The sequence below is a fragment of the Engraulis encrasicolus genome, chromosome 23 (genome assembly GCF_034702125.1).
Source record: "Engraulis encrasicolus isolate BLACKSEA-1 chromosome 23, IST_EnEncr_1.0, whole genome shotgun sequence".
Lineage (NCBI taxonomy): Eukaryota > Metazoa > Chordata > Actinopteri > Clupeiformes > Engraulidae > Engraulis > Engraulis encrasicolus.
The window spans coordinates 1,767,001-1,839,089 of record NC_085879.1 but is presented as its reverse complement, the minus strand read 5'-3'; the positions used below and the strand labels follow the sequence as shown (position 1 = coordinate 1,839,089).

The window sequence follows — 72,089 nt, the reverse complement described above, 5'->3', positions numbered from 1 at the left end:
ATTGCCTGAAGAGGTTGTATAAAGCATTATTCAAAAGCCAAGTCAAGCTAACATTCAGGCCAAGGTGGCAATCAACAAAAGCTCGGCAAATACAACTCTGAGGTTGATCTTGAAACCCCCAAAAAGTGGTATTTCCATGGTAATGACCGTGTAGAAACTTTATACGTAGCCTAGTGCAGTGGATTTGTTCCACGGTTTTATTTTGCAAAATGTTTAGAGGAAGTTTACAGAAGTTTCCATCACGATGGAATTTAGGTATCTCCAAGAAGAAAAGAAGAAGATGAAGATGATGATGAAGGAATGCAATCCCAGTGCAGTATTTGTGTTTGTGTTGAGATAATCAGGATTAGTGTACAGATACAGTTTCATATCAACACAAAATATCATTTGCCATTTACTTTACTGTATATGTTTCATGGACAGAAATAAAATGTAAACCCATGAAACTGACAGTTTTTCTTTGCCGTTGGATGAGATGTGTGTGTGTGTGTGTGTGTGTGTGTGTGTGTGTGTGTGTGTGTGTGTGTGTGTGTGTGTGTGTGTGTGTGTGTGTGTGTGTGTGTGTGTGTGTGTGTGTGTGTGTGTGTGTGTGTGTGTCATTATGCTCTCAAATTGATGCTTTCCTTTCATACTTTGATTTTTATCAAAGTTTTTCTTGTTTAATTTAAGATTCAAGAATTAAGATTTGTTAATTAGGCTACATCTTATTATATGTTTGAAGCCTATAAAGAGTTAAAATTATTGTTTTTGTCTCCTCAAAAAGATGAAAAATGAGAGGTGGGGGCGGGGGAGAAGTGCAAAGAAAGTACCTTGTTGTCTTCAGCATGAGTTCAGCAGTCTAATTGCTTGGTGAAAGAAACTTCGGAGTCTGGTAGTGCAAGCTTTCAAGCTTCTATACCATTTACCAGATGGTAATATCTCAAACAGTTTAATGTTGGGATGATAGGACCATTCAAGATTTTTGGTAACACTTTACTTAAAGCCCATCTAAAGCGCATTATAAACGCATTTATAACAAATTATAATGCACAACGTATTATGACTACACTCATAATGCTTCATGATGCTTTATATTAGCAGTTATGAATAACCATGAATCTTGTTTATAATGCTTTATAAATCCAAGGGTGTAATGAGTGCTCATGACTGGCTATAAACTACAGGCTGCCAGATGGGGCTTATAGTACACTATGAGTACTTATACCCCTCTATGCACATACCTGGATGATAAACTGTCATAAGGGCTCATAAGATGCTATAATGATCCTTGTGAGATCATAAGTCGTCATTGTGTGCTCTAAGTAGTAAGTGAAGTTCATATGGATGCATCTATAATGCACTGTGTAATGCATATCTATAATACATCATAATCAGCCTGTAGTTTACATCCAGTCATGAGCACTCATAACACCCTTGGATTTATAAATAATAAATAATAAGATAGATTCATGGTTATTCATTACTGTTGACATAAAACATCATGAAATATCACGGGTGTAGCCGTAATGCGTTGTAAGTAATTAATGTGCATTATAATTTGTTATAAATGCGCCCATAATGCGCTATAGATATGGGCTTCATAGAAAGTGTTACCAGATTTTTTGTCTCTGTAAAAAGACCTCAGGATCTTGGGTTGCATACCAAACTTTCTCAATCGTCTGAGGGGGTACAGACGTTGCTGGCCTTTTTTTTTACAATGCGCTGAGTGTGACTAATCAAAAAAGATTTGAGAAATATTCTTTTCCCACCTCATTGTTACCTTTGCATTGTTTTCTTTTCTGTTTGTTATTTCTTTATAAGCGCCAATTTTCACTACGATCCTTTCCATGTATTAATTTCAAACCTTTCATTCTGCCATTGTTGAAATGAGTTGTATAAATAGGGATGACATCACCTGACGTGAAGATGAGATGCATCGATGCACATTCAATGCCCACTAACGAGAGAAGACACAAAACAATGCCCAGACGTTACGAAAGCAACATGTGCATTCAACTTAGACTGTGTTTATGTCGAGAGGGGGAAACGCTGAACAAAAACAGACCCTTTTCAATGGCCTGCACAAGGCAAAAATGAAGACAAGCCTCCCGTTGACCTTGTTGGTTTAAGGTGGGCTTGCATTCAACCATCCCACACAATTTACACACAGCCATCATTTTAGAGATCCTGTTTGTACCGTAATCACCATTCTCTGCGCAACATTATTATTACCACACTGTAAACAAGGTCAGTGACCCTAACGGTATTGGGCGGCCCCTTGTTTGGTTGTGTGTGTGTGGCGGCATCCTTTATCCGGCAAATGAAAAACATTATGGCCAAGAGCGTTTTGGGAGGCTGCATCTTAAACAGATTAAGTTGAACATCAGTGAAACGAAACTGGGCCCCTTCCAATTGTCTTGCTGGAGGACAATGGTGTTTGGGCATCACAGCCGGCCATACTACAGTTCTCTCTTCTTCTGCACTTACTCTTCTCTTCGGCTGCATATAAATGCTTTGCTTTGGCAGCAACTTAAACAGTTGAGTTCAATTAACACATTTAATTCATATTAAACAAAACCTATGTACTTTGTGTGTTTTAAAGTGATTGACACATTTTCTCAGACTAATTTGACTGAAAACATGTCAGGCCACACCATTTCCTTACTTTGTCCTACACGCATCTGATGTTTTTCTCTTAAGCGACTCTGTTATTAAAGCAGAGAAATAGTTACAATTCCTGGAAAAATGAGAAGTTAAGTGACACAAAGTGGTAAGGATCGGGTCCGAACCAGCAACTCTCGGAACCAAGGACCAGTAAGGCCAGTGCTGCAACAGTATCAGAATCAGAGGAGTGACAGTGTTGAATCATGGAGCAATTCAAAGCACACGGCTTAAAGGAAAAGTATATTTTTATTGGACTAAAGCCACCGACTACACCATACTCTTTGACATTTTAACACTTAGAGAGTTTAACATGCATAGTGTTGCCCCCACCCTTGAAGTATTGAATTACCACTGCAGAATTGACTTCTCATTGGCTCGTCCCACGACTCATGACTGTTGAAACGCATGCACACCCACACCACCATCACATGCTGCCCCTGGTATCAGTCAAGGCGGTGTGCCATCCACTGTCTGACCTCTTCTCACCCTGCCATCCTCGGCGCATTTCCCCGATCATTATCCTAACCGACGCTGGCACCCGTGCTCACCCGTGCGTCTTCCACTCCCAGTCCTGCCCCCTTGTCCTCGGTCACGCCTGACCCATGAGGACCCAAGCTGCCCTCTAACCCCCTGTGTTGTGGTGTGTTGTGAGTGTGCCTCTCTTGCTTCTCTTTATCTTGAGGGGGTTGTGTCAGGGAGGCCAGAGAGAGGGGGGGGGTGGGAGGTGGGGTGTGGGACGAGGAAGTACCCGCCTATCCTGATCCCCCCCTAATATGTTTTTTTTTGCTTTGCTTTCATATTGTTTCTAACAGGAAAAATAACCTTCTGCACCTCTTCCTTCATCTCTCCTCCGTCACCCTCCCTCCTCACTAAATACCCCTCCAAACCCTTGCAGGCCTCGCCGTGTGGCTTCCAACCAATCGACAGGATGTGAGCGTCCATTCTTCAGGTCAGTGCACGTTCACACTGCACTTTCCCAGGAGATGCAGCCGAGTATGCCCATGCTGTTTACTGGTCTGCAGCGTTGGCTGGCCTTTGTTTTGGTTTCTGCGGTTGACAATATCAAACTGTAAACATTTTCAGCAAACCAGAGATGTAGAAGCTCAGTCTCTGGGTTTAGACCTACAGTAAGTGGTGTCTGTCAAAACTGAAAATAACAGTTCAGAGAACTCTGAAATCATCGCATCTTGGCCAGGCTAGAAGATCAGAAGAACAGCGTAGTCATGATAGCCAGTCTACACTTACGCTACCAGAGACACTGAGGGGCCAAGGAGGTAGGATGGATGGGTAGATAGGCACTTTGGAAGATATTGTAGGCCTACTTATATTTATACTTATACATACACTGCAGGTACACAGATGGACAGACAGGACAGGACAGCTCACTGACCGACTGCCTGCAAGACAAGAGAAACAAAGGCGGACGGAGAAAACACATTGCAGGAGAGCCAAACCAGCCACTCCAGAGCTCTGTGAGTCAGCCATCACTCAATAATAGGCTACATCAAGGCCACAAGCATTGGCTTGGTGAGCGATACACCAGGCCAGTGCTAGCCCTGTTAGTGACACACCTACTCCTGCAGTAATGAGCCAGAACACCAGGATCTGCTGTTAAACAACCAGAGCATCAAGCCAGAGGAAAACCAGAGACCTATCAGGGAGTCTCCTGGGCCTAAAAACAAACCTCCTGGCACTAGAGAAAAACCTTACACACACAATTAGCCCCCCCCCCCCCCCTCCCCAACACACACATACACAGCTCATGCAGACATGCATGCATTGAGGTGTGCACATGCACATACAGTTGAGGACGATATTATTAGCCCCCCTCCTGAAATTAGACATTTCTCTTGATTTCTCAGTAAGAATGACCATTATTATTGTTTCTGTTATTCTGGAAACAAATACACTGATGGAGATAATGTTCAATGAGTTGAATTTGGATTTTTCTACTGTTACGATGAGTTTAAACAAAAAAGGGCAAAAATGACAAGGACAAAATTATTAGCCCCCTGATCATTAATAGTCAATATGGCGGCATTTATGAACCAAAACTGACAACAGGCTCTGATAAGTTGCTACCTAGGTTGGCACATGCCCCACTAGGGATTTTGGCCCATTTCTTCACTGCAAAGTGTTCTAGCTGGTCCAAATTGCATGGATGCTGAGCATAGACATTAACCACAGACTCTCAGTGGGATTGAGGACTGGACTATGAGCGGGTGATTCCGATATCATGGTTTTAGTGTCCTTGAAGAACCTCTGAACTAATCTAAATGTATGCTTTGGGTTACAATGTTGTTGGAAGACCCAGCAATCCAGATTCAGACCCAGACTCCCTGTGTCTGAGGCTGAATAACAGACTAAACTTGATGCCCAGCCACTGTGTGTAACTGTAGAAACTGCTTGGCCTCATTAGACCAAAGAAGCATTGGGCACCTGCCTAGATGATTGTTATTGACCTGGCCTCACCTGGAGTTTTTCCCCCACAAAGAAAGACAGTTGTTAAGGCTTGTCATCATATTGGGCTTTGGGGCCATCATCACAGAAGAACCCCTTTACTAAAGGCAGTGCATATCAGAGTGTTATTGAGCTTTGCCTGTGAACATTTGAAAGTCAAAAATGAGTTTTGAACATCTCTGCTTTCATCTGATGATATTCAATTGCACCTGCTTTGATGCATGAATTCTGCTTCTGTCAGGTGAAGAAAGGGATAGGCCTTGAATCGCTATAAGATGGTTTCCACAATTAAACATGGTGGTGGATGCATCATTCTGTGGCAGCAGCCTCAGCCACAGGAAACCTTGTTTGGGTGTACGGCACCATAAAAACTGAAAATTATGATAGAATGTGGAAAGTGACCTTGCAAAAATATGCTCATAGAGGGAGCTAAGATCTTCACTGGATCTTTCAATAAGATAATAACCCAAAACTTGCATCCAAAATAGTTCAAATGTTCCTCAATGATACTAAAACCATGGTCATGGAGTGGTTCAGACCTCAATCCTTTAGATGGTATTTGAAGAGTGCTGAAAATGAATGTCCATCCCCAACATCCATGCCATTTGGACCAGCTTAACTATTTGCGATGAAAAAAATGGGCCAAAATCCCTGGTAGGACATGTGCCAACATAGTTAACAACTAATCAAAGTGCCTGGTGTCAATTTTTGTTCATAAATGGCACTGTATTGACTATTAATGATAAGGGGGCTAATAATGTTGTCCTTGCCATTTTTACACTTTTTTGTTTAAACTCATTGTGAAAATGGAAAAGTCCAAATTTAACTTATTGGATACTATCTCCATGGTGTATTTGTTTCCAGAATAACACACATTTATTAATAATGATCATTCTCAATGATCAATGAAGAGATATGTCTAATTTCAGGAGGGGGGCTAGTAATATCGTCCTCAACTGTACTTGCACAGAAGAGGGTGGTTGTATGAGTTATATGTGAAAAAGCCCTGCTGACTAGGTTTTTTTCTTTAGTGATTCTTTTGTGATTTATAGAAGAATGTCCCCACTGGGACACCATACCTGTTCTATTCCAAACATTAAGTGTGTGAGCACAATGATGCCAGATGACCTTTTTACTCTGCCTGTATGATGATGTACAGAGCGGCTGGATGCAAACACATGATGTGATTCAAAGCGACTGTGACAGGCACCATTTGGACCATCCAAATCCTGGTGGATGCTAAACTCCTTGTATGTACACTCTTGTGGTTAGAGTTAGACCATGTATTCTTTTTGTTTTTTCTGAGGGAAGAAAGAATATATTTTTCTTATCATCGACATTCAAATATGTCTTATTTTTTGTAACTGTTGTCATTTTTTTGCCAAACATATTTAAGAATGCTTGAATACATGCATTTTGGGAATGACAGCCTCCACTCTGGTACTTTTGTGATTGGAGATTTTTGTAATGCAAACCACATGAGCTTCACATAAATTGAAGATGGCACACGGAGGGGAAAATGGCAGTGTAGATGATACTTAGGTATGTATGTAGCTTGTGGTGTGATTGCTAGCCAATCGCATTTGTGAAACAACAATAGCACTGGACGTAATAGCACAAAACAAAATCCAAAATAAAACCTCAAGTTCATTTTTCATGACACAACCCCAACCCAATATTATCCTTCTATAAATCCGCTCAGAGTCTAAACCAACATTAAGGTGCAATCACTGACATGAGGATTTCATCCCTGCGGAGACGAGACTGATAAATCCATACCCAGACACCAGTATTGTCCGAGCTGATTTAAAGGGAGGTGAGAGACATGCCAGAGCAACAATAGCAAACACATGTTCCACACTGACCACTACATCAGTTATATAGGGAAGATCAGCCCTCTGCATGTCTACATCCCTTCAATACAAATGAATGAATCATCTTTGGCAAGAAAGCTCTCTCTCTCTGTCTCTCTGTCTCTCTGTCTCTCTCTCTCTCTCTCTCTCTCTCTCTCTCTCTCTCTCTCTCTCTCTCTCTCCTTTGAATACTTTATAATGGCAAACTTGTTTTCCTTTTGTAGGTCCACCTTAGTGTAGGTCCATCCATCTTACTTTTCAATATATATATTTAGTCATTATACGCATGAATTCTTTGCACTGATTTATTTTCCTGCTGTGCAATGAATCAGGTCTGTGTATGACTGTGTATGATTATTTGGCCCTTACACATTGGTGTGAAAGCCCACAGAACAAAATGTGTTATCTTCACACTTGTCAAGTCATTGGAATGCTACAGCCTATATGCTGTGTTCCCTGGGACTGCTATGCTTTTATCAAAAACATAAATATTGAACTGACATTTACCTCATTTAATCTGGAACTAACCGCAGGGAGGGGAAACAGTAAAATGTCCTTTAAAATGATGCTCTCACCTATTCACCACAGACCAGACACAATGTAATGGACATTGGTCACAGATTCATGCTTAGACGGAATCAGCCAATAAATGACTGTGTTTGGATGTCTGCCATCCCGTGTGTATGGTATGTATGTAGTGTAGGCCTACATACTATATATATACGGTAACACTTTATTTTAGGGACGCATCTATTAGCACTAATACATACAATATTAATGCCTGTGTAAATAACTTGTAAGGCATGTACTAAGCAAAATAAGACAGTTGTTAAGCATGTATTCACAAATAAAGTGTTACCATATATACTGTGTGTGGTGTGGTGTGGTGTGTGTGTGTGGTGTGGTGTGGTGTGTGTGTGTGTGTGTGTGTGTGTGTGTGTGTGTGTGTGTGTGTGTGTGTGTGTGTGTGTGTGTGTGTGTGTGACTTTTTCTAAAATAGTGTATGAGTTGATCAGAGCTCCAAGGCCCTTCAGCAGCCTTCAGTTTCTTGATGTCTCTGCCTGGCGTCCCCCTGTGTCTAGAGGACTGGCACTTGGTTGTGGCTGCTGTGGCGACTACAGTGCTCCTCAACAAAGGGAGAGGCCATGTAAGGCAAGTCGTTGGCGGTTTATGGCCCTGCTGTGCCATAAAAGCAGTAATGGGACCCAGCAGGTTAGCAATTAGTGGAAGCCCACTCCATGCCCCAGCCACCAGTTAAAATCCCAAGACATGCCTCCAGTATGCACCAAGAGTTGACTGCCGTTCACAATTGCAATCCAAGGGAGTTTGGCTTTCGTGGGCTGTGGCCTCTAACTACACTGTTAACTGCAGAAAATTCTCTTGCACTTACCTAAAGCCTCTCATGGTGACTAATTAAACAGTTGTCAGGAAGTGCATGTATATTAGAAAGTACACTAGCGTACATTAGACTAACCTCTGGGTTTCTAGGCCTACAAAGGGGTTAAGGTTAGAGGGCTTGGGGAAAGGTGAACGCTGGCGGCACCAGCTCACACACTGGGCCGAGGTGGCTAGCATTGGAGCTAGAATGCTCAGAAAGACTGACCCTGTGACCTGGGATAATATTGGATTTCTGTAGCTTTGTACTTTGGGACTTGGTTATTCTATGGGTTTGTGTGGGGTTTCGCCCACAACTATGAACCTGGAGGAGAGGCAGTATGGAGATGAGGGTTCAGGACTGGGCTGGCCCGTCAGAGGAAGATGTCTGCTTGAAGTGGCCCAGGGTCTGGAAGGTACTGTAGGTTTGGCAGCCCTTGTACACCTGCAGCCATCCTTCGCATCTTACACTCCTATACTGTCACGTTAATGCATAAATTCAGTGTTATGGATGTTAGTGTGAGATCTAGCTTTTCCTTATACAGTCGGTCGCCATAGAATTTCAATGCAGTCTAACTGAAGTAAGGAGTGGAACTCAGTGCAATATGGCCTATAGTATAAACTTTTTCTGCTGGGACCACCTTTTGGACCCATAATTTTTTGTTGTTGATTATTGCTACATTTAAATGTGAAATTAACAGGTTAAGTAAAGGCATTTATTAACTGTACTGAATACTGTTACTAACAAATGTATGGAGTGGTTATATTATAGGTAGGCTATAATTACAAGGTTTTATGCAAACAGTCCGTTCTCTACATGATCCCTCTGCAATACCTCCGTGACCCCCCCTTGGGGCCCCAACCCCCAGTTTGGGAACTAATGGCCTATTGAATAGTAGCCAGGACACCTAAAGCACAACACACACTAATGACTCTCACAGCTGTCATACCTTAGCTGTGTATACTAAATGCAAAGAGAGGTATGGAGAGTGGAACCAAATACGCTTGGCTACATTTCTCTCCAGTCAGGGGACACTTGCTTTAGGCCCTAAAGAGCTACAATATCAGCCACACTCCACCAACCACAATATTACAGTAATAGTGTCCTCAAGGGGAATAAAACGGCGGTGTAGCAATGTGGAATTTTATAAGTGAATGCACACATGCCCACATCCAGTACACAGATGCACACACACACACACACGCACGCGCACGCACGCACACACACACACACACACACCTGCCAACCCCAATGGCGCCCCTCTATCCAGTAATCCACCCTGCAGTGTCTGTGGAGCAATTAGTGAACCTGTAAAGTTGTCCGATTTTATTAGACACATGTAAGCAGCCACTCATGAAGCTTAGTGTTGTGGCATCTTTACTGCTGAAACGTAAACCCGCCAAACCCAAACACATCTCTCAGAGCTTAGAGAGAGAGAGAGAGAAAGAGAGAGAGAGACAGACAGACACAGACACAGACAGGCAGACAGATAGACAGATGGAGACAGAGAGACTGTGTGTGACACATTCACAAACTAGTAACTGCTAGACACTAACTTTGTTGATTTGTACAGTAACTGTAACTGGCTGGACAGAGCATTGGCAAGAGTAGACTACGTATTGAGAAGGGATAACAAAAGGATGAGCATGAAAAAAGAGATTAAACGTCAAGGCGTATCATAGTAGGAGGACTTGAGAGGTGGTGGAATCTAGAAATGACCCTGGGCAGAATCACACAAACTATGCGATGCAGAATCATATAAACTGTATGCGACTACGTGTTTACAGGATTGGGCAGGGCAGCTTATGGTGGCTGTCCGTCTGGCCAATTGTTGTTTCACAGAGTTTTTTTTGCTTTCGCTTCATGTCGTGTCTAACACAGCCTATAAGTGCTGATTCACACACAGCGTCAGTAGCTGGGAGGTGGTAAAAATCCAGCCAAGCTCTATTTCCAATTCACCACCAGCTACTGCGCTGTTAATGTGGAAGGAGGACCAATAATTCTTTTTCATGCTTCTATAACTTTTCTGAGCAGATGCCCGGCAAAAACGAGTGCACTGAACCTTGGTGTGAATTTGTCGTAACTCTTACGAATCCAGCACAACAAACACTTAAAGGACAAGTGCACTATTTTGAACATTTAAGCACCTTTTCCGAGTTGTCTGAGCCCCCCTCACCGTTTTTTTGTTTGTTTGTTTGCTGGTTGACTCCTGTGCTGAACATGGCTACTGTGTACTGTGGCCTACTGTACTTGAAGCAATCTCTTTAAAACTGAGAGAAAATGTTTGTCCTATATAGAACAGCTACTGATGTGCTTAATAAAATGTTCATGTCATTCCTTTTGACAAAATATTGCTTGGGAGTGATTGACATAGGAGTTATTACACTGTTGAAATCAATTAAATAGTTGAACTTGACACAGTGAAGAAATCTCAGAATTCTTCTGAGAAATCTCACATTTTTACTCCCTACCTATCTGTCAGTCTATTCTCTTCTCTCGTCCAATACACACACAGAGAAACATGCGCACGCACGCACGCACGCACGCACGCACGCACGCACGCACGCACGCACGCACGTCGCTTACATGCATGTACACACGCTCACACGCTCACACACACATACACACACACACACACACACACACACACACACACACACACACACACACACACACACACACACACACACACACACACACGGACAAAAAAGAGGTGTGTGGGGAGGATACACACACCACATGCCTTCTTGTCAGTCAAACTGTAATGAATACAGTGTGAAGATATTGTACCAGCCCAAGAAAACCAGTGGGGCTGAGCGGTGCGATTTCAAAACAACAGCTCTCCTCCTCAGTCCTCACGGCAGGTTGCCTGGGCGATTAGCAGCCTGACCAGCCTGATCTCCAAAAATTCCGTGCTCCTGGACACGGATGTTAAGGACACGAAATCCGTGTCCAGGAGCACAGATTTTGCCAAATTTCCGTGCTCCTGGACACAGAATTGTTATCCGTGCTCCTGGACACGGAATTGTTTTCCATGATGGACACACAGAAGCGCTTTCTATAGGCTATTACCACAGCACTGTGTAACTCTATCATTAGAAAATACATACCAAATGCTAATCCTAAACAAAATAATGCTATAGCAATTTAAGTTGTGCCCTGACCAAAACATTAACCTGTCATTAAAGACATATTTTTGAGAAATACCTTTTCCAGTTGGTTGCTAGGCTATCAAATTCATATAATGAATGAAAGAAAACTAGCTGTGCCCAGACCAAAACAATCCCTAACCATAACCTCTCAGTAAATTCTTTTTTGAGAAAAAATATTTGAAATAAGAAAAATCCTGAGAAATAGCCTATAGAGAGAGCACTTCTCTGTGTCTATCACGGAAAATAATTCTGTGTCCAGGAGCACAGAAAACAATTCTGGCAAAATCTGTGCTCCTGGACACGGATTTTGTGCCCCTACCATCCGTGTCCAGGAGCACGGAATTTTTGGAGGTCATGGTGGCCTGACGGCCTGCCAGATGGCGACGAGGTGTTTTTAATGTTGATGTTTTTGACTGACGGACTGACCTTGACATGCTCTTGCCCCAGACACAGGAAGGACAGGACACATGAGTGGATTTTTACACCAAAAGGGCAGACCGTGTTGGAAACTAGAGGGGGGTGGGACTGCTCCTTTTTTGGATCCGCCGAGACTTAACTCCGTGACCAAAGAGGTGTCCGACTATTTAACAGCAACGTCAGGGAAGAAACGGCTCGCAAAGGGGCCCCAGGGGGGCTCACTTCAACTTTTAAGGGGGAAATATTTTGTTACAGTCCAGCATAGGTACGCAGACCAATGCTTCATTTCCATGGGGACAGGACTGGGAGAGTCAGCCATTCCACTCTTTCCAAGACATATGAACAGATACATTCATTGTTAATCCAATATAGGGGACCGTATTACAGCACATAAATTAGGCCGCATAGCTTTACAACCCTCCCGACAGAAATACTGCGTCTGGCTGCATGTCTCAGAGTATGAATAGAAATTTAAATCTGATGTGAGATTTCATCACGCGCTGGCCTGTTTTCTCGTAGCTATTAAAATAATAGGCCTATATGATAATACCCATTAAAATAATTTGCAGGAAATGTGCAAGAGTACTTTGAAAGAAACGTTGTAGACCTACTAGTTTGATGTATGCACACATGATACACGAGTGTCAGTATCATGTATAATCATTATAAGGTCGTTAAACTCTAGGCTACTCCTCTGTTCAGACAAGTGCATTTTACTTTGGCAGGTGCATGGCCGATCAGCAGAAAGAGACAGTGACGTGCATTAACACCTGCTCTCTCTCTCTTTCCCACAGACTCTTCAAAACAACTCTCCCAGAGTTCCCAGACCTTGACCTACTACCACATATCCCTTCTCCACCTGTTTTCCCAGTCTTCGCTTTATCGCAAGACCTCAGCCATGACCGTACCTTGCAGCAGTACACGTTGATGATAACACTCTAATGTCTCACTGCAACACTGCGCTGTTTTGCAGTTTGCCCACCACATTGCAGCCCATGTTTTAATAGCTGAAAATGTGTGTGTATGAAAATCTGTAAATAGCTTAGGTAAATGTGGTGTCTAACTTTGTAAATGTGGTGTCTAACTTTGTAAATGGGGTGTCTAACTTTGCTATACATCCTTTGCTATCACATTTGGTATTCTGCCACACAAAGGCAAAGTGCAGTAGATACTTATTGTGTTTAGACTGACAATGGTCTTCACAACACTTTCTTTATCTTGTCACAGAGTCTTATGGTCAAAATATGCCCTGTTTTAGAGACGTTGCCGTGTCAAATTTGCAGTAACCACAATATCCAACCTAATACCAACACTTTGAAGGCCTTTTTCTCATTTTCAATGTTGGTGTAGTTATTGCACTTTGTCTTTATTGTAGGGCAGTATTGTATTCGCCACACATACATTTCTTACTTAACATCAGTCTAAAATGCGTAGGGTCTTCCTTCATGGATGGCTCCATATGGGGTCTTGATAATAAAACTGGCCCAGACCTAGCCCTGCCGTTGGATGTTTACAGTCATCACATCACTATTATAGAAGGCATATTGCTTCTGACAACTCTGGGGTGCGTCTCTCAACGGCCAAGTAGCTAATCAGTTAGCTATGTTGCATAGTAGATACTATAAAAGTTGCTAACTCTTGTGTCTCGAACGTTAGCACACAAAGTAACTACTGCTTGGAGTAATGTGCACTCTGAAGTAGTGGTGACTTTGAAAGTGAGGCGCCTCCTATCCGTATCTCGACAGTGAAGTTGAAGTACAGCTGGAGTAAATCCATTGAGTCCAGACATCACCTCAGCCACCCCAAGTAACACACAGTGCTAGTCTACTTCAGAGTGTGACTCCACCCATTAGCTAAACTTGTAGTACATATTTGACCACAAATGTGTCAATATCTTTTAATCCTGTGGTGCAAAAGCGCTGAAAATCAATCGACATGCACACAAAGTCATGATACAGCTGCGAGAGTGTTCAGAACACAAATTTCAAGTCATGTCATTTGTTCGTGAAAAAAAATCATATTCTTGGAATCTGATGAATCCTACACTAATAATATACTTTTAGCTGTATATCGATTGAATTTCGTCTCATTTCGATGTGTAATTTGTGAAATATTTAGATTAGAAAGTATTGGTTACTCCCGGAAATTCACTGGTTTACGTCTCAAGTATTTAAACATTTTTAGTGCGAATTTCATTTCATAGGGGTATTTACGCTTGCCTATCAATGGGAAGACGTGAACCACGCGGGTTCAAATCCAGTGTGCGGAATGTTGACAACAACTCGTGAAATCGTGTTTTGGACCCTACAGTGTAACACATTTTCCCTTGGTTGGTAATGCACAAAATAAATCTATTTCTGCCAGACATTTCCAAAATTCTGGCACTGCAACCATGTGGATTCGAACCTGCGTGGCTTCTGTTTTCCCATGGGGATGCAAGCGTGAATACCACTAGGCTATGTAATGAAATTCGCACCAAAATGTATTAGCGATATCACACTTCAGCAGGTGAATTTCCGGGAGTGACCACTACTTTATTATCCAAATATTTTACAAATTACACCTCGGAAAGAAACGAAATCCAATCGGCATGCAGATAATACTGCATTATTGGTGCGGACGGTGTCAGATTGTAATGCCACGGCCGTGTTTTTTCACAAAGAAATTACAAGGTGTGTTGTGGAGGAAACAGCTGAGTCACGGTGTCGTGACATCCAATCAAATGTGCTGGTGGTGGTTGTACACTATTGCTTTCTACTTCACACACTGAATTTAGGAGGAAACAGCTGAATCATGAGTCAGCTAGACACATGTGGTTGTCATCAGGGGGTGTTCACTCACGGAACTTGCTACTAGCCACAACTGGCTAACTCTAACCACGGGACAGTGCAAAATGAATGGGTGTCAATGGAGTTTTTTACCATTATAATTTTTGTGATTTTTAATAATTTTTTGTCCTGAAATATTAATATTAAGTTCGAAGCTAGAAATAATAAGACCCCATTTGAGTAGCGTTTCGATTATTTTGCGCCACTAGATTATTATATACTGGGTCACAAAGCTCAATTTTTATGGGGCCAAACCCATAAACATTAGCACGATGCTAGCGAGTACAGGTTGAAATCTTCTAACCTGCTGTAAAACTACACACCTGAACGATTTGTCAATACAGCCTATTGTTAAACAACAGTCATAGTGCTTACCAGGAATGTTTTGTTGATAATATTTGTGACTGGAAATGGCAGTAGCAATGTATTTAGCATGAGTTCCCCTTTCCATTCCATACATTTTCCCACATGAAGGACTGGCCTACGCTCGTTACTGCAGTATGCATGCAAAGCTAACTGGCTACAATGGGAACCAATGAGACTGAGCCTTCTCCCTGTGTTCTAATTTCTCTGTTGTCATCCAATCAAAAGGGCTATTCATGCTTGTCTCTTGTTGCTTCTTTGGTCACGCACTGCAATGACAAGAAAGTAAGCGGTGTGGACTCAGGAAAGTAGCCACACTGCTTTGGGCTTACTGTGGGAATGGTAAGGTTTCGGGAAATGCACGTATTTCGCCTTGAAGTAAGTAGATACGTTTAAAGTACATCTGTAGAAAGATGCTAACGTTCTAGAATTGCACCCCTGGAGTGTCCCAGCAGAAGGACCGTAGTGGGTTAAATATAATCAAAGGGGCTTTAACATGCACCACACAAATGTAAAAAACATCTCTCCAAATTCCAGCCTGCTTGAATAGGATCCTCAAGGGAAAATACTACTACTACTACTACTACTCTATATTTATACACATGCTTATACTGTAAATAGTAGACAAATCTAATAAGTGTTTCACAGAATGCTGACAGGAATGTCAGTGTGTGTCTACTGCCTTCAGAGAAAGGTCTCTAAGATTTCAGCATTTCTAGATCTCTAGATATATAGTCACAGGACACAAACGTTCCGTTTCTGTTGCAATAGGTTGTGGCTATTAGTTGATACAAATGATTGTATTTGGAGATGAGTGCTAACTATGCTATAAAACTATAGGCAAATCTCTTTCAGCCTTCAAGAAGCAAGTAAAGACTCTCCTCTTTTGTGACTAACTACTACACTAATGTTTGAGCTGTCCTAGTCCCAGGCCAGACTCTTGACATTATGTGTACATTATGTGCACTTAACTAAAAAACTAACTAACCCCACTTTGCATCGGCACTTGTTCTGTATATTTCCTTTCCAATACCATATCTGCTAGTGATGTTGGCTGATAATGTCCTTGATTGTAAGTCGCCTTGGTTAAAAAAAAATGTCTGCCAAATGCAATGTAATGTAATTAACATCAGATGTCTGACAGTTTGACAACAACCAAATTTGGTATCTCATTTTTATAATACACCGTTTAACTTCTAATATGCATCACATGTTTTAGGCCATCCCTTTGTGTATTTGTTTTCATTCATGGAAAATTGACACATTCATTAGAGGAATGCATTTTCAAAATACCTGCATGTTAACCATCTATCTCATGATTATCAGTTGTCTCTGATGGGGGAGACAGTATCAGGAGAAAGCACGGCACAGGTCCTTGAGAGCGGGCCAAGGCTTAGAGAGAGAGAGAGAGAGAGAGAGAGAGAGAGAGAGAGAGAGAGAGAGAGAGAGAGAGAGAGAGAGAGAGAGAGAGAGAAGACCGAAATGTCTGTGAAGGATGCCGTGCTACTTGGCTCTTGATGAAATTTGCAGAGTGGGGGGTGGGGGGGACTAATCCTGCATGAAGTGGGGCTGTAGGAGTGGAGTGGGTTGAGGAATAGATGAGAGGAGAGGAGGGGTCTGGAGGAGTGGAGTGGGTTGAGGAATAGATGAGAGGAGAGGAGGGGTCTGGAGGAGTGGAGTGGGGTGAGGGAACAGAAGAGAGAGGAGGGGGTGTCTGGGGCAGAAGCATGGGAACCTCAGCCTGCACCTGCAATCCATTAAGCACCTTTCACTTTCCTTAGCGTTTCTCTGTCTCACATGCTCTCCCTCACACACACAGACAGCCATGCACGTACGCCTACTGTATGTAACACCCACTCAAACAATTTGTGAAACACTGATTAGATTTGTGTACCATTTACAATATTCTTCTCTCCTTCTAAAACACACACACACACACACACACACACGCACACACACACACACACACACACACGCACGCACGCACACTGCAGACAAGCATAAACAGGCTCTTTCTCTCTCTCTCTCTCTCTCTCTCTCTCTCTCTCTCTCTCTCTCTCTCTTTCTCTCTCTGTCTGTCTCTGTTCCCCTTACTCTTTCATGCATGTGCACAGGCACTCGCATGAACATGAACACACAAACGCACGTGTGCACACACATGCACACACACACACGCACATGCTCAAGCATTTACTTTCACACATTTTAGCGTGCATGTGTTTTCACACGTAGGCCTGCACACAATTTCCAATAATATTTCCAAGCAGTGCCCAAATGCAGTGTAACATGTCCGTGGCATGAACAGGATGTGAGTAGACAGTACATACGTGTGAGAGAGTGTATTATCTGTATTACACCATGACTGTGTATATTGGCCATGGATAATGTGTGTTGTGACAAATAATATTGACTTGTGTACGTGAATATAACTTATATTGCCCATGTTGTCTATGCAGCCACTCCAGGGACACCAATTGACGAAACAAATTCCACGTCTGTGAAAACATACTTGGCCCAAAAACATCTGATGCTGGTTCTTTAAAAACATGGAAAAACAAGACAGTGTGTGTGTGTGTGTGTCTCTGTGTGTGTGTGTGTGTGTGTGTGTGTGTGTGTGTGTGTGTGTGTGTGTGTGTGTGTGTGTGTGTGTGTGTGTGTGTGTGTGTGTGCACACGCGCCCGCAAGCGTGTGCATGCGTGTGTGTGTATATGTCTGTGAGCTCACACATGCATTCATGCTTTTCTGTGTGCACACACTCATACATGCACAAACAATTTGACCACCCACATTGCAGTTTTCATGACAATACCTTCCTGTGAGGTATGCAAATGATGTGTATGGATCTCAAAGATCTCTCTGCATCTCTACAGCATTGTAAAATTAGAGACATCAGATGTTAAGACATACTTAATGGTTAGTCTCTGTGATCAATGAGCAACATAAAAAGTCTCTACTCCAAGTCTTAACGGTCTCCCTGATGCAGACATACAACTGTGCCTGAGCTCTGTGTACAGTTCTATTTGAAAGTAATGACTTCAAATTTGAAAGTATCTGGAAAATGTTACACAGTTATAGCATAAATCATCAAATGTCAAATATAGTATGCTGTGTCTCCCTTTTTTTAAATAAAGAATCAAGTAACTATGATGTTGGTATCTTTGGACATGACTCAAACCCCTACCATTAACACCCAATCCTTACAGTAAGTGCTGACAAGGTTGCTCTTTTCTCAAGCTTGCCTGCCTCCATCCAGGACGAAGTGGGGTGGGTGCGGTGGGGGACTTGAGGTTTGGATGCTGTCCTTCTCCATGCTCCTGGTGAAACATGGGCTCCTCCGAGCGCTATCTGACAGGAAGGCTTTGGGCTGGCCCGTCACTGCACTTCACGCCGCACCCTGTGGACCAAGAGTAGAGGAGGATGACTGACAGCCTGAACAATTTGTCCTCACAGCAGCACATCATAGTAACTATATTATATGTGTATTATGAGTCTCTCCAAATACATATGTATGTGAGTCTCTCCATTTGGGTGTGCGCTTGGATGTGTGCCTGGGTGTGTATAGTTTCAAAGGATGAGTCTTTAGGTAGTGATGCCAAACCATTGACATTCACACACATAATGCACTACATCCGTGTACTTACATGTGTGCGTGTGTGTGTGTGTTTGTGTGCATGTGTGTGTGTTTGTGTGCATGTGTGTGTGTTTGTGTGTGCGTGTGCATGAGTGTGTGCGTGCGTGTGTGCGTGAGTGCATGTGTTTTTGTACCTGTGTGCGTGCAAGTGTGCACTGGAACACAATCGTCCTCATGTCCGGTTTATGTCTTTCCTAATACCTGAGGCAAGCTGTCCTCCATTATCTCCTCTTGTGAAACTCTGACTTGAATCTGTGGGAAGCTGCAGGACTGTCCACATCCAGATACATTACTGGCCAGGAAAAAGTAACATTATATACTGTAGGCCATTTTGATTGAATTTCGTTATTATGACATTTCCTGAGCTGAACCATCCACAGTCCCAATACCACACAATAATTTCTGCAAAAATGCTGACAGATCTGGCTTTGTCCTTGATGCGTCCTTGGAAATGGACAAAATAATATTTGTGATTTTGCTTAAAGCCACTTATTACAAACCCCAACTCCATAGAAGTTGGGACACAAGGTAAATTGTGAATAATAACAAAATACTGCCATTTTCAAAACGTCTGATTCTTACATTAGATGTAGAACAACACAAAGCAAACACATCAGCCATCAAAACTGACCAAAAGTACTGTTTTGGGAGATATTCATAAATATGTAAAAACAGCATGTCTCAAAAGAGTTGGGACGGTGACAATAAAAGGCAGCAAATGTTGAGGAAGACTAAAAACAAAACAAAAGACAACACTTAACAGTTAAATACATTAACCGATGAGATGATTTTATATAAACAACAGTGTTAATTTCTATCTTGGGCATGATTACACCAGCTTCAATGGTGTATTCCTTGTCATATTTTGCTATGTTTTCCTTTCTGTAGTGCTTACAGTGTAACGGGTCGTGACCAAAAGACATTTTATCACCTGCTGGTCCTTATGATAGAGGTAGCCTCTTACTGCAGCAGGGGTCGCCGGCGACCCTATTCACTTGCTGAAAATGCTTAACTACATCATAACAACATTGCCATGACATTACAGAGAGCCATAGTGCTGCGCTAAGGGGTTAAACTGTTAAAACATAGTAGAGAATGCAATTTGTCCTTACTATGGGGCAGTAATTGAAGATCTCCCTTTAAAATATAACGCATGCGTGGCTTTTTATGCTGTTTAAAACCCATTTATATCATTCAGCACTGTATTTAACTCTACAGATGAGTGAGAACAACTTAACCAATGCACTACTGCACCCCCATGCCATCATGGAGGCTGACTTTTGAAGTTAGCCCTAACACAAGTTGGATGGTCCATTTTCACTGTAGCACAGATTGTGCAAGACTCTATTATTTTCAAAAAGAATTCACTTCTGCAACTTCTGTAAGCAAAGGACAGTTTCCCATGTCTTCCGGGTCTATTGCAAGTAAGCTCGGGTGCATAGGAGAGTGTTAAACACCTCTATCATTTGCACACATGAAGCATTCTTAATATGGTCAATTTTCAATAACTGTAATTCTTGGAGTGCTAGAGTGAGACTACAGCCAATATATATTTCATGATCTCGTGAACCTATACAATGATTTTAATGACAAAAATATGTGTTATATACACTCGATCATGGTAAATCAAAGGGAATTCAAAAATGAATGTAATAACTATGGTAATTATTCTCTCTGCATCTTTAATTCTGAGTGACTCAGCCTCTCTGTGATGGTCTTATACCTGGACACCCATATTGTCCATCAGTACAATTCATTTTGAAATGTTCTTCTTTGTTGTTTTATCTTATTTGGATGTTTATTACATTTCACTGATCCCCGTCCCAACTTATTTGAGACACGTTGCAGTTATCAAATTAGAAATGAGTACATATGTCCCCCAAAACAGTATTCTTTCTTGGTTTTAAAACTTGATATGTTGTCTTTTCACTATTCTCCATCTAATGAATGGATTGAATGTTTTTGATGTTTTGAAATTATAGCATTTTGTAACATGGCATCACATCCAATACCACACACGCTTAGAAAAGTAACACATTTGGAGACGTCACACGACCTACGTACGAAGTTGCAGCTGACTGGGGTGACCTATATTTACTTTATTGTGTGTAAATAAAAATGGCAGATGAAAGAATCCACTGACTAGCATTAACTTATCAATTTAGACAAATATGTTTTACTGTATTACATAATTTATTTATCAGCCACGTTTCCCCGGCACCCCTGTTTAGAAACACTGAAGTACAGAATTATAGACATTCATGCACAAGGCATGATGCAAAATACATTACCATCCCATCCTAGCTGCATATTTCAGTTGTATAAGACCAGTTTGAATCTGATGTTAGCTAATACTGTGGAGGGAATTGTGCTGGCTGTTTGGACAGTGTGTGTGTGTGTGTGTGTGTGTGTGTGTGTGTGTGTGTGTGTGTGTGTGTGTGTGTGTGTGTGTGTGTGTGTGTGTGTGTGTGTGTGTGTGTGTGTGTGTGTGTGTGTGTGAATACTGCAATATTTAGTGCAGTGACTACTACAGGCCTCCCATGCACTAAATATTGCAGTATTCATTTAATAGCGACTTTACCACCCCATACTGTTAGCACTACTCTCTAAGTGTTAAATCAGCACTGTAAAATGGACTGTGTACCTGCCCCAACTGAGGTCAGATTTAAAATCTCATTCACTCCCCGTAGCCCCAAATCAGCGCCATGCAGTTGCACAAGGGGGGACGGGAGCCGGGCTCTGCGGGAGGAACACTGACTGGCCCCTACTTCTCCAACGGCCCTTGCCAAAAAGACAGAGCGCAACAAAGCAGGAAGCGAAACAAGCGTGGAGATGGCCGGTTTCCAGGCACCAGCGAGGCCTCAGTGCTCAAGGCACCTCAGCCGTGAAGCAGCAGATTACATAGTGCCAGACCTGCCAAGTCTCACCAGGCAATGTCACAGAAAACTCATGCAGGAAAACAAATCACACCACACCATACCATCCCATTTCTTAACCCTCTGTAAGCTGTACTGTAAACTTGTCATTACCAAAATGGCAATGGCCAAGTCTCAATATGTTACTTGGCAGTCATAACAGTGTTGCTACGATAAAGTTCAGTTTTTCAGCAGTGAGTTGGACTGCTGTTGATCCCCTCCTAATATACCATGTGTTACTACATTACCGTTAGTTAACTCAACTTGTATTCAAAGTATGATACAGGGAATGACTTCTGAATACAATTCCCGTTCTTAGGGCTGGCAAAATCAGATATGACCCAACCATGAACTACCTAACAGCTGTGGCACAATCCATCTCTTACCGTACTGTCCTGCAGCAAGGTGAAAGGCTGCAACCACACATCCGTGTGGAGAGTGACTCACATATTTGTTTAAGCCATAAATATGGAAGTGTATGGAAAGCCTTTCTCAGACGTTCCCACCCTGAAATGGACAAAATAGGAAACATCATTGCTATTCTGACATGTCTTGTGAATGGACGTGCAACACTGTGCATTGTAAACTGCTGTGTTTTGTTTGTGGGAAGCAGAGCTGGCTTTTGTTTACAGTGAGGGCAAGAAGGAGGAATGACCGTTAGGGTAGTGTTTTTTTTTCTCCTTTCCCTTGCTGTGCTATCTTTATCTCCGAGACAAGTGCCAAAAAGGATCCCGTTCGATCACGTCCGCCGTGTCGCAAACGTAACGCACGTAGACTCTCGCGGGGGAACTCTCCGCCTTGATTGGTTGACCTTTGTACCTTTTTCGTCTGTAAACAAGGCCCCAGCCGGCGACAGACGGCACCAATCTAATCACCGCCATGATGGCTGTCCCTGGGACCGCATCAAAGGGCTACGCGCCCTCAATCGAATAATGGCAAAGCCTTTGATTCCGCTGGGAGCATTTGATTGTTTAAATGAGAAAAGTACACCAGCACTTGGCCACGCTGAGGCGCCTCTTTCTGAAGTTTCAGCTGGAAGGACAAATCTGCACGTGTGCATATGCAGTATTTGTAGCCTACATATTCATAGAGGATATTGTATGTTTTGCTAATCCTTTTGTCTGTCATTCTTCTGTTCGCAATATTTGAAAAGCTTATCTATGGATACAGTATGATATGTATAATCTCTTGTCTTCTGTATTACTTATCCATTATCCACCCAGGAATGTGGTAACAGAAAAGCAGGATGGGATATAGTGGAGAAAAGCAAAGCACCTGAAGCACCTGTGGTATTCTAATGATCCAATTCAATGTTAGATCATTAGTCCAATGATACTGGACTATTTTCTAATTACCTTGAATACACAACGTTTCTCGTGACAAAACACTGTGAGTTTTATCCTTGGGGCAACTTCTATGGGCATCCCTCAGTGAACTAACCCATCAACTGCCACCGGGTGTAACCTTATGAATGTTAACATGTGACAATGGGTCAACACAAGGTTGCAAGTGACCTTGAGGCATATCTGCATCATGTCAGTTCATGTAATACAAAGCATGAGGATGAACATCACTGAAACCCATGTTTGCCTCACTGCAAACAGTTGTGGGATTTTGGATGATTTTGTATTTTGAATGGAAAAAAGATGACACATTCCTTGAAGTGCTTGTCCAAGCCAGGGAGTAATTTGTCTATTTTTAGAATGCCAGTCGGCTATTTAGGGACCTATTTCTATACAGCCATACTTCATTTGGAGGACAGACAGTCTTTGTTGGGCTTAGCAGTGCTAATTTTAAAGCCATTAAAGAGTCATGAGTTGCCATAGGTAGCCTCTGCTTCCTGCGCCCTTGGAGAGCTGGTGTACTGAATCACTGAGAACTAGCAGTACTCACATGGAGGTTGAAATAAAAACAAAAACAACCAGATATATTTCATTTGTTTTGTTATAACCCTTAAGTGGAAAAAACCTGCACAGCCCAACACTGCAGTTTTTGCTGGATTGCAGGGTTTTTGTGATTCACAACACTTCACTGCAGGGTGCAGTGTTGTTTGCCTAGTTAACACCAGACCTAATCACTGTAATACCGTATTGCTGCAGTTTGGGTACTGCAGTACAACGAATGCTGTTTTTTTGCAAGAGAAACCTGGTCAGAAGAATTGTGTTCAGTGTAATTTTTACAATTAAGGCTCTACTGGAAACTTGTCTGAGTGAGGGAAATCATCAAAATAAAACAATGCATGCAAGACCTAGTTTATCCAATTACAGTCACTTGGGGCGTAGAAAGATGAAATTCCAGGGCCATCATCAAGTGTCAGGCAACACATCGATGACTGCATTTCCTGTCTCACATAGCCAACGGCAGCTCGTCTGCAGCTTAGAATTATAGGCTAAAATAAATGTTCAGTTTGTACAGGAATTTACCTTTTCGTTGTCCCTACTGCATGTTTAGGTGTAGCGGGTGGTTCGTGCGTAATTTGGTTCAGGTCATATATTAGGGTTAGGTATTTCACTTAAATGAGTTATTTCACAAATTATATGAATAACTCAGATGAAACTGTTTATGTTGGCTTGTTTTGCACTATATGTAGCCCTCGTACTACGTCAGGACACCCTACCTGTTTGCCTCAGCCAAGAGGAATCAATGCTCAATTCAAAAATGTTCCATTTCATTTGCATTTTAGGACATTATGCGCAAGAGTGCATGTGCGAATCAGGAGACTTACAGGTGATGGCGGCACAGAAGTGGCATCTTACTTTCACACTGTTTTCTAAAAAGACGGGGCGCGCGTTTCGCCTCCGGGGAGGCTTTCCGCTCATTGGCTAGCCAAGCAGTTTCCCTTTTACTCGCTCTGTATAAACTCACAGAGTCTCGGCGCTAAACGTCAGATCGCATCACGGGAGGATGTACGGGGCCAATTACGGAGTTGTGTCACTGATTCGCATGTCACACCGTTATCTATCCAACGGACACTGACCATCCATAGTTGGAGAGTTTTCATACGGCGGGAACCTGTGTGGAATATCGGTTCATTCACCTGGAGATTTAATGTTTTGGAGAAGATATAATTCGACCCCGCCTAAACAGTAAGTCATAATAGTGTTTTTTATTCATTTATTTCCTACATCTGTCCTTGTGGTGTGTTAATGAATTGGCCAACAACAGTGCGTTGGCCTGTTGCGGAATGTGTCTATGTCTTTGGTGGAATAGCCTGTGTTTCAGTCATGTCCTAGTGCCGGCCAAGCTGAAATAAATTCTACTGAACTTGAAACCTTGTTTTCATTTGCGTACAATAGGCTACACAAGTCACCGCGTACGGGCAGATGTCTATTTGGGAACACCAGGGTTACTGGTGGGAGACATGCAGGTGTTCCCGGGCACAGACTCTTTCACAGTATTTTGCTCTTCGGTTTAAGAATATTCTACGGCATGTATGGTTGCATTTTGAGCAAATACGTTGCCTGTAGAAATTGACATATTTTGAGTAATTGTTTATGGCATAGGATGGACTTTACCATGCAGAGGAGAATCGACCATACCTTAGCTTACTGATCCACTGTGCATCACATAAGAAGATCCTGTATGCATATGTAACTGATCAGGATAGAAAGAAGCAAGCAGATCGACATTAAGAAGTCATTACTAAGTTATTAAAGTAAGTAGGTCTATCTACTTAAACCAAACTCAAGTTTTTAGAATTATTCACTCATCACTCACTCATGCTGGAACTTCTTCTGGTTTGCAGAAGTTTGTCTCTTTTCAGAGACACCTCACACTGCGACACCTCCCTTTGCATAGTTGCTGAAAACATAGTCCATATAATCTCTTAACAACCAACGTCTTTGATTTAGCACAATAGGCAAAAAGAAGGCCATATTTGTTCATATTTGTCCCTCATCATATTTTAATAGAGACATGAGTGACAAATTTGGTGTGGACTTTTTTTTTTTCTCCCAGGAGGACAATGAAGCTCATTTGTGTCCAGCAGCTCAGTGGCTGAATGTTGTGCTAGCTTGTGGTAGTGGTAAAGACATCTTTTCAAATTGCTTTGCTATGTGGAACTATTCATCCCCTTCTCTGGAAGCTGCTGAGGAGGGTCAAGGTTCAGGGCAGTGTGCACAATAAGGGAGCGGAGGAAACGGAGCCAAGTCCTCAGGCACTGAGGAGGAGATCACTTGGAGATGACCCTGGAGATGAGAGGGTGTCAACACTGACCAGTCAAGCACCAGTCAAGCACCAGTCACTACTTTCTCAGATCTCTCTCTCTCTCTCTCTCTCTCTCTCTCTCTCTTTCTCTCTCTCTCTCTCTCTCTCTCTCTCTCTCTCTTTCTCTCTCTCGTAGACAAAAGGCCTTCTTCTTTAACGTGTTGCAAATAAAAGCAAAAGTATGAATAGATACTGCTGTTACCCTTTCATTGGATTCTGTATACACATTTTTCAGGCAAGGCGTCTAATGATTCAGTGTGTGAGTCAGTGTTGAGCTCTTGCAGAGAAAGAAAAGAGCAGAATCCACACATGCGTTTTCTCATTTCACAGTCCCAAAGTGTCCCTAAATCCTTTAAAGACGCCTTAAAAGTTTCCTCCACCGAAAGGTGAAAAGATTTTGACATTATTATTGGGGTTGGAAATGTATGGCGTGTCATGCTACAAAATGTATCCCAGCAGCAGCCTCCCCGCAACACTGGGGTGAATTTCTCAAAACCAAAGTTGCTTACTACATTAGCTACTTCGTTGCTTTCAATGCATTTTCCCATTGGCAACTACCGAAGTTGCTAACAGGCTAACAACTTCCCTTTTGAGAAACTCACTGATCTCAACTTGTGGGAAAGTGTAACCATCACAATAAACACAACTCGCCACGAACCAAAGGACGCGAGAAGAATGCATTCCCTGTTCTTCTCCTTCGTGAACATCATTTCGGCCACATACTTCACACCACCATTGCCATGCATCTTGAAGCTTCTCAAGTGGCCCTACAAAAGCGTTTAGGGCCGGGCGGGCGGCCATCAATCTTCTTGGTCATGTGCTGGAGGTCAGCATGCCAGAGGAGAGGTGCGTGGCGCGGCGTGCATATGACTGCAGATGATGCTCTCTGATGATGGTGAGACTGAGGAGTGAAGAACAAACTCCCTCTCTGTTCCCTCTTTCACTCTCTTTCTCTCGGCTAATAAAAGGGCACACATGAGCCCGCAGGCTATTCTTTATGGCCCCAGAAAAAAGAGAGTTGAGAGAGAGAGAGAGAGAGAGAGAGAGAGAAATAAGGGAGAAACAAGGACCCCTGTTTAGGGAGGAGAAAGAGAAATGAAAACAAAAAAGGCTCTCTGCTCTGCTCAGAGCACTGATAAGGACTTTTTTATGTCCAGCCCTGCTAGTGGTATAGCACGTTATGCAGAGGCTCATCTTTTACTGTGGGGATATCTCAGGGTTTCTCTGACGTAAATATGCAATTTTAAAACAGGCTCTGTTTATACAAATCTGGCAGTCATGAGACTGATAAGAGTTATCCCCCCATGGAAAAGAATTACTGATGCGTTCATGTGTGCGAGCATGTTTTTCTCCAAAAACGACAACGATTACATTTTGAGACTAACAGGTCATTTGACGTGAAGGAAGGGCTTTCCTCACTTAAATAGTTTCCTCTGGGTGCCAGTGTATTTACACAACGGTGCGCTGACATTGTTTTGGTTGAGAGAGGCTGGTGTGGTGTGTGGGCTCGACTGTGACTGATTGGCCCTTAGGAAACTCCAGCTGCCTAGCATCCTCCTGGCCTTCCTTGTGTAATGAAAACAGATTGGGAGGCACCCTTTTCCGACCCCGCTCCAATCACCGCTCTGCTCCCCCACAGCCAACATCTTCAGCTGAACTTGCTGGCCACACTTGAAACTGAACTCTCCTGAGGGCTCTGCTGCTGCTGCTGCTGCTGCTGCGCTCTGTCTGACCTGTGTTGTTGTTTCTGCAGGTCACCGGGCGATCAGGATACTGCAACTGACAACTGACCCTCACACCTCCTGATCACCTCTCCATCTGATACATTTGTGTGAGTGTGAGTGTGTGTGTGTGTGTCTCAGTTTGTGTGTGTGTGTGTGTGTGTGTGTGTGTGTGTGAGAGAGAGAGAGAGAGAGAGAGAGTTAGAGAGAGGCTCCTGGAGAGAGGATGAGGGCTAAAGGACTTGTGGTGCTCTTGCTTGTAGCAAGTGTTTGCGCTGGGAGTTCACGATTTGCCCGGGACACAACGCAACAAGACAAATCTTCCGATTCTGAGTCATCTTTCAACAATGCAGCAGAACTCAAACCTGCAGTTGCCGCAGCCAATGGCTCTGGCCCCATCCCCGGCCCCGCAAGCCGGCCCGCCATGTCATACCCACCGATGTGTGTGAAGCAAACGGAAATCAAGCATGCCTTCAAGTATGTGAACACGGTGATATCCTGCATCATCTTCGTAGTGGGGATCATTGGGAACTCCACCCTGTTGCGGATCATCTATAAGAACAAGTGCATGAGGAATGGCCCCAATGTCCTCATCGGATCCCTGGCCCTCGGGGACCTGCTCTACATCCTCATCGCCATCCCCATCAACGTCTTCAAGGTGAGTGGACGAGGGCTGTTTATTGCTGGCTTCTTGTTGTTGACATCTATTGCATTGTCCAAAAAGATTTAGATAACAAGCAAAATGAACATTTTCTTGTCCCTATCTGAGGAACGCCATCAGTTTTGGTTGCTGTCATCTATTTCATTGTTAATGTCATTCATATGCGTGGACAAGGGGATGTGTTGTGCTGGCTTGCTGTTGACATGCATTTCACTGTCCAAAATGGTTTAGTTGTAAGCAGCTGAACTTGTTGGAGGTTGAGGATATTCCTTATTCAAGCAACATCATCATGTCATTGATTTTTTAAGGAGTTGGTTTAAGTACAAGGTCCGCATATTATCTCCATATGTGAATGGAGATATGTCAATGTTAATAGACTGTTTTACTTTCTCCTTGTCATTCTTATCAATGTTCTGAGTTCAGTGTTCGGACGGAGGAGTGGGTGGAAGGTGATAAGTGCATTTTGCTTTCTGCTTTAGGGACACTAATCACACATCGATCAGACTTACCCAAAACAAGGCCAACGTCAAGCACTTCACACGTACATTTAGCTGAATAGTCCTTATCATCTCTGAAATTAAAGCATGCTCATCATTTACATCCTATTTAAGGTCTTAAATTTTCCTCATTTTCCTCCCTAATTACGTTTTTCCACTCTACTCTATTATTTTAGATGATCAGATGCAGAGAGAGAATGGGTTGAGCATTTGGTTGTATAATGTTCTTATATAGTGGCAGCAAGAGAGCAAGGTGAGCAAGGAAGGAACTACTATGGGCTTATAGTCACATCTAAACAGTGTAAACAGAAAAGTAGCAACTAGACAATATTCACAGTTGGTGTTTAAGAAGCTGAATGAAAAGAGTGCCCTTCTGAGCGATGAAAGCTGGTAGAGAAATAAAACGCAATAGACATTCATCCTCGTACTGTGTCATGTTACAATATCGATACACATTTCCGTTGAGCCCAAACTGCCATGCCAAAAGCAGGAACAGCTTGTAATGAACTAAGAGGGGACAAATTAGATCTTCTGAAACTTGCGTTTCATAAATGCACAGTTTTGCAGCAAATGGCCACATAGTAAATTCTTGACTCGTGACCTGCAGTGAGGGAGTGACGTGAACGGGGCAGGATGGGTGGTCTGGAGGAGATCACAGCCTACTTTTGCTCTTCAAACCTCTTCCAGGTTTCTTTGTCACACTGCCTTCTCTCCATCAGTACATTTCTCCTCTTCCCCAGCCGCCCTTCTTCGCTCTTGATCTTTTTTCCCATCATTTCTCCTCTCTTTCTTGCCTGCCTCTGTGTGACCTGCACTGTTGTAGTCACACTTCTGACCTTGGCCATGACAGACAGGTGTGTGGCATCAGTCAGGACACTATGACGTGGCTGGCTGACAAGGTTACTTTGCTAAGGGTAGGCCTGAAGAGGTGAAGCATGTGAGGAGAGTGGGTGGTATTAGAGGAAATCATTCCTGAAGCCAAAGCACTGTCTTTTGTTTCCCCTCATGAGGTTTAGTCACATTCTGCAAACCCGACAGATCCCGGGAAGGATGGGGGGGGGGGTTGGGTCCAGTCCACTGGCATAGTTACCCGGCCAACAGCATTCTTTGTTGGTGTCAAGGGATCCCTTCTCATCCCTCCATCGTGTCCTTTTTAAGTCTTGACTCTGGTGGTGATTGGCAGGTGCAATTACACGCTCTGTAATATGGAACTAAGCTAAGTACAATGCTGTTGGTCGGATTGTGTAGCGCTGGCTGGAAACAATTTCCTTTTTTTGTCAGTGACTATGTGCTGGTTCTTTGCTAAATCCCCACTGAAAGCGATTTTGCTCGGACAGCCTTTTCTTACAAGACCACTGACAATGTGTTTGGTTAGAAACGTTAGCCTGTTTGTCTTGGCCAGAGAGATGTCTGCTTGGGATTTGGTAAAATGCCCTTAGCCTCACTGGGGACAAACATATTTGATCCAGTATGCAAATCCACCCTGCCAAGCCAAAGTAAAGCTGCCAATATCAAAATATGCTGAAAGCCCCCTTGATGGTTTGGTGTTGTTTTATTTTTTCGTTTTGCAATATTTGCCTGAATTTCATGCTACTTGATGCTGGACACTTTGAATCCTGAGACATTGACTTCTCAAATAATCCCATACCTCTAATATATCATTTGCTTTTATGCATGCTTTACGCATGTTGAAGACCCCAAGTCTCAGCTGAAGAGATGAAACACCTTTCAAGCTCTAAAAAGAAATCCAGTTGGCTAACTACATTCATAAGCTGATTAAGATGATCTGCATGAATGAGAATCTGCAACAATCCTGAACTACAACATAGGCCTACTTATCCACAAGTGTAAGGCGTCATAATTTACAGTCGGTCTTTCAGGTCAATTGATCATTGCTGTACAAAAATATAAAGCAGTTGACTGTGGCTCAGCTTCATCCTGTATTGAGTAGCTTGCCTTGCTGTTTCTACTGTAATCCATCAGTGCCATGTCAGCCAGCTGCTCTACCCTTTATGTTGTTTTAAGGCCTGTGTTTGCTTTCACAGTAACACCTGGCATAGTAGAGACGACAATTAGGAGCTATTACGCAGTCATATCAGTTTATCTGTTTGTATCACCAATTCAGGGTTTCTCAAGTCCAAAACCAAAGCAAATAAATGCCCACCCGCCACCACACCGTCTGCAATAGCAGTTGCTATAATGTTTTTCACAACATCTTACACAGTTTAGTCTGCATTTGAAAAAAAGCGAGTATTCTTGTTCAAGCACATAACATTCTGTTCTGTTTTATTCTTCTTCTCTGTGATCAGCTGCTGGCGGAGGACTGGCCGTTTGGCCTCTACATCTGCAAGCTGATGCCCTTCATCCAGAAAGCCTCGGTGGGCATCACAGTGCTCAGCCTGTGTGCCCTGAGCATAGACAGGTGGGACACCCAGCACACACACACATGGGCACTGCATGGGCATTCAGGTCTCAGAGCACACACATTGGGTGGTCTACAGATCACTTTAAATTAAAAGTACATCGCCCGTTTAAACTCGACGCAGAGAAAAGTACTGTGCCATAAATGGCATGCCTACACAGTGATTGTGATTTGGTGTGGGGTGGGGTGTGCTTAGTGAGATGTTCTGTAAACAATAGGCAGAGATGAGTCAGTGGGTGTACTATAGACAGACCACAAGCACGAACACAGTGGATGGTTCAGGAACTGGATGTAACTTTAGTAGGTACTGTACATCAATAAGACATTTCAAGGTTTAATGCTTCAGAAAAAATAAATTTGATGATCTTGTATCCCTATTTCAAATATGGGAGGGTTTTGTATTATGGCTACACTTTTGTATGGTGAGATTTTCATATAATGGTTGCATTTTGTATTGTTATTGCTGTATTTTTTTTGTCAATTCATTATTCTATAGCATTTTTTGAGGATTACCATGGCTGTCACATTACCGTAGTGACTAAGTGATCAAACATATAAAACAGACACCCTGCATACAACAGACCTGGCTTTTATAATGAGAAGCTAAATGAGTCTCATTACTTTACAATCACTTGGCTTTTGTTATATTTACAAGCTAGACTTTCACAGGCAAAGGAATGCCAATTAAATATGGCATGCATACTCATAAACACGAGGAGTTGAAAGGAACTGTCTGAAATGTGTTAATAGACCAAAGCCTTTGTTTTTATTTTGTTTGAATTATTGCAGGACCCATATAAACAACAAGCTCCTGCCACAAAATTAGCTAGTGTGTTTGAACTTTTCTCCATGCTGTCTAAATATGATGACACCTATACTGCAAGAACTGAAGACATGAGGGCAATGAGTTTCGTGCTGTATTTCAATGTGCTGTTGTTAGCATTATTGAGTTAAGAAAACATAAACAGATCAAGGCAGTCATTTGTCGTGAGTGTGTCGAATGAATTTAGATCACCCCAGTTAGGACACTTAAGGACTCTTCTCACCAACACTGTATCAAACAAGAGGAGAGTTTTGGCCCGCTCTGAACCCAGACTCTCTGTCCACCACACAAGCAGCCAGGTACGGTGGTGTGACAGTCAGAGCGCACCCACACAAACCAAGTGATGGGCATTCCATCACAAACACCACTGACCATATTAACCCTAATAAACAGGCTAAGGGCCTCCGCACATCGGCCCTGACAACACTACGGAGCACTATCGGTTCTGACAATGTTGGTTACCGCTGCACACTGGCACAGATGTGCTATATTGTATACTGTACATAGTGAGTGGTCAATTTCATCACAGCAGTGCATGTTTAATCAATGGGCGGCTCCGACAAAAAATAGAGCTTTCCCGTCATCAGCAGTTGACAACCGCGGACATCGGAGCCAGTGTGCGGGGTTGTATCGAAAACAGTGGAATCAAAATTTTCCACACTTCGTCGCGCCGGTGTGTGGAGGCCCTAACCAGAGCTGATGTGTTGTGCCCACACCAGGTATCATGCGGTGACGTCATGGAGCCGTGTGAAAGGCATGGGGGTGCCACTGTGGAAGGCAATTGAGGTGACGCTGATCTGGGTGGCCGCCGTAGTGCTGGCGGTGCCCGAAGCATTGGCCTTCGACATGATGGAGATGTCCTACCGCGGCGCCAAGCTGCGCATCTGCCTCCTCCACCCGCAGCAGACCCATCCCTTCATGAAGGTAAGGGAGCCACTGTCACTGGGCTGCGTTTCCCAAAACCTCTTAAGTAGTACTTAAGCCTAAGTAGCACTTGAGGTGCCCCCCCCTATAACGTTTATGCTTACAATATTTTATTAGGCCCACATAGGCCTTCTTGAGTAGTACTTAAGCCTAAGTAGTACTTGAGGTGCCCCCCTAGGCAATATATCACATCACTAAAAGTTTATGCGTTTTTTGAGGCCTACATAGGCCTGCTAGCACATGCAAATAAAATGCTTGCACAAAAGTGCATGTGTGAGGTAAAATAGTGTATGTATCAACTTTTGGAGTAGAGTAGAGTAACTTTACTTATCCCCAGGGGGTAGTTAACCCCTTAAGACATGGGATTATAAATATAAAAAGCTATAAACCAAGTCGTAATGTATTACTAAAGGTCCTTTGCACTGTCATAGTAGTGTAGTACTATAGTAGTTAACTTTCACTGTCTATTACAGTGTGCGACAGGAGGTATGGCGTGCATTAAGGGGCTACGGACATTTTAGTGATGATGTGAGACTTATTTTTGATATATCGCTAAAGGGGCACCTCATATGTAAGTTAAGTCAGCCCTGGGATCAGGACCTTATTAAGCCAATGTGATGCCCCCGGGCACTATACCTCACTGGTGCCCCCTTTATAAATAATATTTGTTAAGTTTGTGTCTTGTGGTGCCCCCCAACTGGTCAAATATGGTTGGTACCCCTGGGCACTCTCCCGCTGACCCCAATGGATGATCCGGCCATGCTGGGATGTGACTACAACAAAAATGGGGTGACCCCTCTACATGTAAAGCCACATGACTGTTTTTTAGTGAGTCTGCTACTATGCTGGGCCAGTCGTTTGATTTGTCAGTCGGTCGGAGAGCACTTCGCTTTTCGGAGGTTTAGTACACAAGATGTTGTAGGTCTGTTGAACTTGGAACGTTTTTTTTCTGAAACAGATCATAACAATTGGGACAGATGGCAAAACTAGCTGCAAAATAATGAGTTTAACCTGCTGTACTGAACATACAAAAGTGTCACCACCATTGCACCTGCAATATTTTTGACTCTATTGGCTGTATGCCATCATTTTGTTCTCAGACTTAATTTTCACAAAACTGCAATAATTTTTCAACCACGTAACTAATGTTGATTGCCACAATGTGCTGATTGAATACATAGTAAACAGCTCATCTGTTAAAAAATGGTGTGAAACACTGCATTTCTAAGAAAGGAGCTAGCAAAATTACACAAGTAATTATTTGAATTAGCTACTGCATAAGTATTTTACATGAGTCACGACTAATATGCATTTGTTTATGTTGTTTGTTGCCCTCTGTTGTTTGATGTCTGCTATTTAAGTCTGCGTTGTGTGTGTTGTAAAGAAGCACACTATCATTTTATTTTTAAGGAGAACTAAATACACACTTTAACTTATTTGTTTGTTGTCAATATAGTAACTGACTTGTGGTAGAATTTGGTTAGCTTTTATTTCTTGTGCTATTTGCTTTATCTATGTATTCAATTTTTCTGTCCTTGTGTGTTTCTAAACTACTGCTGTAAAGGAAATGTTGCCTCAGGGACAAATGAGGACTTAACTATACTGCCAGCACTGCTACTCTCTCCAACTGTTTCTTACCACAAGGTCAAGTTGTGGAACATTGGTAGCAGCAAAGATATTATATTCTCTCTGGTAGAACCGTGCATGTCAGCAGGGCTGTGCAAAAAAAGCAAAAAGGCAAAAAGTAGGTAGTATCAGAAAACCATATTCCGGAAAAAGATAATGTGCACTCTCGTACACACATGCATGCACGCACGCACGCGCGCGCACGCACACACACACACGCGCACACACACACACACACACACACACACACACACACACACACACACACACACACACACACACACACACACACACACACACACACACACACAGGCCCACACACCCCAAACAATATAAAAAACCCACATGATTTAAATTTTTCAATTAGTCACAATTCTATTTCATCTACCTCTTTCATAGATACTGTGTTTGCAGACCGAAAGAATTACCATCCCTGTGACTGTGATCTGGTCTCGAATTTGGTGAGAGTCACAGAGAGAGTTTGTTGTGCACTTGTTGATGGACGGTCATGAAGGCTTTGCGTGCAAAATACGAGAGTAGAGAAATCAGGTTTGCTTTAATGGTTATGACATCAGAGGCGAAATACCACATAGAGTAAACAACTTTATTTTTAGCACAGAGAAAAAAAGGCTCCCGATTTCATATTATTGGACTATGGCAATGAGTCAGAATGAAAGGTAGGCAGTGCGGTAGATCAGACTACTCAAAGAAAATCAGAATAAAAGATAAAAAAATATATATATGGAGATCCTGAAACAAAAATACAGGCAATTCCCTCTGAGAAAGAAATATATAAATCCAACACTTGAGTTTCTGGTAGATTGAGTAAATGCTGAGTGTTTAATAAGGACCCCTGGGCTTTAAGACTTAAGACACCGAAAGCATGTGACCTAAACCCCATGTCATAATTTGGGACATGAGTAACTTGAGATAATTGCCCCTTAGGCTGAAAGTCACTTTTATGTGAAGTGTTTTCTTTCAGGTCATGCAACACTGTTAGCTGGCTAGTGTCTAGCCCAGGAAAAAGAAAAACATGAATATTCCTTTCGATCCCAGACATGAAAATAAAAGAGGTAATGCAATTTGTAAAATGCTAGACTTCTTATTACGCCATCAACTCTTTGATAGTAAAACTAAGTGCTAGTTCTGAAAGCAGTATACATTAAAAAAGAAAGGACAACAATCCAGCTACTCTCTGTTCAAACTGTATGACCCAATGCTCAAATGCTGCATGGAAGTTCACACATTCGTCCGGGACACCCCTAATGATCCTCCCCTCCCACCTCACCCAACCTGGAAAATGTGGCGGTGGATGTGCTGCTAATCAGACTAATATCCTGCGACAGGAGGCTACTATGATGTTCTAGGACTAAGTGTCACTTGTGTTGTCTTTCCATGTCCCCGTAAGTAGGAGTGTCCCACACTAGCGCCAGGTGGTCAGATTAAAATGTGGAAAGAATGTGTGCAGACGTGTGTGTGTGTGCGCGCGCGTGCGAGTGTGTGTGTGTGATTGTATGTTTCAACTTCCCACACAGAGGTGGTGGTCAGGGTGGTATTACATTAACTAAATGGCTTGATGTAGCAACACACTCCCACAGAGGAGTGGAAGGTTAAGTTTATGGATATGATGCATTTTTTATGGATGTGAATTTTGAATGGCTTACAGTAAGTGGGGGTCAGGACTCTCCTGCCAACAACCCTTTTCCCATGTTCATTCCCATGTCTCTCAGTTCTATTAACTGGATTTCATCTCCTTGTGACCCAATGTAGCAATCCCTTCTCTTTTTTTCTGTGTCTATTTCCGTTCTATCAGGATGTGAAGCACTGGTGGCTGATTTTAAATGGACTTGGGGAGGTCAGGGCCCTCTTGGGAATAACACTAACACAGTACAACATGTGCCATGTGTGTCCGTCCGCGTGTCTATTTCAGTTCTACCAGGAAGTGAAGGACTGGTGGCTGTTTGGGTTCTACTTCTGCCTCCCTCTGTTGTGCACGGGCGTCTTCTACACCCTCATGACCTGCGAGATGCTGCGCCGCAAGAAGGGCATGCGCATCGCCCTCAACGACCACATGAAACAGGTGCGTGCATAACTGTGCTCAACCGTGGACAGTTTGCCACTCTGGTATCGAACCTGCGTCAAGCACTCCAGTTTGGCATGGGAGACACAGCAGGATACCACTGAGCTAAAAGGTCTAGATCAGTAGCTCAGCGCAAACGATACTGTATGAGGGAGGGAGGGAGGGAGGTTTGCTAAAGCTGTAAGCTGCTAGTTGGCATGGGTTACACATGCATACTAAACTTCACGGCAGCTTCCACGCCAGTCACCCCTGCACCACAACACACTCCCATCTAGTTGATACCACTTCTTTTGGGAAACTAATGCCTCTTTTCCTCTGCCGGTTTTCTGGTAGGCCTACAGCTCGACACAGCGTGACTCGGCTGCCACTTTTTGCTTTACGATTGAGCTGTGTTGTGCCTATTCGAAAAGCAAAAAGTGCCGGCCGAGTTGCGCTGTGTCAAGCTGTAGGCCTATCAGAAAACTAGCAATGGAAAAGAGCCTTAAATGTCTGGTGCCAACCACACCAAGTCACTTAACAGAGCTGTAAGATACTACGATTAAAATGTGTCATTATTTTTTCAGGCATCTTTCTTGTGAGTTGAATGATTCAAGTGTGTTGAATGATTGTTTTGTTAATTTGTCTAATGACCCTTTTTTAATGCGGCTGACGTTCTAGGGAGTTGCAACATTGTGTTACTTGCTTCTCATGCCAGTTTGATTCCTCTTTACTGATCACACTACTTTGACTTGACCTGTTTGGAATTGAGTTTATTTGAGACTATGCATAAGCGTCAATGATTTTACTACAACGTCCTGACATGAAGTGTGATGGGGGGCAACCGCTATTCAGACATGCCGCTATTCCGTCATAACGCTATTCAGACATCCCGAGCTGAGCAACGTAGCACAAACCACAGAAATGGCATATCTCGTGCCGGTATTCCGACAATAGACATCAATGTCGGAATAGCGGCATATTGGAATAGCGCCATGTAACCAGTGAGATGTTCCAATACCAATGTTCCACAAGTGAGAAATCAGGTTCTAAGGGATCCATCAGAGAGAAATATTTACTCACATATATAGCATAAATTCATCTGAATTTTAGGAAACGGAAGGGTTAATGTCTTCCTTAAATATGAGCAATACAAGCAGATGTCTGCAAGAGAGCCGATACGATTGTCTCATCTTTGATGCCACTCATCCAAGTCTATGTGCTCCCGCTAAGGGATGTGTCAGGGAGAGATATACAGCATATGTACAGTATTTATGTATGCATCCATGAGAATGTAGGGAAATTAAAGAATTCATGTCTGCTTTAAATTCAAGTGAGCAGGTTATGGTTGTCTCCTTGGTGTCACATCCAAAAAGTCATGTCAGACTTCCTGTCAGCTACGGTTCTTTGACATTCAATCAATACAAGCAGATGTCTGAAAGTGAGCAGAATCAATTGTCTCATCTGGTACTAAGTGTGTGTGTGTGTATGTGCGTGTGTGTGTGCAGCGTCGTGAGGTGGCCAAGACTGTCTTCTGTCTGGTGGTGATCTTCGCCCTCTGCTGGCTGCCTCTCCACCTGAGCCGCATCCTCAAGAAGACCATCTACGACCAGTCGGACCCCAACCGCTGTGAACTGCTGAGGTATACAGTGCTTACCAACTTCAATGTACTGATAAAAGAAGTAAGCGAAAGAAGCTCTTCAGATAAACCCTTATGGTTTTGTTTCATATCCCAAATTCTTTGATTGAGGTTGTTCAATATGATTTTGGGAAAATAACTTTCAGAAGGTATCACAGTTTGCCTCGATACCGCGTGAAGCTGCCTGGTGTTCTCATCTTCTGGCTCTTGTGTCTCCTTAGTTTCCTGCTGGTACTGGACTACATTGGCATCAACATGGCCTCCCTAAACTCCTGCATCAACCCTGTGGCACTCTACTTTGTCAGCCAGAAGTTTAAAAATTGCTTTAAGGTATGAATCTTCTCTTGGGGCAGCCTTGGCTGAATATTAGGGAGTCTGTCTTGGAATTAGAAATGGCCAAAGTACCCTTTAACAAGGAATCTAACTTCTGCTCCAGCGACTGTAATCAATACCCTGTACCTAAATAACTGTAAGTCCCTGTAAGTCGATAAAAGTGTGCTGTGTAGTGTAATGTAATTTAGTGGGGAAAAAACTTGATATGAATTGGCAAGTTGTGTTGTTTGGACATCAACCGTCTTAAAAGATGAGAGGAACAGACAGCATTGTTCCTCAGCCAAGGTCTCAATCCGCTCCGGATGCTTCCCACGGTTGTCCCTTACCTCATGTTTAAACATCCATCCATAACCAACTTCACATGGCTGACCCGTACTTCCTTGGACGTCAAGAGTATTCCTAGACCATGGAAAGTGTGAAATGGAGTTTATCTGTCCCATTGCAATCCATCATTGACCTCTCCTTGAACTTGGAAGAAAGCAGAGTGTGATATAGACAGGAAGAGCGATGCAGCTGTAAAGATATAGTTATGACTTATCCTGCTGATATATAACCTCAGTGCATGTCTGTATCTGTACACAATACGCCTTGAAATTGCTTTGGTTTTTGAGTGTGTTCCGCTCACATGTTTGTGATCTGCTTACTGTCTGTTGGAAGTCAACCTCCTCTAAAATTGGTGGAAAAACAAACGTTCAGGGTGAATATATGGATGTGCTGTACTGTTGGATGTGTTATGAATGCAAATGCCAATGGATGCAAAGACTTAGTGACAAAGGGAAAAGTTAGTCGCCTACAGTATGACCTAGCACTCAATAACTCAAATTGTATGACTTTAAACACTCAAAACATTTGTAGAAGTTACTATATGTACTGTAGTAACGTTGGTCACCGCCATATGTCCATCTTCTTTTTCGATTACTTTTATAATTCCTTAAATTCCTTAAACTTTTTAGAGAGAGTTACTGAAGACCAGTTTCTTGCATATGCAAGTATGATTGGCCAGTAAAGCTGACTCTGATTCTGATTCTGTTTTTTGCTGTTGATGTTTGCAGTCCTGCCTGTGTTGCTGGTGCCAGAGGAAATCCAGGAATATCTCGCCGACAGACGAGCGGGGATCTGGCGTGCGCTGGAAGGGCTCGTGCCACGGCAACGGCCTCGACCGGACCAGCTCTCGATCAAGCCAAAAGTACAGCTCTACCTAAGACAGCCGGACCAGGGAGGCGAGGCGAGAGAACAGCTTGGAGCTGATCCGGACCAGGCACGTTTTGGTGGTTCTGGCTTCCTGTCCTCGCCTGACAAATGTTCTAGCTTGGACCGGAACAATGACACACCATTTGTCCTTACTTTATATATATATATCTGGATATGACGTCAAATCTGTGCTTGAGAGGAACACACCCTCTCAAGACAGCAAAGAAGAAAGGTTCCGGAGCAACCAGAGAGAACCAAACGAGATGGGTCCGGCTGGTCTGGCTGTGGGATCACTACAACAAAAGGAGTATTTATCCATGTAGAAAGAAAGAAAACTATTGTGTATAAAACAACTAGTATGTTTTTTTTAATGATGCAAGGACGATTAACTCAGTGTTTGTTTTGGTTTCTGAGGCATCCTGGGCAGAGGACCTTAATGCTTTTTGTGGCTTAATTGTATTAGGGGCCACAGCAGTGAAGGACAATGAAGATAATAGTTTCCCAGAAAAACATCCATTCCAAAGGGTAAGGGCAAGCAAAAGCTTTTCAGCCCTGACTCGAGGACTGCAGTCTTGTAAACCAAACCAAGGAGGGTTGGGAGGGCAAACATTGCGCAGGACAAGGTGTTATTTAATGTTATTCATATGCTGATTATGTATTATGTATAGGGATATCTGGTATATATTTTCTATGTAAATCATTTGTAGCAAGCAAATCTGAAAGGAGTGCCTTCCATGTCAATTTCATAACATTTTTTTGTGAAATTTCCATGAGGAATACCACCCGAATGGGTATTTTTGATGGACTTTCAGGAGCCGCTGCGTTTTCACAATGCGAACTGCAGCACGCAGTAGAGAAACAGACCAAAATGGACAAAGTGCGACAGCAAAGTGAACATGTACAGTAGAGACTGTGATGTAAACAGGTTGTAGTGTTTTTCATAATTGAACTAGTTCACTCTATTTTCTTAAAAAGAATCCTTATTGATGGTCTTAATTTGTTTTCCAATTTAATCTTTATTCTAAACGTATGTCAAGTATTATTAACTCAAAGCTTTTCTACTGAGTATTGAATTTGTTGACCAGTATAGTATATGGCAATAAAGATTATTTTATCACATAAGGGGTTTCAAATAGTTAATAATATGAACCTGAATGTCCCTTTTAAGCACAACAGAGCACAGATTATGAACAAAATACCAGGAGGTCTCCATCTACATTTCAGTGTAAAACCCGGTCTTGTCATTGGTTCAAATTACATGACACCAACAATCACACACTCTCTTTGTTAAAGTTTTTTTTTAAAGGTTGGGCATGTTATCCATAGTGAAGGAGTCTCACACTTAATGGCCTGTGACCTGTTTTAAGCCATGCAGACAAAACACATGAGGTGTTAACATTACTTTTGACATCAATGTAAACCACAGAAATCACATTCTTGTAATGTGACCAATCTGGCCACAACTTGATACGAATGTCGTTCTCAGATCTTTAAGTGTGACACAATCCTTTCATAATCTGACCATTAGACAGTTTGTACAAACACTTCATACTCTTCGTCAGTTTACCTTACCTTACCTTGTATAGACATCAATTTTATAACCAAAGTCGATTGGTAATTACGATCTGAGGCAGCACTCGAGCGAATTTGGTTTTCGTGGTTTAGGGATTCACAAATTCTGAGGTCGAGCTAAATCAAATCAAATTCTACCTGTTGAAAGTCATTAGCATCAGTGGTGCAATAGAACTGCTGCCTTTCTCTAGTAAACACAGATGTCCTTGCATTCTCGAGACAGTCAGGATTAGATCAGCCACCATGAAATCACAGGCATTTCGTTTGCCGATGCTTGCTGCTAGTGGCCTGATACTGACGTGTAGCTCTGTGACAACAAGGCTGCACAAACATGCACAAGGTATAGAGGATTCTCTGCAGCTGTATAAGGTTTGATAGCACTATGCGCCACAGTATTCCCCCAACCCAAGGCACCCATACCATATGCTAATGAGAACTCAGATTCAAGTCCAGCCTGGGTCATTTATCCCAACCCTACCCCACCACTCTCTACCTCTCACTTTTGGGTCATTCCTTCCCTTCACAGTCCTAAAACCTGACAGGGACCCTGATGATAGGGAGTTCCTGACAGACATTTTTTGGAAATAAAATATTCTCATGTTGAAATCAGATAGCCTACGCTGCAAGTGGCCAGAGAAGGAGAAGATCGCCATCAGTGAGATCTAACTGGCGCGAGGGGTCAACGAGGGATTTCACAGCAAGCAACCAAAAAGAAAAAAGACCTTCAAGTGGCCACTCACGCAACTGAGGCTTCACAACCCTGCAAATCATGCGAGCCCTTCTGAAGAAGCATTTGAATTTGATGCCAAGCCTTCTGGTGTTCCTTAAACATTCCTGTCTTAATAAAGAGGATTGCGGTGATTCACTCTACGCTCGTGGAAGCACATGTGGGATTCACTTGGACACAGCTGCTCTGTGCATTTCCAGCGGCTCTGGCAAGAGGAGGACATACATGACTGGGGATGGAAGAAATGCTACAGCCCCTGGCACAATTCTTCTGTTCGTAGGGATAAGATCATTCAATTTCCATGACCATTGTTTCACCACATGAGGAAGTCTTTAATATAAAAAAAGTGTTGCATAACCAAGGTGTGAATCTAACTGTGCAAAAACAGGAAAGAAAATCTGTACAAAAAAAACACAGGAAGCAAAGGAAGCCACAGTGAACTATTGAAGTCGTTGGAGCTTCCTCGAATACTTCAGACAGTCCAAAAACAATCCGGACAGACACATCCCTCGACGGCACATCTCAGACTGAAAGCAAATGATGTGCATCCGCTGTCCGAGCCGTCACATGTCCCCGTCCGTGTTCTAGGGAGGTGAGGACGAGCGTTTTCTCAGTCCATCGCCTCGTCCTGTTGATCCTTGAACTCCTGCACTCGTGCCTGGGCAGGCGCAAAACCAGGAAGAGAGGGGACAATGGGCGGAAGCCATCAGTCAAACTTAGTCGTTTAGCACAGTCACATCTCTATATCTACAACTGGCAGGAGATATTACTGCACTTCCCCCGAAAAGCCCCACACCATGAAAAGCAATGCGTAAGAACCGAGATTACGCATCAACTCCACCTGTTCATGGAGAGCAGCCTTCTTCTCAGGTCAAAATGTTCTACTGGTATTTTAGCATATCCTGTGATGTAAGGAGGTAGAAGTCTTCCATCTGATATCATCCAATAAGACTTATTTGCTGACTGTGTTCTATGCCTGGGCTTCGGGATGTATCAATGATAGCAGTGTAATTATCACCCAGGTGGTGAGAAACATTTTGAGGGTTTTTAAAATTTTCACTAAACTAAAGACAGTTGCACTAAAAACTAAAAATTAAAATAAGCCTAAAGTAATAATTATTGCCCAGATGGTGAGAGAAATTTTGACGCAAAATTCGTTTTTTTTTTGTTGTAAAAATCACAAACTACAATTTTCACTGAGCGGTGCTTATTTTCTCAGAGTAAAGTTTCATGTTAGGTAGGATTATAATGATGCTGGATAAGATCAGACCTTACTGAACCATATTTGGAATGGAAACAGTTGAATTAGTCACTTCTGTTTGGTTATTTTACATTATTGGTTTAATGAATGAAGCGAAGGACAGCACTCTCCAGATTTTTTCTTTGTTTATTCGCCCACAAACGTTTCGGGCAGAGCCCTTCTTCAGCGTGTAATGGCGTTAACAGTGGCGTTTTATGTGGGATTCAGCACCCAGTTAAGAACTTATACAATATTTAGGCGATAGTGTGAGCGCATCTTCTCCACTTTTGACATTATTGGTTTAAGACATGACAGCAGACATGGCTGCTAATGGACATAGTGCTGATAATGGGATCCCGTCCAGTACAGCTACTATGAATTTTTACAACTGTAATTCAACAGGCATTACAAACAATGCTACGTTCTAACTGAGAGACACAATCACAGACTTTTACGGCAACGGTCTGCGATGGACACAGCTTGCTTCCCATGTGTTATTTGCAAACAAGAAAAGAGCTGCCAACGGAAGGGTGGGGGAGGGAAGAGGAAATGGAATGATAACAGGGAGGTGCTGCTTTGATTCCTATTCAGACAATACTGGGTGATACAAGACGTGCTGCTCTCCTAGGGCCCGCTTTTGTTCTCATTCTTTCTTCCTCAGTTTTCAAACCTTTTATGTTCAGGTTCGTTCCACCCCTTCTCTCTGAGGAAACAACCTCTACTACTAGCATTGCTGCTTTCAATTATAGGAAACCTTCACATCAGTTTAAAAATGAGCACTTTTGCGCACTGTAGCTGGGACAGGTGCATTGGATGCACACCAATCTTCTCAGTTTCTTCTCTGTGCGGTACAAATATCTGTGGTCCATCCCAAGTTTTTCCAAAGTCTTAAGACTACCAGCATTCTATAACTGCCCTGCGTCATATTTTTTTCTTCCTCTCTTATCCTCCCCTTCTGACTCTCTGTGACCTCTCTCTCGTGCTTTGTAAATGTATTGGCTTTTGAAACAGGCCTACCTGATTTAGTGGGCCCAGACCGTTTATTGACAAGACATGAAAGCAGCACTGTCTCCCAGCAGCTGGCCTCTTCAGAGTAGCTACTGTACGTCAATTACTTCATTTTTCAGCCTTCACAGAATCATGGCTTGCTTTTCCTTGAAACCCTCAAAAATCATGTTTTTCTTCCCGGCTGGCCTTTCTATTTCTGATCATGTTATCTAATCTTTTGGACGATCACAGAGGCTTACTGGGGATTATGTCAGGTCTGAGGCCTAAATGAATCTCACATTAATGACTTGGGAATGAAAACACCACGAAGTGTTAGTCTTGGAGATTTGCCATAAGAACAAAGAATAAAATTGGTTCACACTCTTATAATCACCTCTGTGCATGACATGTTAATAGCAAATGACCTTAACAGGCTTTTGGGGAAAACCTTTTACCATTTCACCCAATTGTATACTGATCACCTAAAACATTTGGTTAGCCAGGTTCATGGTGGGGTGCAAAAAGTTTCAAGATCTGTTATTCAGACAGTCAACATGACCACAAATCGTTTCGAAATTGCTTTTGGCAGCCAGACTGTCCCAGCTGGTTTTGATCCCCTTTAAACAGTCCTACACGCAGCACTGCACAACAAGATCAAGATCGTCACAAAGGCCAAGCACTAAATTAAGCTACTGACATTGACCTGTTCAGCCCAAGGCAATGGCATATCACACATGTGGCCCTAGCTGAGGAGTCTTGTCAACTCTCTGACGCAAGAAACATGAAGAACAGAAGATTGGTGTGACAACTCACAATACCATATGACCTTAATCCTAAAATGGCTGCTTCCTTTGAGTGTGGGAAAGGGATACAAAGCATGACAAATGATTGCCAGCTCAGCTGCATGTCAACGTTTGTGCTTTTTTTTTTAGTTAAGATAAACAGCGTGAATAATAATAATAAAAATGTCATTAAAAAGGGTCACACACACACCAGCATGTTGTTGGACCACCTTTAGCTTTCACGCGGTGTTGTATTGTTTCAATAAACTGCAATGTCTGGGTTTATTTCCTTACAGAATTGCATTAAGTTTTGACCAAAATCTTGCATTGTTGATGGCATAGTCTGAGAGTAAAGCATTCTCCAGCACATCCCAAAGATTTTCACTGAGGTTGAGATCTAGACTCTGTGGCCAATCCATGTGTGAAAAAGGATCTCTCATGCTCCCTGAACCATGCTTCCAAATGTTGAGCCCCATCAGTCTTGTCATTGTTATCTTAGAATATGCCTGTGCCATCAGGAAAGAAAAAAAATAATTGATGGATCACTATTCACAGTTATTTTACTATATATTCAAGTAGTAAGCTGTGCTGATTCTTTGAGCACATACTGGTACTGCAGCTGATCCTAGACCTGACATGAAATGTTTCAGTAATTGTTGCCCATGATTTGACCCTTTCCAAACACACTTAACATCTACATGACCATGGGATGCACCAGATATCATTTTTACACATGGATTGGCAACCACGGAGTCCAGACCTCAACCTCATTGAGCGTATTTGGCATGTGCTGTAGAAGGCTTTGCACAGTGTTCATACTCTACCATCACCAACAAAAGATCACAAGATAAAAACCTTTTGTAGAACATTGCAGAAGTTTATCGAAACGATGCAACACCAAATGTGCAAGGTGATCCAAGCCAAAGGCAGTAAAACAATATATTAGTGTGACCATTTTTTCTGGTCAGGCTGTGTATAATCTTCATGATAACCTTTTCCCCCGGAACGGCTGTGCTTCTAAGATGTGATTTATCGATCTCAGTCAGAGGATGTAGCAGACTCATAGCAGTTTATTTGGAGTTGGGGCTGATGCTAGTTTTTTAATTGCAAAATTTTTATGAAAACCGTATCCCCCTGAAATGATCAGTCTTGTGTCATATCAGTGTTTGGGGTTGGAGAGATTGAGGGTGTGGAGAGGGGGGAGTGGTCGACTCACCTGGAAAGTACTAAGGACATGCTGTGCGACGTCTGAGAGTTCGTTCAAGCCCTTGCGCAAGGCCTCAGTAGCCGGCAGACCTCCTGGTGGGAGAGGACGGGAAAAGCAGACGGTGGGTCAGTAAAAAAAAACGGGCCGTTCATCACTCAAAACGCTTGTTACACAAGTCATCTGTGGCTGCGCACATTACACTACACATGTCGTCTCAGCGGGAGGGAGGAACGGACAGGGTGGTGGTGGTGGTGGAGGAGGTTTGTTCAGTCAGTGAGGCATCTGAAGAGCTCTGCTGCTGCAGCACATAATTTCATGCAGCCATTAAGGGGACAGCTGCATGCCTAATCACACACACATGTACATATAGCACACACATGGCCCTGACAAGGGGATGCATGCACACGCACATCAGTGATCAGACACTCAAGAGCATCCTCTCGCTCTGTCTCTCTCTCTCACACACACACACACACACACACACACACACACACACACACACACACACACACACAGCTTGTAGTCGGCATTCTTTACTGATGGATGCACACACACAACTTAAATCAAAATTGTGTGTATGTGTGTGTGTGCGCATGTCTCTTCATATCTGTGAGTTGAGTGCGGTTCTTGAAGCTTCCCGTCACGCCTATAAATTCACATTTTTACACAACCGCAAGGCATTTATCAAACTTTTTCTCCTGATAGTGCTGTCTGTAGTGCACTCTGTAGTTGCAGGGCTGAGGATGCTAGTGGAACACGCCATCTCCCTGACGACCGGGTGGGACATGTGGCCGTCATGTGCGTCTCATCTCATCATCCAGCCTTCATGTCATCACAAGCTCCCACTACAAGCACAAGCACTCTATTGCTTTTCTTCTTTTTAAAAAAACCTGTATTGATATTTTTAACGTTTTTTTAATTCCCCTGAGGAGGCATGGGTGAGAAATGGGGGCCTGGTATGTGCACTATGTGCACCAAATGGACGACTTTGTTTTTGAAAAATACTCTCTGTAATCAGATGGGACGTGATTTTGAGAGGGTGTGGGAGCCTGTTGGTGGGTGAAGGGGGAGAGGTTAAGATCTATATATTACTGGGAAATTGTGGGTGCAATTAGGTAGCAACATGTCATACAGAAGCTGAATGCAGCTTTTAGCGGGAACGTCTGTGACCGTCCACCACAAGGCGTACCAAATATACTGTGCTCGATGCGCTAAACTTGTTTGTACAACAGTGCAAAATTTTACTGTCGCACATACCTGACCAAATTGGTCACATCATTTTATTTTATTTTATTCTAAATTGCACTCTCGGGGCAGAGTATAAACTTTTCAACTGACCCGTTCACTATAATTTGCACGAAAAAAAAAAAAAAACGATGCTTGAAAGCGTAATGTGAAAGTGAGTGCGGGTTTAAAAATAGCCATGTTTTTATTTTGGTCTGGTGAGAGGAATGGGGGAATGCAGAGCGTTAGCGTCAGCATTGGGAGAGGGAGCGCTACAGCCAATGGCAGAGGTAGCCCTGGCCCTCAGCCACACACTGCCTCTCAATGCTGACGCTGAGCACCAGACTTCAATCAGCCTGTTTGTCAAGACTGGACCGTGTTACTAGAGGTTGCTGGCCTCATAGTCCCGCCATCTTAAACGAGAATGAGACAGTGTTCGGAGAAGACACTATGAGTTTATTTATCTACGATGAGGATGACATGAGACACAAGAGATCATCATTCCACAGCGGCTTCTCACTGCCAAGACGTCAAGAAAAAGTTTTTAAAAAGTACTGGTAGTTCGATTGCAAATTGTGTTCACCAGTGTATTTTTGTGCACAGAACAATGTCAGCAACATAATGTGAATGTTTGTAGTCCTGATGCATGCAAAGGCTCACAGTGTTCTGGCGGATGAGAGTAAAGGGGCCCCCATCTGGTCCGTCCCCCCCCGCCCCCCCCCCCCCCCCCCCCCCCCCCCCCCCCCCCCCCTAAACCCACTACTACTGGCTTCTAATCTACTTCGCCTATTCCACCTCTGCCTCTCAACAAATAGCCATTCCAAAATTTCTAATTACCCATCTCTGTGTACAGTACAGGTGGCAATGAAATTTTAGTAGGAGAAGTTAGGTGGTGTGACCACAGTTATTGGCACAATTGTACAGATTAAGTAATCATTAGTTTTGCTGGATTACGGTATATATATATTTTTTAAAAAACCTTTCATTCCATGTTAATGAAACATATGCTGTACAATTAATAAATAATTGCGCCACCCTGATGTCTGCTTCTGAAACATCAATGGCCCCTAGCAAGACCAACAGCAATTTCAGCATAATGTCTAACTCAAGTGACTAAAGTTTGCTGGCCTTGCAGGAAAACAAGAACTTCAGGACCATTACTCCACCCAAATCTGGGCCGGGATCATAACATTTTTGTCATTTTTTTGGTAAGTTAACTTTTGCCGTTGTGTTTTCATCTCAAAACCTCAGAAAGCATGTCCTGCATGCATGGCCAGTGGCTTTACTCTTTCACAAATTAGATTATTAGATTACTTTAAGTTAATTACGATACAAATAATTAGGCTACATGGTGCCCCCCTAAAGTCTTGAGAAAATGCAAAATAAGAACAAAGAAAAGGTTCTCTCTTCTGACCTTATTTCTGTTTCTTTTTTCATTCCCTCCATTTGGTTCTTTTGTCTAAAAACATTTTTTATTTCTCATATGTGTGTTAAACCTATTGTCTAAGCCCCATATTGTGCAGAGCAAATAGAAAAGAAAAGAAACTACAGAAAATTGTCCTATAAAAATGTTAGAACATAAATAGTCAGCAAAATGAACACTCATCCCTCTATACACCCAACAGGAAATCAAAGGTAAAACACAGAACGAAAAGAGAGTAACTTCATCAGAGCGGTTCTAAAGAGGGAGGGGATGGGTGGGATGGGAAAGGAAGTGAAAGGGACAGTCCTTGACAGACAACGAGACTGAAACGGCACGAGTCCATGACTTCCACCAGTCTGTGACAAGGCCTCTGTCAGAGAGTAGAAGGCAACAGCCTTGGGTGTGCCAGGAAATCAGACAGAGTAGGCAATATGGTGACAGACAAGTTGCAGATAGGGAAACAGACAGACACAAATGGAGGGACTGGCAGACAGACCAACAGCCAGACAAACAAAGGGAATAAACTGTGGTACTGGCTTCATTCCATGCCATCCTTCACTTTGTTTAATGGGAGACCAACAGCCTTTCTCTGGCCAAGATTTGATTTGCCAGCCCATCAGATGTTTCATGCAACAACCAGTCAACTCGCCTCCCCCTCATAGAAAGCCGCTGAGACACCTTATCAGACACTTCTTCCTGCCCACACCAACCAAAGAAAAGAGGAAACAAATGCTATTGCACATGGGGACCCAGGTTCGAATCCGACCTGGGTTGTTTCTCAACCCCTTCCCAACTCTCTCTTCCACAGCTTTCCTGTCTCTATAATCTTCCCTGTCAGGCAAAAGCCCCCCAAATATTTTTTTTCTCCAAAAAGACAAGATGGTGGCTACTCGTTGGTTTTGCCTGATGAATTCGATATGATGTGCACAGTAAGGATCTCCAGTGAGACACTTGGCTTGACCTCTCAGGGACGAAATCTCAACAACAGAATTCGGTCAGTCACTGTCTGCTCTGCTCTGCTCTGCTTTGTCTGCTCTACCCATCGAGTCCCCATGCCTGACCAGTCCAATTAGATTACCCAGTGAAGGCCCTCCATTGTTGGCAGGACTGCAGACGCTCCGAGATGGGATCTGTGGCAGACCGACTGTGACGGTGGCTCATCCGGTAATGGCATTTAGAAGGGGCCCCAATTACTGCACAGCTTCAACGCCAAGCAGTGGCAGTAACAGTAGCATAGAACGTGAAAAAATACAATGAAGTAACAAAAAGTAAGAGAAGTCCTGCTCCCGGTCCATTCCATAAGTAAATACTTCTTTAATACAATATTTCGGTCATCTGACCTTCTTCAGCTAAGCCTTCATAAAACAACAAAGTGAAAAGTAAATGTTATAAAGCTGCACTACCATCATGGCATGAGAATGCATTAATCTGCACAACCACTGCAGAAGCCAGCTGCTTCCCATAGACTCCAATGTTAAAGCGGCATAGTTCGCAGCTCAAAGAAAACAGTCTCTCAATTATTCTGACACATTCGAGAGATTTTTCTTCTATGTATATAAAGAACCGGGGGGAGTGAACCACATTTAAGTCTTCTTGAAGATTTGGGACTCCCAAAACCTAACTTTATGGGGTGATTATTAGCCTATTAGACTTCTGAGTAGCAGGGGGGTCAATGGTGGGTTTTTATTTTTTTGCTCAGGCGTCAGGTGGTACAACTAGGGATGCACGATGTCAAAAATTTCGGCCGATACCGATATCCGATTATGATATTGCGGTTTTGGCCGATGACCGATATTAACCGATACCGATGTTTTTCTTTCTTTTAAAAAAAAAAGAGATGACAATGATGCAAACAAACAGAATTTTTCAAAGTCGTCTTATTTCCAAAAACACTTTTTAACTCCCTGTGATAATTAGATAAAAAATAGACAAAATAGAAGACAAACAGTGAAAGTCATCGTCAACTCCATTCTTTTAGAACCGTAACATATAAAAAAATACATCAGCGTTAACATCGGCCCAGTTTTACCCATCAGACCGATGTCCGATGTGTTGAATATCGGCCGATATCGGCCGATACCGATACATCTGGCCGATACATCGTGCATCCCTAGGTACAACCACAGCTAATGCCCATAAATTAATTAGGAATTGGTTATTAATGTACTGCAATGAATATGATTCTTGGATAATCCACTAACAAAATAATCCTTCAATCCATGCAATAGTGGCACTCGCTGTGCTTGCACCATGTGTGCTGCTACTAAAACGTCATTGACCCAGGAACAAGTGAGAGGTGTGCTGTGTGCAAGTGTGGCTGTTTTGGTCTCAGACTAACTAATGTCTAGACTCCATAAGCAGCTAAGCAGTGCCACTTGCTTGTCTGATGAAACATTTGCCATGCAGACGTAATTTGATTTAAGGGAAGGCACGCACACATGTACACACAAATGTTCAAACAGGACTACTCTCAAGAAATGAACAAGCGCACATGCGCATGCACGCGAACACACACACATTATAAAAAATGGACGGACGAGTGCACACACAGATGAACACAAGAGTACACTAATGCAACACACACTCTTTTACTTTCCCTCTTTTCAGTTATTCAGCAGGAGCGAAAGGGCAGGACTTGGGGCCTTGTGTACTAAGAAGTATGTGCAATTATAATTCCTTCTAAAAAAGTGAGGATGTAAAAATCTGGAAAGATGCGTAGGCACAAAAAAATCCAGATGTACACAGTGTGTAAACAGGTTTTCATGTGAAATCATGCACACATGCACAAGTAAGCCTTACTATGGCGTGTCTAAAGTCTTGCATTTGGTAATACTAGTGTAGAGTGTGGACTGCAGAAAAAAAGGACATTTAATAATGCAGATTTTTCCACATGAGTTTATTTACATCAGAATATACTGTATATCAAAACCACACACCTGGGCTGAGAAACAAACTTGTATGTCAGATATAAACTATGACGCATACATGACCATACGCCCAAGGTATGAATAATCTGTAGTTTATACTCAGTCTGCCTTTGCATTGCCGCCATATGACAAAATGCACACGAAATGTACTTACAACAGCTGTAATACTTGTGTGGAGATCCACACATTTCATGTCTAGTCAGTCTTAGTACATCCGAACATTTCCGTGGAAAACAACTTAAGTAGTTTTTTTTTGTGTGTAGGTAAGCTTTGTACATGAGCCCACATGTCTTTTTAAATTACCTCGTGTCTGGATGCGGAAGTTGATCTTGCTCTCTGAAGGGTGAGTGATGCTGTAGCCACAGAACTCCACTTCTGGACTGGAGACACAAGCACACAGACGTTAGTTAGCTTCTAAAACATAAACACAACTGAGGTTAAAAATGGCACTCTGGCCTTGGCTCAAACGGCTAAGGCACTGCACTGTTATTCAGGGGACACGGGTTCGATTCTGGCCCGAGGTCATTTCCAACCACTGAGAGCCATTATCTTATAAGAACAATGGAACTTGTGGTTCATGCAGCAAGCAGCAGATTTTTTTTTTTTTCCTTTTGAACTTTTACACTTCCTTGAGTGTTATAAATGTACAATTGGGTGTACCTTTCCTTCCAAGTTTGTGATGGAAGTGTATATGTTCTGCTTTCCTTAACCATCTGTGGGAGGCTACAATTAGAACACTTCTGGTGACAGGATTTCCTTGTAACAGTTAGTTCAAAAGGAAAGATGAGTCAAAAAAGGTGAAAGGCCTTCATGGTCAAATCTGCGTGAAAGCCGTGAAAGCCCATTGGGAAACTCCAACTCCCATTGTCATTGTGACACAGCACTCCACAGCACACAAGTGAACACTGCACACTGCACACAACGAAATTGCATTTATGCCTCATTTATGCCCCGTGCAAGGGGGCAGCCCTCAGTGGCGCCCCATGGGGAGCAGTGCGGTGGGACGGTACCATGCTCAGGGTACCTCAGTCATGGAGGAGGATGGGGGAGAGCACTGGTTGATTACTCCCCCCACCAACCTGGCGGGTCGGGAGTCGAACCGGTAACCTCTGGGATGCAAGTCTGACGCCCTAACCGCTCACCCATGACTGCCCATATCAACGAGTTGGTTGGCTACTAATCTCCATGTGTAGGAAATAAGCTCTGGCTGGTTAAGTTATTAGATTTAGTTCTCTTAAATAATTAGGTTAAAAAAACATTTTTGGAGGGAAGACACTCTACTCTCTATATAAGAGTGAATTGATGTGTGTGTGTGTGTGTGTGTGCGTGTGTGTGTGTGTGTGTGTGTGTGTGTGTGTGTGTGTGAACATGAATTGTCCCTCACAACAAAAAACATATTCATTAACTTATTCAAATTTTTGACCACATATATTTTTGGAAATGTTCACAGACCCCATGCATACATGTGTACCAAGTATTTTTAACAAAGAGAAAGAGCTGAGTGACTGACTTCTTCATGATCATGTATCTGAGAGAGTTGCCCAGCGTGTGGTCCTCTTCATGCAGCACAAACGTCACACAGCCCTCGTCGGCCCCATCCGCCTGGACCTGCACGACGACACACACAGTCAGCATTTGTGTGTGTGTGTGTGTGTGTGTGTGTGTGTGTGTGTGTGTGTGTGTGTGTGTGTGTGTGTGTGTATGTGTGTGTTTGGGGCGGGGGGGGGGGTGTGGGTGGAGAGAGGGAGAGAGTAATCTATATTTCCAGACGTGACCTCCACAGACTTTCCCACAGTCACCACTCCAGTTCATGATCCACATGCGCACACACTCGTTAGCACACACAGGGAGAGCGATAGGCAAACAATGATGCTAGATAAAAACGTTTTAAAGTCAAGCTCCTGATCAAAAGGGACGGAAAGAGAAGGATGCTGAGCTCAGCTGGAGGAAGTGGCTATCAGCTGTAGCTGGGTGGGTTGGGGCGTGGCGGTGCAGAGAGGAGGGCTGGGGTGGCAGAGAAAAGATGGAATATTGACAGTGGAGGGGAAGGGGATTTGTTGACCCAGCAGGATAGACTTCCAGATAACCTCCACTGTGGGAACAGTACAGGGGGCAGCTGCATAAAGGCCTCTGAAAACACGAAACCCTGTGTAACTTAACTGTGCAAATTAATAACTGGCATCCACTATGATACCCAAAGGAAAGCACCCTTTTAACTCGTGAAAACCTACTCACATTGGAAACAGTGACAATCCAACTAATTGGAAACTGGTTTGACAGCACAGATGTCAGTCTCAAAACTTTTTTGCCAGTCTCAGAACTGCCCACGCAATGTTTATAGCCTACAATAATGCATCAGAGCCTATTTGCAGTACACAGAGCACACAGAGCGACCTCTATTGGCAGACTACAGCACACAAACTTAGAAAGTAGCGTTCCATCTCTTGGAAATATGTTGTTCTTGAGTCAATAGGCCTTCCGATCATACACAACACATAGGCCTGTACAATGTATCATTCATGTAGATCAATGTATCATCATTGTTCTGTTAGTTACAGTGTACTGCCACTGTTCATTCCAATGAGCAATTACTTATGCGCATGCAGCTGTACGAAGATTGATGTCAACAATCCATACGACACCGAAGGAAACAACTATTCCGGAAATGTTCATCATAATATAACCAGAGATTTAACTGTCTCTGATATAACAGCTATAGTATACAGCATGCGTTAATGTTGTAAACTTGCCATAGTCACTTCAGCGTGTTTACCCAGCCACCTTGACTAGCACCAGCGTTGCCAAACTAGCAGGACAGTCAATGAAGACATGACGTTTGTTCAGGAATAATACAGATTTGGTATATCATATTGACAGCGAAGAAATATAACAGTACAAATATATTTACCATTTCCAGGGTGGGTTTCTTCTCTACCTCTGCTCCTGCCATGCTGCTCAGAGAGTGTCGCTGAAAAATGACGCAAGAGCCCAATATTAGGACCTCCAAAATGACCAGCGGATGGCGCCAAACCTCTACATATCGCACGAGTTGTTGTCAACCCTCACACTGCAGCCTGCTTCTCTTCTTCAGTTCTCTCTGAAGCTATCCCCCCATACCGTACACACAGCTCTCTCTACACAAATGTCTATTTGCAAATACTGGTAGAAATACAATACAATTGTAAATAATCTAAATTGCAGTGTGTTGGGCTAGCCTACTCAGGCTCAGATCCCATAGGCCTACTGCCCCTTTTCAGAACCCCCACCGAAGAAGAAGAAGAAGAAGAAGAAGAAGAAGAAGAAGAAGAAGAAGAAGAAGAAGAAGAAGTAGAAGAAGGAGTGAAAGCCCATTGGGAAACTCCAAAAGTGAAAGTGAAAGTGAAAGTGAAAAAAGTGAAAGCCCATTGGGAAACTCCAACTCCCATTGTCATTGTGACACAGCACTCCACAGCACACAAGTGAACACTGCACACTGCACACAACGAAATTGCATTTATGCCTCACCCGTGCAAGGGGGCAGCCCTCAGTGGCGCCCCATGGGGAGCAGTGTGGTGGGACAGTACCATGTTCAGGGTACCTCAGTCATGGAGGAGGATGGGGGAGAGCACTGGTTGATTACTCCCCCCACCAACCTGGCGGGGCGGGAGTCGAACCGGCAACCTCTGGGATGCAAGTCTGACGCCCTAACCGCTCACCCATGACTGAAGAAGAAGAAGAAGAAGAAGAAGAAGAAGAAGAAGAAGAAGAAGAAGAAGAAGAAGAAGAATGTAACTTCCCCTTTTTTGAGAGTAAAGTGAGTGACTAGGCTATTGCAGCATCAAGTGATAGAAGTAGCTGTGGCATTTACTGTCACTTATTTTCAGTATGTTATGCTGACCACAGTGCCTCCCCGAGGTCACTTGTCGAGGCAGAGTACAGAGTACCACAGAGATAGGGCCTAGGCCTACTTAAAGTGGCTGCAGACTGAGGCACAGCTACAACGATCATCCAGGATCAATTGTGATGACTACAGTGGGAGTGCCCTGCAACCGGCTGCCTTGCAAAGTTCTGTATAACCAACAGGAACACTGCCATCACTCTTTTGAAATAAGTGCTACAAAGGCCAGCAACCATCTTAGAAGGTGTAAAATCAAGCCCAAGGACTGATACACATGGACCAACACGCCTGGGGGCAGCTGCTGTGCTCACATGGAGCCAGAACGCTCAGGGCTGGCCTGATACATAAGCAAACTAAAACGGCTGCGCTCTGGGCCCCCACGTCACCATACACTTTATACCCCGTGGATGTGTTCTTGGCTAATTTCCGATTTGCAATGGAGTTTTTGTCTTACGCCACCCTTGCAGGAAACAGGGAAAAACCTCAACCTATTGGCTACATTTAGCAAAAACTACAGATGTGATTTCAATGTACATGCATGGAGAGCAAGCTCCAACGTCCTCCATCTCATAGACATGAGCTAAATGGAACATTGGTACTCATGTTCCAATGAACCCTGTTTTTTCATATCCCAACGCCTAATCTCTTTATCGAGGGGGGCAAGTGGAATGACAATATGAAAATACAGAAAAAAATAAATCCTATTCCAAAAGCATTAACATAACACATATAAACACAAAACACCTCCCCTCCCCCAACCCTGCTCACAGAAGCAGAAACACTTATTTTGAGTTTCCGATGAAACCGGCGTGTTCTCACTGGTTTGGTTCAAACCAGTTTGAATTAGATTCAGTCAGTTGAAACTGGAAAGGTTTGAAAGGTTCAAACTGAATAAAACCAGCTCAAACCAGCTATAAATAGGATCAAACCGGTTAAAACCAGTTCAGTTCAAACCAAATCAAACTGGATATAAATCCAGTTATAACTGAATTAAACTGGGATTAAAACGGTTCACACAGTTTCAAATTTGTTTCAAACCGATTTAAACTGTTTTTGTTCAACACGTTCAAACTGGATATAACCTGTTCAAACTGTATCAAACCGGATCAAAACACTCCAAAAAGATTTAAATTGGTTAAAATCAGATCAAACTGAGAAAACTGGTTTGGACCAATCCAGTTCAACTCGTAGGCTATGGAACTTGTTTTGTTCAAACTGGCTCAAAGCGGTTCAAACAGGATCCATCATGGTTCAACAAAAACAAAAAAACTGTTTTGTTCAATCGGTTCAAACTGGGTCAAACCAGTTCACACAAGATCCAACTATCAAACTGGTTTCGTTGAAAGTAGTTAAACCCGGATCCAACTGGATCAAACTGGTTGTATTCACATCGGTTCAAAACTGATCGAATCGATTCAAACTGGTTTTGTTCACACCGGTTCAAACTGTATCCAACTGGATCCAACTGGTGGACTGTATCAGAAAAGTCACCTATAAAAGAGTCAGAGTTAGACATCTGCATTTTTCTAAATAGACAAATACCTCTTTTGCTATTTTCATTGATACTTTTGTGGGTTCTGATACAGCAGAGAAGGGGGAAATATATATTTTCATTACGGTCCACAGCTTGATTACCATGATTAACATAAATTCAATATATCACAACTAGCAAAAAAGTAACAACAACTTTAATAATATAACTTTATTTGAGTTCAAGAAATTCAAGTAGGCCTAGTGCCCCACAACAACTTATAGCATGATTACATAGAGTGGTACCAGAATATTATTTCAAATGGTGTGAATGCCATCATAGATTTGATTATATACGCAGTAAATTTTGCAGTTTGAATTCAAGTTATCCTTCACTGACAGTGGCCCCATCTGCCGAAAGATGACATGTCCAACTCATAGGGGAGTTTTCAACCGTTGCACGCATACACAAGGTCTGATTGGCTAGTAGGTCCATCGCAGCCTGAAAAGAACATTTCTGACTATTTTTTTGGAGGAGGCAATGGAGCCGATGAGACCAACAGACCTACAATGCATTTCGTGATTGCCCCAACACCATCAGGTGCTGCCAGTGCTACGAACAAAGGCTTAGCAAGTTATACCCACTTCGACACACATTGTTAATTAGACTCTGTTGACACTGCAACAGCCACTATGCAGATCCCCATTTAACACTGAGATATTCTTCTTTTTTAAATACATCTTTTTTGGTCTTTTTGCCTTTATTTGATAGGACAGTGAAGACAGTGACAGGAAGGGTCGGCAAAGGATCCGGGTCAATCAAACCGGGTTCAGCCGTGTAGTAGACGAGGGCCCTAACCGTTAGCGCCAAGGTAGGGCCTAACACTGAGATATTTAAATTCAGATCATGTTTTAAGAAGTCAGTGACCGCTCATCAGACTGCTAATGCCCCTTCACACACAACCTGATAATATCTGAACACTTTAGATGTTGAGTTAAACAGTTAGACATAATGAACGTAATACATCTGATAGCCTAATATCTGATTGTACAACAAACTATGTATTTTCTTCGGGCTATTAGATGTAAATTAAATTGCGGAAGTTAAAATATCACATTGAGTTCAGCTTTGGATAATTGAAAGATTACATTGAGTTAGTATCTTTGCTAGGGGGCCTGTTTGTAGTCTAAGAAGGTCCCTGGCATTCAAAATGGGGCATTGTATAGTACTGTATAGTCAACATACATATATAATTTCTTGAATAGAGATAGTTCAGGTAGGTCTGCCTTGTAATGAAACATGGGACCATAAACATATAGGCCAAACTATGTTTAAAATTAGGCTACATTACAAAAATCTGAGGGGGTCCACAATTTATTGGCAACTACCTCGGGAATGTGCCGTCTGATTGGACTACAGTTATGGAAATCTCAAATGATGTGCCGCTATTCATGGACAAAGTAACACGGAGATGTTAATGCTGAATCTCATTTCTAATTTCTACCCCTACCCCTACGCCTTCCCCTTGCCTCTCGTCTGTTGAAACCGAGCTGTAAGGCGTAGGGTTTGAAACGCAACCCCTACGAATTGAGACACCCCTTCAACAGTCACGGAATGACTCTCATAGCATTAAAAAAAACAGCCTCTTTATGGTTAAACCAGCGATATTGCTTGTAATTACTCGTGCAACAATTTAAAAAAGGACAACAGTGCAGGGGCGGTTCCAGACATTTATTCTTGGGGTGGCAAAGGGGTGGCGAAGTGTATTTTAGGGGGGCATGCTCCTACACTAAGGGAAAATTATAAACACTATATAATCGACACACACACTTATGTGATACAGTGAATCCCTTAAAGGAGAATTCCGGCCAGTTTGGATTAATATCCCATCTTGGGTGGACCGAGGGAAAGGGATGAAAGGCAAAACCGCGAGAAATGTTCATGCCTGCTGCGCAAAATTTTTCAATTGCGCTGTTTTCGGTTAAAACCTGACCCTTCGGGCACGTATTTGACCTGTTTTAAAGCTCCTAGCGTGCATTAAAACCCTTTTGAACGCTTTGGCCGTGGTGTGTGGGTCCATACAAGTCGATCTAGTGGTTCACATTTCCATTAGGTAGCATAGGTACGATACAACAGGAGTTTTCAAAAGTGGCGCACCTACCTCTTTCAGCTTCCGCCTTCCAACTACGTCCGCAAAATGGTTCGCCAAAGTGATACTTCATAGTAATCCATTTTATTTTTGTCCACCAAAGACGAGCCACAAGAAACATATTCACATGTTTTCATGTTCTGAGTTGTTATTGTCGCGCAGATTCACTTCTCTGTCACTGAACGCAGTTTAGTGACGTCACGGTGTCACATGACTCCTGGAAGGAATAATTCTTTATCTGTAACAAATATTCTGGTTCGAAAAAGATAACCATGGCCACCAAACTCTTCAATTGAACTCATCCATCTCAAAATATCAAACAGTATATTACGACAGCGCCTCTCTCGTTCTCGCTTATGTATAATAACTTGGATGAGCGAATGGCGTTCCTTCCAGGAGTCATGTGACACCATGACGTCACTAAACTGCGTTCAGTGACAGAGAAGTGAATCTGCGCGACAATAACAACTCAGGACATGAAAACATGTGAATATGTTTCTTGTGGCTCGTCTTTTGTGGACAAAAATAAAATGGATTACTATGAAGTATCACTTTGGCGAACCATTTTGCGGACGTAGTTGGAAGGCGGAAGCTGAAAGAGGTAGGTGCGCCACTTTTGAAAACTCCTGTTGTATCGTACCTATGCTACCTAATGGAAATGTGAACCACTAGATCGACTTGTATGGACCCACACACCACGGCCAACGCGTTCAAAAGGGTTTTAATGCACGCTAGGAGCTTTAAAACAGGTCAAATACGTGCCCGAAGGGTCAGGTTTTAACCGAAAACAGCGCAATTGAACAACTTTGCGCAGCAGGCATGAAAATTTCTCGCGGTTTTGCCTTTCATCCCTTTCCCTCGGTCCACCCAAGATGGGATATTAATCCAAACTGGCCGGAATTCTCCTTTAAAGTGAAACCCTGCAACCTAAAGTTCTATGCCTGAAATTATGTCAAGCATTCAGGCTATTGGTCACAATCAGGGCTCTTAACTGGGGTGGCAAATCATATTTCTTGGGGGGAAAATACCACCCCCTGCCACCCCTTAGAACCAAACCCCTGCAACAGTGTTGCACAATCCTTGCAAAACCTTCATGACTTCCATGCATTGTGTTGAGGTAAATAATTGTTTCATGTGCGTTTCATGGAGAAAAGGGCCAACCGTGAACTATGGTGAAAATACTTACATTTGTGCGCTGTTGTGGATGCCGCGGCTTGCCGCCAAATTTTTAAGGCATTCGCAATGCATTCGGGGAAATCTGTTGTAGCCCTCCATTTTGAGTGTGGTATCGGAAAATCTCCATTTGGACGGGTAGAAAGCCCTTCCCCTTCCCCCTACGCCTCTGTCTTAACGAGAAATGGGACGCCACTCCCCCTACACGTGAACATGCAAAATGGGAAAGGGGAAAGGCGTAGGGCGAAGGGGTGAAATGGGATTTAGTCAGGTCTGGATAGCACTTATGGAACAATGTGGTCTTAGGGCTAACACAATGCTTGCCCATCTGTGCCTGCAATGCCAGTCCATGCAATGTACCTCTCTGTCATCTATGCACTGCATGCACTTTACCACTGGATGCACGTTTATGTTCTTTGTTACCAGTCAGTATTGCCTGATGTCCAATGTCTGCTGGGCACTTACAGTTCCCTGCCTGAGCCCCTGTATCCATAGCTGTCTGTCCTTTTTAATGCGCTTGGCCATTGTATTTTTTGCCCATTGTATGTCCTTGATGTTGGGAATGTGCCTAAACAAAATCCATCAACTTTGCTGAGACGATTTGCTCTTGAATTATGATTCATGAATCTGTAAGATATCTTGTTCGAGATGGCGAGATAACAAAATAGGTGTTTAAAGAGAAGCAATTTGACAGCATACAATGTCTGTGTTAGTGGGCATGGGTAATATTCATCGACGATTTGCCTCCACCGATGGAGCACTCACTGTGCTCTGTTTATTCCCTGGTATTCTCCGTGTCTGTGACGGTCAAATGTTGCCGTACAATGATCTAAAGGAAAGAATAAAAATAGCATCATATAAGTCAGTCATTACACAACAATGATATTCTCCCATACACCATGCCTGACACCCAATTAACCCATTTTGTCCTAAGCCCTTTTTGGGAAAGGGTGCACTTTTCCTAATAAATCCTAAATATCGCAGCCTCTGAAGCACATACAAATATAAAATAAGTTGCATTTAAAAGCTATGACCCCCATTTTGCATTAGAATGTGTTCATTCAGCTCAGATTTACCCACATTTTTAATAAAACAGCTCAAATCTCAAGAACCTGAATGCAGCGTATATGTGTCTCCAGGACACAATGGGTAAAAGTGTGGCTAAAGCCTATTCAGAAAAGCCACAACACTATACAACACCATACAGCTGGACAACTTTCCCAGCCAACACAGATGAAAAAAAATGTTTTAATCACGTCTCATAATCTATTATGTCTGGTCACTTACCTGTGTGTTTGAGGATTTGAGGGATGCCGAGGCATAGGAACAGAGAACAATAAGGAGGACGATCACAATGAGTGCTGATGTGAGTAACAGTGACTCTGTGCTAACTAGTTGAGCCTGGAATGGTGGGAGAGACAGAGAAAGGAAAGATAAAGGAGAAAGAGATAAAAGAGGAAGAGCCGAAAATGAGATACAATTCATATTAAACGTCTACACACAAATGATTTGTCTACAGACAAATGATTTGTCTTTTTTACATCACACAGACCTGGCATTTGAAAAGGGGCGTGTAGACTTAGCCTGGGTGAAAGTCAACTGTTGACTACGTCAAACAGTCTGGCGAAAGCTAGAGGAATCGGTCTCCATGGAGGGTGGGTTATGGTCTGAGCTTACTCTGACATTTAAATTCATTGGAGTTCCAAATTCAAATTAAAATTGCGCTTTATTAGCATGACTGTTATGATATAGTGTTGCAGAAGCATACAAATAACAAAACAAAAGTGTGAATAATGTTAGCTTAACCAATCGGTAATGAACTCTGAGTTCTGTGTCACCACTCTCAACTGTTTACTGATTGGCTAAACAGTGAGTGAACCGAGCTAGGAGGGTTTCGCCAGACTATGTGCGAGGAGCCAAAATCTTTGAGTGGAAGTAGGCCTACATACTGTAGGATGGCTTCGCCAGAGTGTAGACTACTAATCAGCACTGTAACATAAGTACTGTAGTGAGAGATCAGAGAGAAGCAGCAGTATTTATAAAATGTAAGCACTGCATATTTCTAACTGGACATACATCAGAGGAAAAAGTGTGTGAAGATGAGTGTTGGGTGCTTACACAAACAAAAGATTTTCGGTAGCATAGGCTATATACTCACCAAGCGGTGGTGTGCTTCAGAGAATAATCCCCAAAAACAAAAATGAATTATGCAAGATATTCTGAAAAAGACCGTCATGAAGCCTGCTAGTATTGTGACAACGTACATGGCCAGACAAACCGTGACCTGATGAAGAAGAGAGGAAGAATGAGAAAAGAAACAACAGTTTGACCCGTATTTAGATAAAAGAAAATCGTGGATGACATTTGATGTCAGAGCACATCAAAGACTTGCCATTTTTTTGGATGGGTAGGTGTGGCTGTGGATCGACAAGCTTCCACAGATTGCAAGCTAAAGGGGAAAAAACATCAGTCCAATATCATTTTGCTGCAACAGATGCAACTGTACAGTATGTACCAAGGACTGTTTGAAAATGTGTAAACTATTTATTGTACAGTAACAAAGCGTTCTACTTAATATGGCAGTCATAACAACAACAATCTGTGAATACACGTTATACCACAGAAGACTGACTGATTGCACACATGAGCATGTAGCCTACCAAAGCGGCCTGCCAGAACGGAAGGTATAGTGACGCTGAGGTCCTGATGTCTTCTTTCATCAGCCCGAAGCCCATCATCATCTCATTGACACCAAAGAACATCAACACAATCTGTTAACAGAGGACAAGACAAGTGGCTTCAATGTCTTGCATGATTATTAAGCGGGCTTGCAGAGCAAGGCCCGATTCTAGTAATCTCTAAATCCTGTTTATTTCTTGGTTCTCTTGTGCAGGGCAGTAAAAATAGAAAATGGATCTCCTCCTAGGCCTTTCGAGATAGAGACACCGTTCAAACACTAAAACGACCGGCTCGGCTTGGAGATCATTTCTAGTGATATAGCGCGTCTCTTGTCGTTTTCCCGTTTTTGGCGATTTTGTCAATGGTAGAACCTTCATGAACCAAGGTTCCGCCATTCTAGAGCAGGGGTCAGGAACCTATGGCTCTAGAGCCACATGTGGCTCTTTTGGGAACTGTATATGGCTCTTACTTATTTAGGGTTGCCAACCATCCCTTGAAATAAGGAATCGTCCTATATTTATAAATGAAAGTATGGGTTCCATATTGAGTTGAAACGGGACAAGGGAGGTTAACAAGTGTTAAAATGCAGGAAATTACATCTAAGAAATACTAAATTCTCTCAGACCCTCGCCATAATGAAGTTGCAGATCAATAAAAGCAATAACTTGACAATACACTCTAAAATTGTTGGGCTTAATTGAAATACATGCTTTTGATTGTATTCAGTGTTTTTATAATGATAGGCCTATGGCTCTCATGAAAATTACTTTTAAAAATGTTGGCGTTTATGGCTCTCTCCACCAAAAAGGTTCCTGACCCCTGCTCTAGAGATTAGAGTGTAGGAGGCTTTTTCGGTCATAAAACATCAACACTTTCACCTAGAAGTTTAGTTGTTGTTAGCGTTGTTAGCGAGCTCTATGGGATGTCTACAAATTGTCAAAGTTTCATCTCCCAACTCCCATTACTTTTTAAATGGCAGGTGTGTAAAAACGACAGGGCTGGCTCTATGGCCTTTTCCCATTGTGGCTTGAAGTGCCTTTTTCAAGAGGTCAGCGCATGTCCCACAAGAGGTCCATTTGTGACTGAACCGTTTAACCTATAAACTTAATTCAAGGACTGTTAGAGAGATCAAACATATGACTCCGATCTGTGAGCAGGACATGTGCCAATTCTTATTAGTTTTTTTTACAACGATAATCTAAAGCCCTAGAAACTGTTTTGGATTCTGCCCTCTGCCTTAGAGCACCATACCAAGTGCCATTCAGTCAATCAGAACAGGTGTAGCCAATATAGGGTTCCATCTCAACTGTCACTTTCTCTCAACATTCTATTCTTAACGAGCACCTGCAACTACAATTCTAGAAGTCTATTGTTCAGCTCTTCAATGCAATGTGATATCAGAGAGAGTAGAGAGAGAGAGGTTCCATTGGCCCATTGTTTCCTGGTTCTATTATGGCCCCCCTTAGGCAGACCTAGGCAGACCTAAGGACTGTTCTATTCATTGTAGGAGCATTATGACACGCCCCTTTAGGCAGACCGGAACCTGGTCGCGTTAGGTGCCCATAGAAACCTATTGTGTTGGCATATCTCTATACTTATAGAATCTCTGGTGATATTGTCTTGCTGGAATGTTTCAGTCAGCCAGCTGTCCTGCATTAAAAATATGGAGGTTGGGAATTTGAATCCCGCTCGGACTCATGTTGATTTTCAAAATTATATCATATGCACTGTTCTCTAGTCAATTTAAAAAATAACATGTATGTCATTTAGTATCAATGACAAAGGTGCTGGATTACAGATATGGAGGTTGGGAGTTCGAATCCCACTCGGACACATGTTGATTTTCAAAATTATATCATATGCAGTGTTCCTTAGCCAACTTAAAATGCCATGTATGTCATTTAGTATCAATGGCAAATGTGCTGGATTAGAGATATGGAGGTTGGGAGTTCGAATCCCACTCGGACACATGTTGATTTTCAAAATTATATCATATGCAGTGTTCCTTAGCCAACTTCAAATACCATGTATGTCATTTAGTATCAATGGCAAAGGTGCTGGATTACAGATATGGAGGTTGTGAGTTCGAATCCCACTCAGACCCATGTTGATTTTCAAAATGATATCATATGCAGTGTTCCTTAGCCAACTTAATATACCATGTATGTCATTTAGTATATCCTCAAAACGCAGAGCTACAACACTTTCAAGATGGCTGAATCCAAGATGGCTGAATTGTTTGGCCCATAACTTCTGACTGGGTGGATGGATTTTTTCCAACATTTCTTTTAGCTTTGTTTTCTCAATAGTACTTTGTTTCATCTCTGCCCCAAAAGGCAAGCCCGCTTCCAGCATTTTCTATGAGAATGCAATCTAGTTACATTATGTTATGCCACTTATAGGGCCTACTGCATATGGGCAGTCATGGGTAAGCAGTTAGACCGTCAGACTTGTAGCCCAAAGGTTGCGGATTCGACTCCCGACCCGCCAGGTTGGTGGAGGGAGTAATTAACCAGTGCTCACTCCCATTCTCCTCCATGACTGAGGTACCCTGAGCATGGTACCGCCCCGCTGCACTGCTCCCTTGGGGCGACATTGGGGGCTGCCACCTTGCATGGGTGAAGCATTTGCAATTTCATTGTGTGCAGTGTGCAGGGAACACTTGTGTGCTGTGGAGTGCTGTGTCACAATGACAATGGGAGTAGGAGTTTCCCAGTTGGGCTTTGACTTCACTTCACTTAGATGACACTTTTGTCCAATGCACCAAACAGTCATTAATGGTACCTTGCTCAAGGGCCCTTCAGCCACGAACAGTATGGCATTCGCACCTGAAACCTTCCCACTAGGGGCATACTCCCCACTCCCTATCCTACCTCGCCCTACAACATTTAGTACATGCTTTCATCGACCAAAACTGAAGAATACAAGGCTCAAAACTGAAGAATACTAGCCTAGCGAGCCAGACCCGTACCGCAAAAAGCTGTACAAGGGTCTAGGTGAGCTGGGAGAAAGTGTGGGCGGGATAACGGTTGTCTATCAAAATGCCTTGGCACTCAACGGCACGCACACAAGTGTTCCCTGCACATTGCACACAATGAAATTGCAAATGCTTCACCCATGCAAGGTGGCAGCCCCCAATGTCGCCCCAAGGGAGCAGTGCGTTTGGACTACCGGTTCCATGGCGATTTTTTACATTGCAAAACGCCATAGAGATTCAGGTTTGGCAAAAATATAAGTTGCACGGCAACAACGAACATTAGCGTGTCCCCGCATCCCTTTCTCATTAGTGGAACGGATCGTATCATCATGTTGGTGTATTCACATGTTAAATCATGACGATTATAATTCAATATTGCTAACCCCTTTCTGATCATTAAAACTTCCGAACTACATACTTTCCTTTGGTTGCCATGGGTACAACCTTCCGCACGTACATGCCGTTAGATACTGGCGCCGTTTCTGTAGTCGCCAAAAGCTTCCGGGTTTAGCATATGGACGCAACATCGTATTTATGTCGAAGTTTGACACAAAATGATCAACCATGTCATACCTACAGCCTATTTTTAACACCCTCGACAGTTTGCGGGGGTTCGCTAAGCGCGTGCTTGCACTCGGAGCTTATTTGAAATTTACCCCTATTCATTCCCAATGGAGGCCGGAAGCCGATAGGAACCAGGACGTCCTTAAATGCTAACATGAAAGACTACAATCTACTACATGCTTCCGCTTCCGCTGAAGAACTCTATTTCATTCTACACCTACAGTAGTGGTCTGATAATAGCGTGTGACTATCTGGTTCTGTAAAATGCTCAAATTAGCTTACCGAGCTAGTTTAAAACATCGAATGATCAAATGGTAATGTGGTGTGATATTTGTGTCCGATAAGTTCATGGTGTATTATTACATCAATCCATGTCAGCCACGACATGTATCATCATCCAGGCTTTTTAAATTAAGTAAACACTTTCGTGCTGTACGTAGCACGGACGGAGAAAAATAAAGTTTCCTGTTTACTAGGTAGCCCGGCCCCCCTCGCGATTTGACCGGGGTCCGCTAGACTGCCCCCGGGAGCAAATTCAATTTGCGGTCGCTAGGGGCGTCTAGATTTCTAGGCTAGAAGAATACAAGGCTTAGAGTGTCCTTCCTTACAGTAGCTGCTGGCTCAGAAGGTGGCCTCTACTGAAGCAATGAAAAACAGGGGTGCATTTCTGAAAACCAGAACTTTTTGTTGTTTGCAATGCAGTTTCCCATTGACCAAGACCCAAGCTGCTGATTGGACAGCAACTCTGCTTTTGAGAAACACACCCCGGGGCTCTTCCTGGGCACCATGTGCATCCTTCACACCATTTCTTATCCAGAACTTGAAGTCATCTTCAGTTCTTGGAGTGTATGTGAGTTATCGCGTCTGGTTATCACAATTTTAACTCTCTTCGAATGATTGGTCTGGCTAAATGGCCATGTCATCTTGGGGGGTTGCCTTGGGTCAGCTACATGTACTTTGGGCAGCTATTTCCCTATATTTTTCAACTGTGCATGAGCAACATTGCTTGCAAGATGATTGGATCAATGACAGTGGAGTTCAGTAGGCAATTGGCTCTTTTTGCCAGAAAAGTGGAAGATATGGAAGCTCACAACATATTGGTGTCACGAATCACACCCGTTCATGTCCAGAACGTCTCTGATACAGGTTCTTCTATGAGTATAGCCTACATTATACACCACACACAACCTCACTAGTTGAAAAGTTTGGCAGATCGAATTATTGCTGAAAGTTTTATGTTGACAGGCAGCAACATTCCTAACTCATGGCATGTTGTAACAAAAATATGGGCCTATACAAAGCTGTAATGAACACATCACATCCATTAGAAAGCAATTGACGGTTCAATTCAATTCAGTGAAATGATTGCCACAATTAGGACATTTGATTATGTTGAATCACTTTGAATAACATAAAATAAAATAAAACACATAAAATAACACAACATGTGCAGTACCCTATTTCACATTAAAACATGCCTGCTAACACACAAAGCATTGTTCAGTTCTATTCAATGAAATCATTACCACAACAATTAGATGGGACGATGAAGATCTCATTTTTGTTATTATAACATGACTACAACAAATGCAGTATTACATATCTAAACATCTCTGCTAACACCGACATGCAAAGCATAAGAGGGGACATACTATAGTGAGGCCCAGCATTGCGCAACATTTGCTCGAGTGTGTGTAAGTGCAACTGACCCCAATGAATTTGGGTTGTATTCGTAGGAAGCGGTGCAGGGGTTTGTTGCCTCCCACCAATGCATCTTCTCCAGCCGTCTCCCCATTCACTTTACGGCTTGACTCTGCACTGTGGGGGAAAACAGGGAGGAAAAAAACACAAGACATGAAAAAAATATTATTAAGAAGTGAACTTCTGTGGTCTCTTGTGTGCGTGTTCTATGTGTGTCAGAGAGAGTGTGTGACAGAGATTGTTTTATTATTCTGTGAAATAATGGCTGATGGATGATGAAAGGTGTGTGTGTGTGTGTGTGTGTGTGTGTGTGTGTGTGTGTGTGTGTGTGTGTGTGTGTGTGTGTGTGTGTGTGTGTGTGTGTGTGTGTGTGTGTGTGCGTGTGTGTGTGCAGGGCAGTAACGAGACATTTTCAAATATCGGGGTCAAATACTGCGCGCTGTACTACACACTGTATAAGTTGGTTTTCATTACTCCCTGCCTTAAGGATGCGCTCCACAATCTTTGACGTGAACACTTGTCTTGCAATGTGTATCCATGACTCGCACGACTGTCGCAAGGCTTCCAAATATTTTGATTTTTGTCTATTTTGTCTATAGATGGAATATTTCAACTAATGATTTTAAAATATGGGCTGTGTTTGAGGTAAATAATTGGGAATAGATGGTGGCATACAGACTGTATTTACCATTGTTGATCATAGATCGATCATAGTTACGGCCATGTGTGTGTGCGTGCGTGCGTGTGTGACAGAGAGCGATACAGAGCAGGGAGAGGAGTGGACCGTGGGGGTTGGGGGTGAAACAGTGAAGTGAAACATCTGCGCACAAAAACTTGAAACCCAAAAGCTTTGCATTCCCGAAGCCACAATGCTCCATATTCCTGACAGTAGCCTACAATGCACTCTTGAACATCACTAACAAGGTCCTTATAGTCAACTATACAACTTGCTTCTCATTGTTACAAATCAAACATATAACCAGTGGTTACTTACCTCTCTCCCTCCATTTCCATGGACACTCCAGAGGAAAGTAGGGGCTGGACTTCGCACAAGAGGAGGAGGGGGAGAATGCAGAGGAAGTCTCAGCGGAGGTTCAGAGGGAGGGGTAATCAGAAGCTCTAGAGTAAAATGGATCTCTGTGCAATACTAGTTTGCATACCACACTCTCCAATGAACTAAACGATCTAGACAAGTTAAATGCAACTACATTGTTTTTGTTGAGCTAAATGCAGTTTTTTGTTTTTGTTTTTGGAAAGAGAGGTGGGGCAAAGTCTGAGGGGCCCTCCTTCTTGGAATTTATCATCACCTCATCCACCAATCCTCTGTGGGCTGTAGAAACAACAGAGGGAGAGTGGAGGGTAGTCATAACTGTCCAGCATCCAGTCAAACCCCACTCCTTTGTTTAGACTTGAATTTCAGAGCCAAAAATAGGCGACAAACCTTTTTTATTCTTGAGAAAATATTGGGCAATAATGGGAAACCTATCACATGATCCCACACATGTTGTTCAGATGCCACAACAGCTCTGCAGTTGGGGGATTATCTCACACTTTCTGTGTGTCCTGCTGGTGATAGTAGAGCAGGGGAGGGGGTGGGGGGGTTATGACTGGAAGCCTGACATTAATCATGAAGGAATGAAGTTTTGTTTAGAAACACATCAGTTGGGTAACCTCAGCAAAACAGAGGCAGACAGAATAACAGACAGATGAAATGCTGGAAGCTACCAGACAAAGAAACTCTCACTAAAGAAAAAAAATACCCAAAGACATCATCTCTAAGATGAACATTATTAGCTTGTCATGTGTAATGTTGGGAAGATGAACATGGCAAATCATTTTGGGGCCATAGAAGAAAATGTGGAGAATGTCATTGCCAATGATGCCAATGCCAATGAAAATAGAAACTTTGTTAAAATGTTCAAAAACCAACACCTTCAAAGGTTAAAGGTTGTGATGTGAGCATGTGACTTAGTCGTCTGGCTTTTCAATAAAGGTAGAGGCCAGCTTAGATAAATGGATAAAAAGTGGACAACACCACATATAAATCTTGCTGATGGTTTCACAGTGACAAATGTCAGGGTGTGTTTCTAATTAAGAATGCAAAAGCAAGTCACAGGTTGAAACTCTACCCCAATTGAAACATCTGGGTGCAGTCTTTAACCATTCATTTGCAATGCATGTTCTAGATTTAAATAATCTAAACAGACAGCAAAGAAATGCAAATGACATTTCAAGCCCACACTTAACATTCTATTTACACTCGCTACCACTTTATTAAGATTTTCACAACAATTATTTAGTCTTCACCAAGACTTTTGAGTCACCAAAACCACACAGTCATTATACATTTAATAACACACATATTGAAGTCTCCATTGTGGTTTCCTAGAGGCTGCATCCATTAAAACACATTTGCGCAGCTTCGTGTGCATGCCTCTATGGGGCTGCCTTCCTCAATTGGTTGGAACAAATAAATATTTGGTTACAAGACGGAATCATCTTCATTTACAGTTCCGATTCAGGAATCCAATCCAGGTCAGAATTTAAAGGTGCTTTCAGCAAGTTTGTTTGCAATCATTATGTATGTTCTGGATGTGGGATTTTGGAAGTTCGATATGAATGACCAAAAGAGCTGAAGTTGAAAACAGCTTGATCTGTGGAGGCTAGTTTTAGAGGTAAAATAAAATAAAAAAATTATTCTCTCCCCAACCAGCTCTACATCCTCCAAACAATGCCCCTTTCTAGACCAAGTTGTGCTTGTAATAAATATTTATTGAGTGTAACAGCTGTCCACGGTAATTCTTCCCATACATCAAAACAGACATTCATTAAACAGCTGAAATGTAATTATCTGTCTAGACAAAACAAAAGCCAGTTACCTTCTGATTGGTTAACACAACAAGGGAGCTGTGCCATTATTGCAAACATGACTACAGGCTTGAAGGGAGCCGTAGAATTTATTTTTTTTGTAACATAATTTAATGTATTACGGAATCAGAGGTGATTCTAGGGTTAGGGGGGGATCCAAGAGAAAATGCAAAAGAATGAACATTTGAACTAAATTCGACACTACTGTGGTAAAGTGTGGGCTATAATTCAATATCCAGGGGCTTGGGGCCCCCAAGCGGCTGCTGCCTTGCCTGGTGGCAAAACGCGCCTCTGTACAGAATTTGAATTGAATTTGAATTTGCCGACTGCACCGTTAATGTCATCTCACACCATAAAGCGTAAATTGTCTCAACCTTTTGTCCCCCCCAAATGGCATCATCTAAAATATGCATGACTAGAAATAGACTCAAATAAACAACATTTACATAATGTTGCTTTCAATGTTGTTTATAGTGGGCTTTTTGCTCCAGTCAATCAGTGAAGTTTAGCTGTTTAAAGAAAAATTCCAAAGACCTCGTGGCAGAGGCTGCGATGTACCTTTAACTGCATTGGTCCATAAAATAGCTATACCCCCCTTGCAAAAAGAGGAAACTTACAGAATGATTCATACAAGCTTATACAAGTCTTATATTGTGCTATAAAAGTGCCCCAAATGTTTTTCCTCATATATGAGTAAGACACACATGCATTCCATCTACAATGCTTATATAGCAACACACATTGTAGAGGCTAGTGTTAGGGCAATACACTCAACTCACGATTTGGTTCGTATCACAGACTTTGA

At 42.7% G+C, this 72,089-nt stretch overlaps 4 protein-coding genes across 4 annotated transcripts in view; 1 reads left to right on the top strand and 3 right to left on the bottom strand.

Moving 5' to 3' along the window:
* Window positions 1-27,760: 27,760 nt before the first annotated feature.
* On the top strand, window positions 27,761-42,136 carry LOC134440322 (endothelin receptor type B-like). Its single transcript, XM_063190352.1, has 7 exons — window positions 27,761-28,222; window positions 31,032-31,144; window positions 32,687-32,891; window positions 36,448-36,597; window positions 38,082-38,215; window positions 38,434-38,542; window positions 39,598-42,136. Exons 1-7 carry the CDS (start codon window positions 27,791-27,793, stop codon window positions 39,745-39,747), a joined length of 1,293 nt encoding a protein of 430 aa, XP_063046422.1. The 5' UTR covers window positions 27,761-27,790; the 3' UTR covers window positions 39,748-42,136.
* Window positions 42,137-42,343: 207 nt separating this feature from the next.
* polr1d (RNA polymerase I and III subunit D) lies at window positions 42,344-54,841 on the bottom strand. Its single transcript, XM_063190354.1, has 5 exons — window positions 54,734-54,841; window positions 53,336-53,433; window positions 52,129-52,205; window positions 46,261-46,343; window positions 42,344-42,693 (listed from the first exon to the last, which is right to left on the bottom strand). Exons 1-5 carry the CDS (start codon window positions 54,773-54,775, stop codon window positions 42,646-42,648), a joined length of 348 nt encoding a protein of 115 aa, XP_063046424.1. The 5' UTR covers window positions 54,776-54,841; the 3' UTR covers window positions 42,344-42,645.
* Window positions 54,842-60,290: 5,449 nt separating this feature from the next.
* On the bottom strand, window positions 60,291-69,487 carry si:ch1073-291c23.2 (uncharacterized protein LOC799862 homolog). The gene is made up of 7 exons (XM_063189597.1): window positions 69,411-69,487; window positions 68,425-68,533; window positions 63,156-63,266; window positions 62,888-62,944; window positions 62,654-62,779; window positions 61,783-61,896; window positions 60,291-61,324 (listed from the first exon to the last, which is right to left on the bottom strand). The coding sequence occupies exons 1-7, from the start codon at window positions 69,428-69,430 to the stop codon at window positions 61,271-61,273; spliced, it is 591 nt and encodes a 196-aa protein (XP_063045667.1). The 5' UTR covers window positions 69,431-69,487; the 3' UTR covers window positions 60,291-61,270.
* Window positions 69,488-71,354: 1,867 nt separating this feature from the next.
* LOC134440580 (zinc finger protein 467-like) overlaps window positions 71,355-72,089 on the bottom strand; it is a 3,169-nt gene continuing 2,434 nt past the window's right edge. The window contains exon 3 of the mRNA XM_063190698.1: window positions 71,355-72,089. This exon is cut by the window's right edge and continues 1,618 nt beyond it. The gene's annotated coding sequence lies outside the window, so the exon portion shown is untranslated.

What these genes read in the sequence shown, in the direction of transcription:
- LOC134440322 (XM_063190352.1), top strand. Translation starts at nt 27,791, where the DNA reads ATGAGGGCTAAAGGACTTGTGGTGCTCTTGCTTGTAGCAAGTGTTTGC. An exon ending in AGACCCATCCCTTCATGAAG is followed by an intron (nt 32,892 to 36,447) that starts GTAAGGGAGCCA and finishes TGTCTATTTCAG; the next exon opens with TTCTACCAGGAAGTGAAGGA. An exon ending in AGTTTAAAAATTGCTTTAAG is followed by an intron (nt 38,543 to 39,597) that starts GTATGAATCTTC and finishes TGATGTTTGCAG; the next exon opens with TCCTGCCTGTGTTGCTGGTG.
- polr1d (XM_063190354.1), bottom strand. Translation starts at nt 54,775, where the DNA reads ATGGCAGGAGCAGAGGTAGAGAAGAAACCCACCCTGGAAATG. An exon ending in AGAAACCCACCCTGGAAATG is followed by an intron (nt 53,434 to 54,733) that starts GTAAATATATTT and finishes GTCGTCGTGCAG; the next exon opens with GTCCAGGCGGATGGGGCCGA. An exon ending in CTTCCGCATCCAGACACGAG is followed by an intron (nt 46,344 to 52,128) that starts GTAATTTAAAAA and finishes CTCTCCCACCAG; the next exon opens with GAGGTCTGCCGGCTACTGAG.
- si:ch1073-291c23.2 (XM_063189597.1), bottom strand. Translation starts at nt 69,430, where the DNA reads ATGGAAATGGAGGGAGAGAG. An exon ending in ATGGAAATGGAGGGAGAGAG is followed by an intron (nt 68,534 to 69,410) that starts GTAAGTAACCAC and finishes TTTCCCCCACAG; the next exon opens with TGCAGAGTCAAGCCGTAAAG. An exon ending in TACAACCCAAATTCATTGGG is followed by an intron (nt 63,267 to 68,424) that starts GTCAGTTGCACT and finishes CTCTGTTAACAG; the next exon opens with ATTGTGTTGATGTTCTTTGG.